Here is a 72,089-nt window from a genome sequence, read left to right on the forward strand (position 1 = left end):
AAGAATCACCACCTTAACCAACCAACCAATCAACGTCAATAAGCACAACTCCCTTATTTGTTTGGTGCGAGTTATGGGCTGGCAGAATCATGGGACAAAGACGATAATGGCGCAATGCAACAATGAAGGGCGTATGATATCGCGCCGTGATAAACGACTTTTGACGCTGCAAACTTAAACCAGTGATCTCTCAACATTTGGTTTCAACAAGACGGTGCGACTTTCCATACAGCCCTTGAAACAATGGATTTACTGTGTCGTCGTTTCAGTGAGCAATTTATTGATATCACCTCTTTCGTCACGTTTTTGTGGGGGTATGTAAAGTCTAAAGGCTTTGTGGATAAACCAGCTTCAATTGAGGCATTGGAAGCCAACATTACTAAAGTTATCCACGAGATATCGACCGAGGTCATCCAGCGAGTCATTCAAAATTGGTGTTTACGGATGAGCGATTTACGTCGGATTACACAGGCCAACAACCAAAAAACTTTTTCGATAATTTTAACTAAGGTTTTAAGGTTTTTTTATGCTGAAAACGAATATGACCTTGAAAATGCTCCACCACGTTAGGATTTTTGGCAATTTGAGGTTAAAAAGTCAAAAAATGCAGATTTTGGCTATTTTTTTAATTTTGTTTTGGGCATGGTAAAGTTTTTTTTTAATTTTCCACAACGGCATCGCAAAGTACTAGTCCTCAGCTTTAAAATCCATTTTTTTAAATATTTTTACGATTAATATAAAAAAAATAGTCTACTCAGCCTTACAATGGAACCCGCAAGGCACTAGAAACAGAGGGCGTCCCAAAATGACTTGGCGTAGATGCGTTAACCAGGAATCCAAAAAGCCATTCAATGAATTAAAATTCCTAGCCAGCAATCGGAATATGTGGAAATCTTTTGTAGATAGACTAAGTTCTTAGTACATATACCTATATGTATTGTAACACCTGAACATGTCAATAATAATAATAATAAAAAAAGTTATTCTATAAGAAGAAGATGCTAAACACTTTAATGACCCATACTAGGAAAACTCTTTTTAATTCATTAGCAACTTAAAAATTAGAATATGCTTCAATCGTCTAGTTCAAAGAAAAGTCTGAGTTGCTGTGTTTCTCTTCGAACTGGATTGTAGATGCATTGATTACTCGAACACGCTGGTTTCAATTCTCCACATAGAATGTTATGCTTTCAACCGCTATTTTATTTTGACATTATATTTTTAACAGCTTGAGTTCACTATTATCCCTTAGCTATAATATCCTGCAATCTGTGCCAACTACCGCAGATTAACTGATTAAGCCTAATTCGGGGCCAACTGGAAATAAATTGGAATTAAATAAAGTAATCTCTTGACGAAAGTATTCTGTATTGAATTTATTCTCGTATTCAAAATGGTCGTAAATGCTGTTCTAACAATTTTTGCGATTTGCTTCTTTTTAAACGTGCAACTTCAAGAACAAGTTTTTTGAGTTTTTCCAACCATGGTTGAGGATACCTCAATTGGCCGTCCTAAGCACTGAACATCTGCAACTAACTTTTGTCTTCACCTCCCATATATCATTGTTCTTTACTGAGCAGGAGCCCCTGTAATTTGGTGATTTTCCATGATCTGCGATGTGTTTCCTTGCTTGGTGAGGAATTAAAACAAATTGTTTGGTGACTTTCTTATCCGGTATTGTATTAAATCGTTAAATAGTGCAAGGGGGAAAAACATACCCTACTTCTCTCCACTCCCCAGCACGGTCATTCCCAGAACTTTAAGACATCTTATTATTTCTTTATTGATTATTTTTTATTTTTTTTTTAATATTTTTAGAATCGGTATCAATATTTAGTTTGCTCCGAGGTTATTTGCTTGCATTAAATACTAATATTTCTTATATTAAATCAACATTTTCAATTCTACTTATAAATTTAATAACACGAACGCTTAAATCTATTCAAAAATTCGATGCTGTACAACGTTGAGTTAATCACAACACTGCCAATTTGCGAGTATTACAAAATTTTTTTATGCCACGCCTATTCTCATTTCACATATTCTTGCACAAACTGGTGAACGACCATAAAGCGCGTAATGACTTTAAAACTCTTCCTTATAACTAATTCCGCTGCTTAGACTTTCGGAACTTCTTCATTCAGAACTCATTGGCTTCGCTCTGCCAGTCTTGCAATAAACCCAAAATTTGCAACGACTCGTACGTATCGAAATCATCGGCGCAACGCAAGGACCTCATATTCAGTCCCATGGCTTGCGTGCACTTGCCACTCATAGCGTATGCTTTGTTGTTGTTGTTGTTATACTCGCGTGGCAATGCCAAAGTCAGCGGCAATTGTTCCGCCATAACGGAATGATGCGTGACCAATGCCTTTAACGACGTAAATTGCTTCTTGGCGCCTTTCAGCATATATTGGTTGTCGGCCAGCGCCACGACGACGAAGTGCTTCACCTTCGTTTCGGCGCGCAAGCACAATTCGTAGGTGCGCGATTTGCGACGCAAGAGGAATGTGCCGGGTGCCGCTTGCTGTAGGCGCTCAAGCGCGGCTTTGGTGGTGATGCGCGGTTGATACCAATTACTTGAGAGCAATTCGTCGTCGTCAGCGCCATTGTCGCAGTTGCGGTTGTAGCGCGCACTGTGTTGTTTTTGCTTCTGTTTCTGCTGGCGGTTACGTTGCTTGGGGGGACTGGATTTCTCGCTTATCAATTGACAGCAATCGGAGATACCAGCATCTGAATCATCAGCGATTTGTTGGTAATCGGAGTCGGCTGGCTCCCTATCCTCCTCTTCCGGTTCGGTGGTGGAGTCGGTGTATTGGGTGATATTTTGCCAGCAGTTCAACGAGATCGTTGATTTTTGTGGACTTATCGATTTTTGTGGTGTACTGCTTTGGCCGTGATTGCTAAGTGATTGTTTTTGCTGCTGTTGTTGTTGTGGTTGTTCGATAGGTGCATACTGCAACGTTGCCAACGCGTCTTCAGTGTCGCTCTCCAATGGGCAAGTGCATTGACTACTACAATCACTGACATCTTCCTCATCGGCATTGTAGGAAGAATCCAACATGTCAACCTGGGTTGAGAGCGGAATAAAATGGAGATTAGAAATCCAAAATTCGTATTTCTGCTGTCTTCAGTGCAAGCCAACTTACCTCATCATAATCACTAGTGACATCCTCCTCGGTGTCGCTCTTACAATGTGTTGCCTCTAGTTGTGCTGGCTGTTGGTCTTGTTGTTCATGTCGCTGTTGAAAGAGTTTCCGACGCAAAAAGTCCTTCATACAATCATATACTTTCGGTCTTTTGCCAGCACTAACGAGCAGCTCTCGATCTCCGCCTGCGCTGCAGCATTGATACTGCTCAACTTCGGGCAGATTGCCAATCATTGTCAGTCGGCTGTAATAGCCCGAAGAGGCAGTGGTGTTGGTCGAGTAGGAATTGGAGTAGGAGTTGGATTTTTGTGATGAAGACGTTGACAAGTGAGTGACACAGTCAGCATTTGTTGGAACTGGTATTGTTGTTATTGTTGTATGCTTGTTTGTGCCATCGGCAGACATTCCAAGCTCTGGTACGGGCATTGTGTGGTTGGTAGCTGGCAAAAACTTGCTGCTCCATTGTTGATATTTGCGCAAGGCCAAGTCTATGCTTCGACTTGTCATCGTAGTTGCAGTTGTTGCTGTTGCTGCCTGTACTGATGGTGTAGTGGAAGTTGTGGGAGTCGTTGTGCCTTCAATACAATTGCAAGCGTAAGCCGGATACAATTCAGTGTACGTTGGACAATTTGCGGCAAATTGCTGTTGCGGCTAAAATAAAAATGAAAAAAGAAGAATAAATGCATTGAAATTTTCGGTTTCTTCCAAGTTTTTTAGCGTTTAGTGCTACAAACATTTCTTTTAATGGGTTTCGTATTTCTATTTAAGCGCAATTCGCGGAAATCGCATAGAAAATTACCAATTAGTGGGTACTATAATATTTGAGGGTTTGCCAAAAACCGGCAGGGAGAAGTTGTAAAAATTTAAAAATATTTTTTCAAACGTTCGCAATTTAAGGCTCTAAAGGAATGTATTTTAGATAGGAATAACCGTTCTGACTAAAGCCTTTTTGAAATAATTTGGAACCAAGAGAAGACAAACAACCATTAAATAATTTAATAGCAGGATATGTGTATTTGATTAGTTCGAAGATGTCTTCCTCTTTGGGCGAAATATAGCTGACAAAAGCAAACTGTATTGTATACAAAATTTTATTTCAAAAAATGGATAGCATTGCCTTACATCCAGATTTTCCTATTTAATATTCCTTTTGAGATCTTGTTAGGATAGGTTAGGTTGAAGCGTTTCTACAGTGAGCGACATAAGCAGGGTTGCATCCCATAGTGAAGCCCTATGGGAAATTTGTCCTTATCTCTTTTAAAACCAGTGTGTACTTTTTAAAAGAAGAAGAAGACAATTTTAGAAGATTTCTGATTTCCACAGTACTGAGAGCTTCTAAAATGGTGATTAGAGCGGGAGAATACCACAGGAGGTACGTGATCTCTTCCTCGTCTAGACAGCTTCTGCAGAAGTCATGTGTTTGCATGCCACCTCACTGGTCGTATCTGCCTTTTAGGTAGTTCTCCATTATAATTGAAATCAATACGCTAAGGCTGTGCGTATTTTGGATTAGCATTTAGAGAGGGGCGTTTCTGCTACTCTTACAATTTTCTCAAAGATACGGAGCTTACAGGTCTGTGCCTATGTCGTTGTCTGTGTACTCATCATCATCATCAGTCAACTTAGTGCCAAGTTTCGCTAGTTCATCGGCCCTGCAGTTACCCTCAATGTCACAATGGGCAGGAGTCCATGTTACCTGATCTCGTTAACAAGACATAAAAAACGTTCCTTAGTACAGAAATTGTATACCCATGCACAGTAATATAGCTTTGTTCAGGTAATGGTTTTTTAAAGCCTAGCGAAATCGGCATAAAATATGTCAGGTAAACAATGTAATGATGCAAGTAAACAAACGCTCCGGCTCTGAAAGTTTTCGATTGGGTTCCAGCTGCTGGTAGCAGAGGAAGAGGAAGATCGCCTCTGCTTTAGAAAGATTAGGTGGAGAAGAACTTGGCTTTCACTTGGTGTGTCCGGTGTGGGCCCGTTAGGACGAGAAAGAAACGACTCTGCTTTGTTAAACTCGGCCAAAACCGGGTAAGTGGTTATCACGCCAATCAAGAAGAAGAAGAAAAAGATGCATTTATTTTGGAGCTGGTCTTCTAATTTTCTGAAAATCGGTTTATTTGCAGGATTGAGTATAATAAGAAGATAACTGAAATATTTTTTTAAATATTTTATAATTTTGAAGTTTATTCAATATTGAAAATTTTGTATAGATTTTTTAAATGAATTACCTTCGGATCTCTTTAACCTTAAATTTTGTTTTTTTTTGTTTTTCAGAGGTATTTCCTACAAGGTCCATCTTACGAAAAACATAGTATTGGATCAAAATGTGTTTGTGTAAACGAATGTTCAATACTCAATAGGAAAGAGAGTGCCGATTTTTAAGTGATAGCTGAGTCATCTTAATGCACGTGTTTACTACATATATAAGTGTTTGTGCCAATGTATGTGTTTCCCTTGTCCTACATCCCCCATTCGTCCACTTTAAACAGCCAGCATATATCACTAAAATAATTTGTTTTATAAAATAACAAATAATCTGCAGTCAGTCCACTCAAGATTATTACAATTCCTTAGGAGCCTACATTGTCCATACATACACGCATTCACATTTATGTTGATTTATGTATGGAAGTATTTGCAAAACTACCTACCTCCTGCCGCCTGTTACGCCTCATTACAATTTTTCTTTGTAATTGTAGTACTAACATCTTGAAAATGTTTTGTTTGATGGTAAATTGTCATTCCACAAATATATTTATGTAAGTGGATGGAGTGACATTTGTCGGTTTGCTAAAATTCCAGTATTCACAATGGCCGCCTTAAGAAAAACTACGTAATTGTCGCAGGCCATCAAAGCAAGGAACACCTACTTTTTTCACAGAAGAGCTACCACTGATTTGGCATATTTCACACACAAACACATACAAAAAGGCACAGTTTGCAATCAAACCCTGCTGAGTCGATGGCAAAAGCAATTCAGAGCAAAAAGAGCATTCGGTTTAATAATTTATTGAAGGGCGAAAAGTTGCTAGAGCTGACGTCAGATTTTTTCTTTTTCGTTTTTCTTTCAGCGGAAACTCATTGGTGTGCCACCGGGTTGGCTGTATATGCCATAAATGCGTCTTCAAGAATGTTTGATTTTGAGCGCTGAGTCATACGAAATGTACTGCAAATTTAACAATTTGAACAGGCTTATCTAAAGCATAGCACACTAAATAACTATTGTAATATACAAAGATATTTTCTGCGTTTTATTATCACGCATTGTTAGATTTTGGAATCAGGGTACAGGATGTGGGGTATACATTTCATTAACCAATAAAATATTTAGTATAAGTCGTTGATTGATAAGAGTTTCTGAATGTCAACAAAATATTTTCCTCAACAGCGACTGCAAACCTGTTAGGTAAACACGCGTTCCCAGCGGCGGAAAGATTGGGTTGTTGTAGTTGGCTATTATGGGACACGCTCATAGTTCACTCTGATATTCCAACAGGGATCTTCCAACTCATTAAAAAATTGTCTACCTAAAGCTGTATCGGTCTTTTTTGGACTATCCTAAGTAACTTTGTCAGAAATAAATAGAACAGGACAGTGACACCGAAGGTGCCAGATTTCCGGTTCTGCAGAAGTCATATGCCTGCACGCCCATCCTCTGAGCATGACTGCCTATTAGACCATACCCCGTTGTAACGAAAATTAGTTCGTTGAAACTATGGAATGCTTATTTTGTCTTAGCAGAGGTTCTGTGCATTTAGCATAGGGGCGATTCAGCGGGTGGGTTCGTTATGGCATCTTTCTTTCGTTGTTCTAACAATAAATCAGTAAGAGGATGCATATGTCATTTTCAGTGTACTCATCAGTCTGCTTGGTGTCAAGTATTGCTGGCTAATAGGCCCTGGAGTTCCCAACAAGCACGGCTAAGGTCGAGACTAAATAGTTTAGAGCGCCGGTATATGATAACAGCTAACATAAGGTCTTTTTGCCATTTCCCCGCTCGCTATCTCTATGCTCGAATAACTTCCCGAAATGTGCATGCGAAAGCAACAATAAAGTTATCAAGTAAGAGTCGCCACTAGCGAGTATTGTTATGACTTATTCGTCTTGTATAACTCACTAACTTACAAACACATGTAAATTAAGGCGGCTCTATTTCCGCGCTGCCAATACGTTTCATTTATACCAGTGGTCTCATCTATTCGCTACTTGCTAACGCTTGGCGAAAATAAGAGGCATATACTCGACTTCTAAATCCAAAAGAGAAATAAGTCTTCATTACCCCGTATACACTCTATTACCTACACAGGCACCCTGGAAGAATTCAATGAAAACTAAACAATATATACATATGCCAGGGCTCATTGTTGAATTCAAGCCAATACTGTCTATATCTGTTTGTAAAACTCATATAGCTTATTAATCGCATCGATATTTGACGCAACCAGGACGCAAAGGCATTTCTAATCATAAGGCAGGTTATGATGTGAGACTTCAAAACCGTTGAGAAAAGACTTTACCTCCTCATCCCTCCTCAGTAACTATTGGCAAGTGACGCTTGTACTCCTTTCTTATACAGTTTAGACATGGCAGAAAAGACAGTTTTTGATACCAGAAATAATTAATACCTTCGTCATAAGCCAGAAAACCATTTCTACCACATCAGAGATAATAAAAAAAATTGTAAATACTATTCATTTGATATTCTCACTTTTGTTTATATGTCATTTTTATTTCTGTTTTTCTCTCATTCTCTTTGTTCATGCTTGTTTTTTAAAGCTTCGTTTGAGTTTCGAGAGTCGAATGCTCCAACAAATATTCGGGTGAGTGGTTATCTACAACTTTGCTGTTTCGTTAGTATGAATTCTAGGTCAAGAAAAAGTGTGATTCCCAAAGATGAGTTGAACTAACTACATCCCACGAGATGTATGAGTATAACCAGCCTCTTACGCGGTAAACCATAATTTCTCTTGTTGCTTAGTTCTCACTTTTAAATACAAAGTTGTTGTGTGTAATGGATGTGCATCATTTGGTTATTATATTTACACATATTTTTGTTCTAATAGCTCTGGAGAAAAGTGCGCTTCTATTTACTAAAAATTACTCTTGTTACAAAAATAATTAGTTTATAAAGTAAATGCTATTATAACGACGTATGCATCCATTTAATAAGCTAGTTCAGCAACCAATCAGGGTCAGCTCAATTAAGAAATAATAACAAAAACAAGCAATCTTCCTTGCATATAATACTCTACGCGTTCAACACACACACGGCAAGGCAAAATAAATTTTATAAATTGAATTTAGAAAGTTCGTCTTTATCATAAAACGTATACTGTATGTACGGTATTGGTTTAAACTTAAGCACACCTTTAACGGTAATGAGTTTTATTGCCTTCGAATTTTACTTACTAATACATTGCAGAGATAGAATCTTCACACTGGTCAGGCGCAAAGTTTAAATTTAATAAATAAAAATATCGAAAAGTGAAGAAAAAAAGGAAGTGTGCTATTTTTCGGAGTTAAAAAGTTGATATTTGAAGTATACTGGATGAAACGAAGCTAATTCGTAAGTGATTCAGCTGGAGAGAAAGAGCAGTACCAAACTAACAGAATAAGTGAAATGTTTGTTCAGATTTGGCGAACTGTTAAGTAACAAACTTCCAAAGTAACGAAATTGGTGTACATATCCCTAATACAAACATTTGTTTTTTGCAAGGGTAGCAAGTAAGTACCCAAGCCAATTTAAAAATAAAATTAGCAATGCATCAGTCAATTGAGTAAAAATTATCCAATCAACAGATCAGCAATTCCTGGATTGAATTTAATGTTATTTAAAGACAGACCACATATCTTTTTACATTCCGGGGAGGGTCACGCAATACTTTGTAACATAAACGCTCTTGGATCAGAAGTACCATTAAAAATTATTTCATGAGCACTTTGAACGCCAACGGGCAGAAAAAAACTTGTTTTTAGGTTTTATTTAATAAGATATTTAATAATATAAATATTTTTATTTATTTCGATGCCTTTTCCCGCAAAATACAAAGATAAAAGTAGTCATGTAGTATAAGTCACCGGTGACTGACAAAGCGGTCAAAGTGTAAAGCACCAATTCAATATATGAATCGCAAAAGATTGCTCAGTAAAAGTATAGCCAGAGCAATTCCGGGTAAATGACAGGTAAAACATACTTTCATGAAGTTAAAGCCCAGGAAAGTCAGGTTGGAATTCGCAAAAGTCAAACCGGATTGGAGTTTACAACTAGAAATATTCTCATAGAATCCGGCGTATACGAAAACGAAGGGATTCTCCCTTGATTTATTTTTTAAATTTGGGCTATACATTTCTGTACAAATATTCAATGCTTAGTAACTTTTTAAAAAAAGAGTAATCAATTTCTATTTTGCGAGTTTCCAAAAAAGTTCTCCACAATGAAGAAGGTTTTTTATCCTATCAAAAATGTGATTGTGGTAATCTAACCGCTTTGTTCTTTCTAATTAATTAATTTACCATAATTAAATTGGTTTAAAAATAAAAAAATATATAGGAGAGCCTTTTTCTTCTTGATAGGCGCGATAATCGCTTAAACGATTTTGGCCGAATTTAACAAAGCGCGCCAGTCGTTTCTTTATCGTGCTAACCGGCACCATTTGGACAAACCAAGTGAAGCCAAGTACTTCTCCACTTGATCTTTCCAACGTTGAGGAGACCTTCCTCTTTCTCTGATACCACCAGCTGGTAGCGCTTCTGTATCCATTCGGAAGCCATGACCTAGCCAGCGGAGTCGCTGTATTTTTATTCGCTTCACTATATCTATGCCCTCGCAAAGCTCATACAGCTCGTTGTTGCATCGTCTGCTCTAACGAAGGAAATGAAATCAGGAAATTGATATGACTGAAGCTAAATTTTGAAAACACATTATTCTGCCTTAAGCAATTTTTTGGATGTGCGGGCGTTTTAAATAAAATATGCCTTTATTCTCTCTTTTCTTCTCGTATACAAACACAATGTTAGCAGCAAATTTGCTCACTGCTGAAACATCGTCTTATTTTAATTTTTGTTCTTGGAGAATTAGAATTAGTGTTCTTGGCGATTGAGTGTGCTTAAGTTTTAGCCACTACTGTACATGTACATATACTCATATACATACATAAATAACTAGGTATAGGTGAATGTGCAGCCAGTTGGTTGACAACCTTTGCTTGCGGCAATTAACAACTGACACTACTCTTCATATGCAACGCATGTTTCTCATAAATATAAGCAAGAATTCGGGCACAAATGTATAATCACATCATGTTAACTTAAAAAGGATTCGGATATATCGCATAACGACCTATATAAGTACATAAATATTTGTATACAGATCTATTGGCCTCTGGAGACGGTCAATCATTGTTGACAAGAACTTTATATGTGTGCGTGTCGGCTGATTGACGCTAATATCTAAAATTTTTGATTTTCATCATTCAAAAGCCGACAACAAGTATGTGTGACACGACGACACCCGACCGCACTAACACACACAAAGCTCAGTCAAGCATGCTGTATCGTCTCCAGAGGCCATATGATCGCATATTCGGCACATGTTTGCTGGCACACTTACTTTTTACCACATGAAAAATCGCTCCACTTTCCTTCAGTGAGGAGTGACTTTGGGCTGCCAAAAAAAATATAACTTTTGCCATTTTCGACATACGCTGCAGCTAATATGCCATATTTACTTTTATAGTTTTTTTTTAATTTTTTCAGCACAAACACATTTTTGCGCTTAGTTTATCACTCTCATTATTGTTCTGTGGAATATCCTCTGTGGTCTCACAGTGGTATACTCTCTACAACAACAGATTTGCAACTATGTACCATGCATTATGTTCTTTGCCTCGTTCTCCATTGTTTGTGCTATTTATTTTGTAGTTACTGTTTTTCTTTTTTCCCGCTGTGTCAGTGTGCGTTGATTTTCAAGTTAAATAAAGAACAGTGCACCAAAAAGGATTTGCTGACTAGTTGTAAACGACTGTGAGTGCAAAATAGAAGGAAAACTCCCAATCATCAAGGACAATAATGATTTTTTGTAATTCTGCGACAATATAGAGACTTCAAGTGAATGGAATACATGTTTGAGTATATGGATTTTTGCTATTGTATTAGTTTTATGAAGAGTTAGGAATTATGGGTAAGCAGAGAAAGTACTTTTGGGAATTAGCCAAAGTCAATGTGTAAAATAGAAAAACAACAAGTAAGGAGGTGCTAAATACAGTCCGGACCGAACTTTATATACCAACGCACATTTTAGTAAAATTTAATTTTGCTGGCTGATAATATTTTGAGATTAATCAAAATTTATTACCAAAAATGTATTGTTTTTATCTGTTTGCATACTGCAGCTGTCTGGTTCACTAGTCCCAAATATGATTGACGTACGACGCCATGTGCAAAAATTATAAATCTTTCGACAGGGGGATTAACTTTGCGCCATTTTGCAGCTGCTAACATCAGACGGATGAACGGGACATATTTTCTTAACTTAAAATAAGAAGGTGATAGAAAAAGTGTATTCAATTGGCGGTCGCTACTCGGCAGACAGTGAAAAAGCTCCGCATAAAAGGCGCATCGAAGTCGGCGGAGAATTGTATGCCCCTATATTTCTGGGAGAACATCAAAACGCACACTACAAATAGGCGGAGGAACTCGGCCTTAATGCCTTGTGTGCCTCTTTTATTTGATTTAATGATTAATTTAACCTAATTTTTTGCACAGATATAAAACTTTTTTCGTTTTTGGAAATTACCGTTATATGGCGTTTGGTAATAATTGCACTTAGTTATATTGAAATATATTCATTTTTGGCTGGATTATCGTATGCACAGGCAAGCAGACATCGCGAAATTGACTTCTTTCTTTATTCTGAGCACTTCAGTGTATGTACACATGTCTATCTCGATGCCTTCATACTGTTACTCCATTGTGCCGTTATGCGAACAAAATTATAGTACCCTCATGTCTAAGTGCGCATGGGTATAAAAATCAAAAGTGAGTGGCTTAAAATGAAGAAAACAGCAAAAAAGTGAATGCAGGTTACAAATACTCGTACATGTAGAAAACTCGATACTGAAAATGAGGGATTACAGCTGACTACAGCGTGAGGATTAGTTGGTATTGTGTGGGGTTTTCGAGAGACTGCTTTGTTAATAAAATAGGATCTGTTGTGTTTACATGCAAAAAATGTTGTGAAAATATATGAGGTATATTTCTGTTTTAACATTTACACTTTAGAATCCACCACTAATGAGTAAAAACAAAAATACTTGCGTGCAGTGGTGTAGTTAGGTAGGTTTAAAAGAGAATTTTGCTTTAAATATGTGCAAATTATTTATTTATAAAACGAGGAAAAATAATACAATTTTATTTATATGAAATAAGGAGCACTGTCTGCAAGGGTCTTCGGTTCGCAGATGATGTGCAAATTAATTGATTACAAATATGTGGTCAAGATATAAAAAAAATAATAATAATAAAATGCATTGCCATGAAATAAAGAATAAGAACTCCACAACTTTCATGGTAAGTTCAAATATGTTCATTGAATGTCGCTGAATATCGTACAGCTATTTTTTCGTAGTATTTTTAATTTTTGAATTTCTCTATTAATTTATTGCATACAAATATTTATTCTAACAAAAACAGTATAAATCTCAGTATATCAGTATCAGTATAAATATATTCACTCGGGGTCACGAAAACTTTACCAGCAAATTTTGTCGCGTAAATATACATTTCAACTGTAGTTATAGCGGCTCTGATCGAAGATATTAAAATTTTGAATTTATGCTTGACTAAAAAATGAAACTTGCTCCATTTGGATGGGCAAAAACGCACCAACTGGTTTGGAGCAGTGGAAAACGGTTATATGGTCGGAGATTTGAATTGCACTGCAACAACAATTTACCGTGTGCCCGTCGATTTCTGGGGGTACGCTTTATATAAAGTAGTGTGACGAGAACAGTTAAGCATCCTGAAAGTGAAATGATTTCGGCATGTTTTTCTTTCTATATGCGGGGTCCTTTATTCTTTGTTGATGGATTGATGATTTCTGGAGGAGTTGCATCCAATCGTTCTCGTCGTAGAAGAACAATATGGGCTTACTTCTGAGGTCACCTTTCTGGACGACTCCGCATCGAGTCAATCCCATGTTTATGGTTATGTTAAGTGTTATCTGTCGAGATTTTGTTTCTTACAAGTGCAGACAGATTTCAGAATATCGTATATGGCGTGGCCAAGAAACTCTCCCGACTTGAACCCGATTAAGCATATCTGGCCCACAGTAAAAAAAAGCGGCTCAACATAGACCTAACTCTAAGACAGAACTAAAAAAGTACTTAACAAAGTATGGGAACAGGAAATTCCAAACGAAATTCCTGAAAATCTCGTTGCTTCGATGTCTGCAAGGAATTATTGCCACCAGCATTAACAAAATATTTACCAATTTTGTATATCGAAAATAAATGCAAAAGTTACTCAGATGTTGGAAAAATTTGAATACATAATAAATATATGCATGTGTATACAACGGAAAAATTATGTTCATAGTTAAAAATTAAACATTTTTGTTCAACGATTGTTTATTTATGAAGCATTGTTTTTTATTTTGTAGATCTTTTATATTTAAGGACGATTTGGTGAGTTAAATCGCAGTAAATGGGTGAAAAGTGCAAAAAATGAGGTGGTAAGGTTGGCGCGGCCACGAGTGTATAACATACTTGTATATAAGTATAACTGAGCGTTTTGTAATTCTAAAAAAGACGAACAAATTCAATTTTTTTTAAAATTTTTTTTTTTGAATTTTCTCGGCTAGTCAGCTCAATTTTAATATAATAACAATGCACTTTGCACAAGTTTGAAGTTAACGCGTTATTTTTACTTCTATGGAGAAAATACATAGAGCCAGCCGACAGCGCACAACCCCATCAATTCTAAATTGTTAATATTAGCGACTTCACATTTGCATATTAAAATTGTATTTGCTACTACACTGCCGACCGAAAAAATTTAGTTTGAGACAATTATGTGTATTTTGTAGGTTTTCATAATAGTTTGAAACTTTGAATGAAAAGTATATAATACAATTATAATACCTGGTAGCGCAAAATTAATCGTAAACTAATTTTATTTTTGAATAACTTTTTTACTAAATAAAAAAATGATTTTGAGTTATGGAAATCTTTATTTTGACCTTTGCGGCTGTTTACTTTACAAGTGCCAAGTATGATTGACGTGCGCCACCTTGTACATACACCTTGTAAATGAAAGTGTCGTTGACATTTTTTTGACTATTTTAAAAAATTTTGCATCACGATTTATATGTGTTTTGTTAGAAAATAAATTTTACTTTCAAAACAAAATTAAAAAAAAAAAGTTAACGTCGACGAAAATGAGAAGACGATCCAGTTGGATTAGAAAGAGGTCAGAGTCTGAGTAAATTCATCGAAGTGGCACAGGAATGTCTTTTCGAACGAGTGCGAATTAATCAGCCTCTTCATTTTAAGTAGCTAAGAGGAGTTGGTCGGACATGCCTGCCCGCCAAAAACCAAAAAAAATCTTGACCACAAAAGCATAATAAGTGCAAGTTATACGCTGAGGATCAATGCCAAATAACAACAAGCCTTATAAATATTTTTACAAAATTTAAAAATTTAAATATTTCGTATAAAATATTATAGTCTTTGGTTTATATACATTTTATTGAAGTTGAACGCGATCATTATCATATCCCCCTCGGAAGCCATCTGGCAAACATACTATAGGAGCTCAATAGGAGTATGTATGACTTTCCACTACAGTGCAACCGAAGAGAGGATATAATTAAATACTTGCAGAACGAACTTAAAATTTTAGGAGCGTACCACTTTTTGCGGCGTGTAAACATATGTCTCACATGAAAACTACCTACACAGTTTTTTTTTAAATACTGTAATAAAAAGTAAAATTGAAAGTTATAGCGACGAAAATGATGAATGGGTGTATGCAGGCATCTATGTATGGGTGTATGTATGTATGTATATCCTTTTGGCTTATATTTTCATAGAACCGATTTTTCATTAAACACATCAAAAGACCATTTTTTCATTACAGACATTTCCACTTTAGAGACAAAAGATGCCAGTCGACGGATTGCGGTCGTGAAAACAGTGTATTCAAATGAAAAGCGGGAAAGGATACTTGAACAGCAACTCATCAATAGCGTAGGCAACAAACCGTCTGATGTTGTGAAAGATGTGAAAGAAAATCGGGCTGCCTTCAAATCGACCTATACATACATACTGTAAGCACATACCTATGTATGCGCGTATATTTATGCACCGAAGCAGTCGAGTGCACAGACAGGAAAATGGCAAAATAATGAGCATACAATAGGGATACTCCACATTCACAATACCCGGCTGATATTTGCTTTTTTACAGTTTTCCATTCAATCTCGTTTACGCTCCTTTAGCTACTTGAACTTCCTGCATTGAGCGACGATTCGATTCGTTTTCAATTTTCTTGTTTTGAATGGTTTGGTGGTTTATTGGCAAACTGGCGCGTCGTGCTACACGTTTTACTAACACATTCATTATAGGCATGCATGTGTATGTGTGTGAGTGTGTGTTTTCGCGTTACATGGCTGTGAATCAGAAAAACTGACAGTTGGCGCGTCTGTTGCCTTGGAGCGCAAAAAATGAAATCGATATGTAAATTGTATGTAATGTAAAAGTATTGTAATTGATGTTTTTGATGTTTGTATCGGATGTTTTTTTAGCTGCATGAGAAGTCTAGATATCGACAACTGTGGTTTGACAGCTGTGAATGGCAAACTGTGTCGACATTTCTGATCAGTAAGGTTTGGCATTTCGTCATGATTCAATTAACGTCAGAACAACGCTTCCAAATTGTGGAAATTTACTTTATAAAAATTAAATCTGTATACGCCTTTCATACAGTGCAGTATTGTAGAACTCGACGAAATGTCGATTCGTTCACGTTCTCAATTTGTTGGCCTCTGTCCAAAATTTTACGTAAAAATCTTGGCTTACGAGCCTATAAATATACATAGGTCGTGCAAGAATTGAAGCCAAATTACCATCGCTGGCGTCGCATTTTTGCTTATTGGGTTTATTTAGATTTATTATTTAGATTTATTGGAAACAGTAGTCAAAAATTGGACTGATTGAATAGGCCATATAACTCGTAGCAGCGGCGAACATATGTATGCCGGATATCATATTAAAAATAAATGCCATGAATTTCATCTCATTCTCAATCTCTTAAAAAGCACCCGATAAAGTCCTTAGCATATTCATTTTTGCTGTTTTAAAATTAGTCGGTGTGCTTTGTTCGCCTTTTCTTTATATATGTGTTTTGGAGGATGTTACGCACACATTGACCACACATACTACTGCGAATATGCGACGTGTATGTTTGATGATACATATGTATATATGAATATACAACCCCTGCAGGAAAAAGCCAAACTATGATATAAACATTCTAGTACAGATGCTGGTATATATTGGAAGAAATTAAACTACCCGACTAGAATTACAGTGAGGCCCGAATTAGGCAGGCCTTACTGAGGCACGCTTCACTATTACCTTACCAGGCCCACGTTAGGCAAGGCAAAGATTGGCATGCCAGAACAATACCAAATTTGGTTTTGGTCACGAAAATTCGTGGCAGTGTCTCACTTAGGCATAAATTGGAATCCCTAACTGATTTGTAGAAGGGCATCCGGAGTAAATATTACCGAAGTTCGGTTTTTCGAACCTGCGCCTAGTGAGGCAGATGTGTGGCGATACCTTTCGGGACTTAGGCCTAGTTTGGCTGCCTTATGAGGCGCAAATTTGGAATGCGGTCTGCCTTATTTGCGCCTAATCACCGCCTTACCAAAATTTCTAGTCGGGTAGTTCGTGGGCGGCCGTCGTAGCCGAATGGGTTGGTGCACGATTACCATTCGGAATTCACAGAGAGAACGTTGGTTCGAATCTCGGTGAAACCAAAATTAATAAAAACATTTTTCTAATAGCGGTCGCCCCTCGGCAGGCAATGTCAAGCCTCCGAGTGTATTTCTGCCATGAAAAAGCTCCTCATAAAAATATCTGCCGTTCGGAGTCGGCTTGAAACTGTACGTCCCTCCATTTGTGGAACAACATCAAGACGCACACCACAAATAGTAAGAGGAGCTCGGCCAAACACCCAAAAAGGGCGTACGCGCCAATTATATATATACATATAAACTAGTTCGTGATTTACTGGAAATAGAACCAGTAGTAAAATATAAATTATTTGATTTTTTTTTTAGATAAAAAAGTTTAAAAATTGGTTGTAGACGCATTAATGCATCGCGCTGATTAAAGGATATTTGTTCGGAAGGCTCTAAAACTGCTACGAAGAATGTTCCTGTTTTTATGAAATGAAATGAAAAGCTGGTACCGGAAAACCGTACTAAGATAGTGTATATTATTTTCGACCACAAAAAAAAAAAGAAAAAGTAAGGATTAAGTTTGTCTTTGACAAATTTATGTTTCAGCATTCCATCAGCACAAATCTGAAAAACGTGTTTAGCACAGATAACACCGAAGTAACAATGGAGACTTAAACTGACTGAGCACAGGGAAAAATAACCCAAACAACATAAACATTTGCGTTATTTTTGGGCAATCATTTTTCACATAATATCAAATATCAAGATAAATGTAAATATGTATTTTAATTGATGCCTTTTGTTTCAAATTCTATAACAAGCTTTACCAGCGCCGATGAACCAGAAATGAAATTAATAAAAGCACTTCAATTAAATAAAAAACTATTTTTCCAAAAAAGTGCCATCACAGAAAAATCTTCGCAGCAACCGGATACACAAAATATCAATCCCAAGTTTAACCAGCATTAGTTTTATTTATGATCTGGAAGTGAATATCTTAAATATCATTTCTTTATTGGTTTTTTCTAAGAATTTAACTGAATTCTTTTAGGATTTATTTATCGTTAAATTTTTAACCAATTTCGAATGCCCAACCGATTACTGTAACTGAAAAAGTTCCACTTTTATTTTTAAGAAAACACAAATTACCTAAACACTTTTAAATACGCAAGGGAACATTTTGGAACAGTGGGATGTAATTTATTTATTATTTTTTTTTTAACCGGTTTTAACTGGCCTAATACTGACTATTTCAGAAACAAATTGAGCTTAAATTTTATTTGGCTGGTATGAACTGCTATTTTGAGTGGTAATTTGCTGATGCTAAAAAATAACACTTTCTAACACAGAACACACGCAGGTTGAACAGGAAAATGAACTGTATCCTAGTTCACAATTATTAATTTTCCCTGCAGGGTCATGGTACCAACTGTGGCATCTGTTTTGATGAACCTCCTGCAGAGATTGCCAGTTGCAGTAGTAAGTTTATGATGACTATGAATGGGAAAATATTTTATAATAAATGTACGTAAAAATACATACTTATGTAGCACACATACTAATGCACTGTACTGTACACAGTTACATAATTAAAATTTGTACATACATGCACATTTTGTGAACTCCCAATTATTTTTTCAGATATTTCCATTAGAGATTCCAGGCATAGACTCGCTAATTGCTTCTGTATTACTTAGCAAAAAGAAAAGAATTCCACATGCCATGCACTATTCACTATAATTTGGAATCATATGAGCCAAATTTGTGATTGAATTCTACATACAAATAAAATTTTCTGGCTATGTCCAAAATTCAAAATACTGACGAATAGTAATTTGATAGTATCTCTGGAGAGACAATATACTCAAAGCTTTTTAATTTAGTTACTCAACACGAACAAACGCTAATTATTGTGAGAGGCGATGTCTCTCAGATCAACTTTGCCGAAAGCAGTACTACACCAGAGAGTGGGGGGTTTTTTTCACGACGATTTAACGTTTTAACAATTTTAATGAAAATGCTATTAATTTAATGAAACTATTATGTACAGGGTGTTTTTTAAGAGCTTGAGAATTTAAAATAATATAAAACAGAACTATTGTTGAAATGAACTATTTTTTTATTTTAACCTGGTAGCTAAGTTCATGGCATTTATTTTTTTTAATATGATATACGGTATATGTCCGCCACGGCAACGAATTATATGATCCAATCAATCTTTCTTTCAAATAAATCTAGCCGTATGGCGTCAATAGTGGCTTGAAACTTGCAATAAATCGATTGTTAAGCGCGCTGTAATCGACGTTGCGCCGTCTTGTTGAAATGAAATGTAGTCGATTCAAAAATTCAGTCAGTACATATGACAATGATAGCGCTCTCCATTCACTTTAACGACAGCTCTTTCTTCATTTCGAAAGAAATATGGACCGATGATGCCACCAGCGTGTAAGCCGCACGCAAAATCGATGAAGTGCTCTATGAACTTAGCGAACGGATTTGTTTTCTTCAAAGTAAATTGCCACAATTCGGAAGCGTTGTTTTGACATTGAACAATTCATGATGACTTGCCAAACCTTATTGAACAGAAATGTGAACACAGTTTGCCATTTTCAGCTGTCATGACTGTCAGACACTCTCTTCAAATTTCTCCAGTAGAACTCAATGAAGAATAGTTGATTTTACCATTTGAACTCCTACCTGAATAGACATTTTTGACCCGTACTATAATGAAAAGTCGTTAAAAAAAGGCAATTAGAGGGTTAAAATGTTTCACATAAATTTTAAGCAGATACTTTTCCGCGGGCTTGCCAAAGATGAACAACTCGTGCGAGTTAAGGTAAAAGCGTAAGAAAGCTTAGTATGACGGTGACGAAAATGCATGACGAAATCAACTTCGAAAAATTGTGTTTTGGTAATTTTGAGGCTACAAAGCTCTTGGTGGAGAGTCAGCGTCGAACTTTCAGTTAGTGTTCTACAAAAGTAATGTCACAAGAAAACTAGGATCTGGAATTTGGAATTTAAATGTGTAGTTTAAATGGCATTATTGTGAAATAAAATACCTCAAGAAGTCCACCCATGCATTCCAATATTATAAGAAAATAGACAGCCTAAAACTTTATTCCCTAAACCTGGTTTTTGTTTCTTATTGCCCCTATTTTCCGATTGCGCTGGTATTAATCGATTTGAGAGTCAATTTGTTTGAGGTTTACTTTGCGTTCAATCTTCTGCAACAGCGAAATATCCTGTACGAGCATATTGAGCAATACCTACATACATATACTCGTGTTTGCAAAAACATAATTTCCTGCATATTTAATGAAAAATTATCAAAAATTTTTGAGAAAATATCTTACGTTTTATTACTTTTTTGCAGGATTGTTAAAAGGTGAAGCGCGACTTACTTTTAAGTGCCTGTGTACTGAGGCGAAAATTTGATGAACTCTTCTGCTTAGTCGCTTCGAGTGAATGCTTAAACACTTAGCTGACAAACATGCATATAAACATGTGTATGTATATCCTTCGGTACATTTATACTCGTAGTAGATAAAATTGTGTTAAATGAAGCATGCAAGTAAAGTTTTTTGTTGATTTTTCTGCTTTCAACAGATTTCTCAAGCATTGGATTGCATATGCATACTTATACATTCTCACACACATATGTAAATGCACTGTCATTAATGCACCCTAAGAAATAAAATGTGTAAAGTGCTCATTACACGCCCATTTAATTCACAAAACGACAAATTTAATATTCTATGCACCACTACTATTTTCTACAGCCGAAGAGGGTAATGCATATACAGTTGTGTGTAAAATTTAAGCTACTTCTATAAATTCACATCATTGCTTTACACATACATACATTATTATGGTTATTTTTCTCACGTTGACCAGCGTAATTTTTCAAAACAGAGAAACCTGAAAGTGTAATGTTTTTCTCCAAGTATCAAGCTTTTGTCTGGCTTTTGTTCGATGACAGTTACCGACATGAAATGCCAAATTTTGGAAAAAGTTTTTTCTAATAGCGGTCGCCCCTCAACTGGCAATGGCAAACTTCCGAGGGCATTTCTGCCAAGAAAAACAAGCTCCTAATAAAAAACCATGTGTCGTTCGGAGGCGACATAAAATTCTTCCTCCATTTGTGGAAAAACATCAAAGCCCACACCACAAATAGGAAGAAGAGCTGGGCCATACACTCAAAAAGTGTGGAAGAATTGATCAAACGATTTTTACAGTGCGATTTTCCTGAATATTGTGCAGCGATTCCTCAACGAAGAAACAATTTTCTAGTTGCAAAAAAAAACTCCGCTGATTTTTGAATTTGTTTTTTCTTTATGAAATAATTGAATAGAATATATAATTTTACACCAAAAATGTTTCTATGAATTCTTTCTAAAAAGCTTTTAATTTTTATGTTTTTTTTTTTTTAATTTCTGTACAATGACTTCAACGAACGTGATTGGGGCGCGTATGCTTCTTCAACGCTCTATTTTAAATTTTAAATTAATATTATGTAATAATTTTTCTCGAAATTGATTCAGCAAATCCCTTTACAACACTAGGGTCTTTGTTTTTCGTCAACACAGGTTTAAGTTTCTCTATCACAGCTGTAACTTATACTTTGCTCAAGCAATTTTCGACCTCCCTTATAACCTGCGAAGCGAATGCTTTCAATGTTTTACTGGGCTTTATTAGAAAGTTAAAATTGCACGCAATAAAAAAAAGCTTTTGGTCATGATTCTTTTCATTCAATAAATACATTTTTGGCTGCATGAGAACTACTATTCTATCTATAACTATGGTTTGATAGCTGAGAATGGCAAATTGTGTTAGCATTTCTGTTCTGTTTTGGAAGGCCATCATGGATAATTTAACGCCAGGCCAATCTTTTCAAATTGTGGACATTCAGTTTGAAAAAAATTAATCTGTTCGCGATGTTCATAAAGCGAAGTGATGTATTATCATATTAATTTCTCGAACTCTTAAAAAACAGCACACTTTTTTCAGACTGGAAATTAGTTGGTCTACTGTTGATTGCTTTCGCGAGATTTATCGTATGGATACCATAAGCATGCATTTCTTTTTAAAATGCATGGTTAGATTTTTTTAGTTCTGTAGTATGTACCAAAAATTGTTTTCTGCCATCTTTGTACCTGTATCCTGGTTAACACGACACATGAGAGCTCAAAGCATGTCGCCTGAGTGCGAGCGACATTTAGTACTTGAAAAATTGCATTCAAATTGCTTTTATTTGCCCAAAAATGGCACTCATCGCAAAAATTGACAAATTTGCGCAAATAAATTTACAAATAAAATTTCTGTTAGATCATTTCTTAGACAGCAGGCAATTTCGGGGTTGCCCTCCTCAGCAATAGAACTTCGGTCGTATCTTCAGTTATAAGTAATGCATTCAAGTTTTAAGCAGTTTAGTACTGGAAGCAAGTGTTAAAAAATGAATTATAGTAGATAAAAAGAATTTTCGAAGCTAAAGAAACGGTTTAGTACAATAAATTTTGTTATAAAACAAGTTGTTTAGTCGTACATTTTGCACAATTATTTTTCCAAAAAATCGACTTGTAGCCAATCCAAAGCAAAAAATATTGAATTCTATTTATGTATGTGAATACTCGCAAAATAATAGAAAGATTCTAAAATTAAAGCCGTATTTGATATGAGAATAATTTTATAAAAATTTATTATTTAATGCTTATATGTGAGGGCTTCCTGGGTGTGTACGAGCCGTATTAATTGCGGAAGTCTTACTTTTTATGAGACGTTTTCTCATAATTGCTACAACAACGCCGACGTTATGAGTCAATACAATGTGGACAACCAGAAGGAACTCGCTAGCTAATCAAGCGCAATATAAAATTTGTCACTCCGGAGTAGAAATGGAAGAGGAGAGGAAAGTTTTTATTTAAATTTATTCTTAAAATAAAATTATTTATAAATACTATTATTTATAAATACTGATCGGTTATTGTTTTTATTATTGTTTGTTTCTGGACTCACATTTTCAGGCAACTGCGTGAAATAACTTCTGCAATTTTGCTGAGTATGAGCCAGAGGCCGTTAAAAAATAATAACAATTGAGCACGGCAAAAAACCACAATGGCTTTAAATATTTCATAGAGATGCCATATACTTTGAAAAATAAAAATTAACTTCAAGTGGACTCTACCTTCTTAAATTGGCATCTCTAAGTACGAAGTAAAAGTTGGTTCAGTTTTGCACAGTACTGTATTTACCTATATTCGTACATATACCCAAGCACTTACTGCAGGTTTAAGCAAAAGCGGAAATCTACTGTTGAGTAATAAATAAATAAGAAAGGTGCGCATTCGTAGATAAAAGAAATAAAAGACGTCACTTCTAACAATTCCTTAAGCACGAAAAGGGTGAAGCTCTGTTATCCTTTGAATTTAAAATGCCCCAAATAATAATAGAACAGAGGCATAGGTGCTGAATAAATGCGTTTCAGAACAAAGTATACCTAATGTACTCATGTATGTATGCATATATTATATGTAAGAATGTGTGCGTGTGTTCATGTGCGCGTGCTCTTTCGAATTCAATAAACGCTCGGCATATTAGCTGGTATGTACGCTTGTATGTTTGTAGCTGCGCATACGCAAGTATAAACTCACATCGCAAAGGTGCTAGCAATGACTATAAAAAACTCCAAATTAGTTTAAAAACATCTTTCTTCCAATTCCATTATCCCATCAAAGTATCCTATACGTTTTCCATTGTTATTCAACGTCGGCCAGTTGACTGCTTTCATTTCTTTCGACGATTTTTTAATGAAAAAAAAAAGCTATAAAAATGCTAGATTTATTTGAAATGTTAAAAGTAGCGTTGAAAAGTAGGATTGTATGGACAATGATAGCGCTTCCTTCTTCTGTAAACAGTATTCCGCAGGCCGCATACACCCTAATGCTAATGTAATAATGATGATCCTCCAACGTGCGATGGAAAAAAATGATCCTCTGTGAGGGTATCCAAGGTGCGTGCAAATCACATAAATAAGGCTAAGCATTATTCTCTTCTTTCATTTCAATAACAAACATATAAAGAACATATGTAGATATATGTATGTACTTGCATTCGTTTGAACGTAACACAACAACAAGAACAACATTTGACTATTATTTTAGGCCTGAAGCGCGAGGTGTTAAATATTTCAACTGGTCTTTTTTGGTTGCTCTGTTGATCTTCTCAACCGAAAGTGTAACAAAAGATGCATTTCCATTCTAAGTGCAATCAAACAAACACACCTATATGCAGATGTATGCGAGTATTTATTTTTCATTAATGCAACACCAACAAATCCATTGTATGTGGAAATAGGTGCATGATTGTGTGTAGATTTAAATGGTTTGAAATTATTAGTAGCGAGCTGGCTTATGCGAGATTGCCTGTCGGCTCTATGTATTCACGTACATACCTACAAATATATGACTGTTAAAAGGCTATCATTGTTGGCGTGTTAGCGCGCCCTTATTCTTTTTTTGTGAATGTGTGTATATTTTGATGATTTAATGAAATTTGTTTTTCCGAAAATCCGAAAAGGTGGAAAAATATATCAACGAAAGGAAACAATAATAAGATTTCTGTACCATGAAATCATAAGTGAAATGACTCTCTTTGTTTGAATGCACGCAACCACTTGATATACTCGTATTCATACCTACATATACTTATTAAATGTAAGTATGTACGTGCATTCATCTGTTACATCACAACACTGTGGAAGCATTGTTTGTGCTCTTGAAAAAACATGCCAAGGTGTGTTATAAATGCCACGCCATATGTTCTTTTTTGACGGTTAAAAATTCTAAGGTGTGAAATTGATTTATTTTCTGAAATGCATTGCATTACAATTTGTTCTATTTGTGGTTTATGTAATTAATTTTTTGCTTGTGCTCGTGTGTACTACTCTCACTAATGAAATAATTGAAATTTGAATATATTTCGGAGAGGAGTATGTATCTCGTTCGCCCATTTCCGGTAAAGCAGACAGTTGAAAAATAGGTGTGATATTTTCTAAAAGCAGTGATCTTCAGAATCATGGCGAAATATTCTTAATTGATAAAACGAAGTGTATTCAACATATGGTGCGTGGAAAACAAATAACGGATTTAGTTACAAATATACACAAATATGTATGAGAAGTAAAGTAAAAAAATGCAACGCAAAATATCGCTCATTTAGATATATACTCGTATATATTATTTTTTATAACAACCTTTTTCTCCTAAATGAGGGGTTTTTCAAATGAGCGCCATGCTGCTGTTTTGAGATCGGCACAGGTATATGAAATTAAATTCAAAGTTGTTTTTTTCATACATATGTTATTTACATATATAACAGGTGGCACAAAATTAATCAATTATGGAAAGATTTATAATATTTGCAAATATCGTCCTACGGCAATCATATTTGACACTTGTGAGCTAGACAGCTGCAGCATACAAACAGACAACCAATGGAGCACGTAAGGGTCAAAATAAAGATTTCCGTCATTCAAAATAATTTTTTTTTAGTAAAAAGTGGAATGGCTAATTTTGCGCCACCCGATTAATTTTGCGCCACCCTTTACATACATATATACCTCCAACTATCATAACATTTTATTGTTGTCAGTGGTTCATCAAATATACTAGCAATGCTTGAAGAAGAAATAACTATTACTTGTACCACCATAAGTCGTTGCAGGGAAATAATCATACGAACATATGCTGCTCCTGTGCAAAAGAAAATTAGAAAAAAAAAACCAGAAGAATCTCGCTATTGTCTTGTTTTCAAAGACTTATTGCAAGAAAAATCGGTTAAGCTAAGCCTTGCCATTGATATTAAGCTAATCTTCATCGATATTAAGTATCCATTTTAGTAAATAATTTCCAGAGAATCTTGATTAATGTGATAGAGAATCCATTACAATCGATCCCATCCCCGTCCGTACTACCAATATTCAAGGAGGCGCAACTAATGGAACTAACTTGTCATAGCTTTACCCATTAGGAATGTCTTAAACTCAGTTTCGAAGATACTTTTATTATTTCTTACGAAGTATTTGTGCGAAACTAAATAATTTCCCTGTAGTTGCAGTAAATAAATCGAAAGTGAGGTAACAGATAAATTAATAGAAATTAATCAAAAATGATATTTTAAAACTTCAGCACTGATATTGAGAAATTATGTTCAGAAAAGTAAAGTAGGATGCTACTCATTGTTTATATAATATTAAAATATACTTATATGTATATTTATTTCTTGGAGCAATTCAAATAATACAGTCAATAATTAATTACAATGGGTAGTACAAAGTTGGTGTACAAATTTAAGTGTCCCGCTCTTAGTCAGAGCATAGGATGGGGACCAGCCTCATCCAATGTCTTCTGTCATAGGTATAACTCCTTATTTGCTTCCACGAACCAAAACTCTCGCTTTCAGTACGCACCCACGCCATCTTTGGTCGACAACTCGCTTTTTTCTCTTGTGGATCCCACTCGAACGCCATTTTTGCAATATCGGTGTCGCCTTTTGGAATCGTATGGGCAATCCAGCTCCATTTTCTTCTTTTAATTTCTGAGTAGAACATACTACCTGTGAGCGCGTAGAGGTCTTCATTTGAAAAGTTATTTCGCCAGTGGATTTCATATCTCTGAGCCGTACAGAAGGACTGATTTGATGCTTGTGTTGAAGATCCTTCGTTTTGAGTTTCGAAATTTTTTTCAGCTTGAAGAATGCTTCGCTAATGCGTGAGTCTATGTTAGCAAATGCACCGCATCCTGCGCTTTCAAACTGCCCAGATAAGTGAACCGTTCAACGCTATCATTTATTAAAGCCAAATAGAACGTTAGAGTTTCTGCCACCGTTGTCTCCATGCGCATGAACTTTTGTTCCAGTCTTGAACATTTTTACTTTCAGCCCCACCAGTTTTGCGTTTTCAACGAGCCTTTCAATTTTTTTCTTTGTTCCGATGCAGCAACAGTTGAAGCCACAGAGAAGGCGGACAGTTTCTGACGAACCGGCGAAAAGTACACACGTTTGAGTGAAACACTCAATACGTAACGGACAGAAGGCAAGACGGTAGTGGGCTATTATAACACTACTCCAACTTTTCCGATATTTCCTTCACTTTGAAACCACCAATAAACACAGTGGGAGTGATTGGGACTATAGACGGTGTATAGCCATCATATCATATGTCTGCAGGTGAGGAACCTGGCGGAAACGCGGCTCTACCCAGAAGTTGTATTTTTATGGTCCCCGGGTAGAATTAGCCGAAGTGGAGGTTTGTTATAGTATTAGTGAGAGCGTGCCCCATATACAATTGGTGTGACGGCACCTGTGAAATGTTTGTGACAGTTTATTTAAACCTCCTTGCAAAAAAAAAACAATATACATATATATATGTGGCTATAATGCACTTTGGAGCTAACGGGGCGCAATACCTGGTTTTACGTCTAAGCATTTTATATTTCAAACCGCCCGCTCTAAAATATTTATACTTTTTGAGATGACGAGTGATGACATCCACGCAGACAAATTTTCTAAGGTTAGGTGCATAATAGTTGCGGTTCATGTTTATGCCAAGCGATATTAAATGCTTTAACATTTTTTAGACATATGCATGATTATAGCCTGCTTTATAACGACATCATATCCAGTTTTATTGTTGCCAGTTGCTTCGGTTGATTTAAATTTTTTATAACTCAAGACTCTTTGCACAATTAAACAACTCTCATCAATCGAACTAATTTCAAAAGACACCAGCTGTTTGAGTGGCAAGCCTCTTCAAAGCGTTGCGTATTTACAAAACAACCCTCACCATTTTCATTTTAAACGTTTCGTACACACCTCCGTTTTTGCGTTGCGGTTACAGCCCAAGTACGTTTTTCGAATGCTAATAATGAAGGCTATTGTAAATTGTGCAAAGTGAGGGGTTGGCAAGCACTTAAAAATTGGACAAGTCGCACGCGAATACCTTCATAAATAGAAATCAGAAAATTTTCTAAAATTTTCATTGCTACAAAACACAAAGAACAAAACATGGAGGGTTGACAAGGTGCAGCGAAAACATCTGTGCCCAAGTCAAAATGAATATGAGTCGATAGATACAGAATAATAATTTATTTGGTTTTAATAGTTAGTACTGAAGCGTACGCGTATAAGTAAATGCGCTTTGCACTCAAGGCTCACCACGCCCAGTTGGTAGCGAGCATAAAGTAAGAACTTTTTTGTTTTGTCACCACACGGCAACTGGCTGATTGTTTCTATGAGTTGCCGATATCTAAAAGTATCCCTTTTTCTTTTGCCAAATGAAGAATCTAATGGGATGTTATCCTCAAACTTGGCACTGTTTTTGGCGCCACTGCCGACCTTACAGCATCTACCGCTCTTAAACTGACTCTTCCTTCTGCCATTTTGCTTTGTTGATATATCCGCTGGTATTATCAGGGATCAATTGCGTACAAATGATGTTGATACAAATAATGGTACTATGATACATGCGCTTGTATGTATATGCGCGTATGCCTCGTTCATCGTTTTACTAGACCTCTTTAGCTTCCGTAAACGACTAGCACAGTTTCTCCTCTTTGGTGACAATCACTGCTGCTGCTGCATAACAGATTTAAAGCATGTCAAAGAGGCGAAGTGAGTTTTGTTGTTTTGCTTAGTTGTATGGCATTAAAATGGCTTTGAGCGACATAAAAAACACATGTGACTTACCAAGTAGCGCAGCAGAAAAGTGAACATATTTTTTGCTACTTTCTGCTTTCATGCGCCCTCTGTATGCGCATTGGTAAATACTTAGTTCGAATAGCCCTTGCTAAAGGAATATTGCACGAGTACAGGCTGTATGCATTCTATAAGCTATACGAGAGTTCATTTTTCCCCCAACCTGGTATCACTAAACCGTCCAACCTCACTGCATTCTACTGACTAATTAATGTCAAAATATATTGCCATCAAGAAAAATTTTTAAGTAGAATTAATTGCTGACGTTTACTTAATAGCTGCTGCTACTTTACGAAAATACTTTTAAATAGTTGGAGCAGAAAATTATAAAAATATGCTTTGCTATTGTGGATACACTCAATATAGAATTTATTTTTTTAAATGTGGGACAGAGTATGAAGAATTGTGGCGCCAGAAAATAGCAACATTTGCATAAGAGCTGGCCACGAAATGGTTTACTTTATTATATGAAGATACGAGTTCCGATAGGGTGATTAATTTTGCGCCACCGTGTACGCACGCGATATACACAAGACGGACCCATGACCTTTTACAGACTTAATATTAAAAGGGATAAAATGAGAAGAATATAACGATACGAGGTCTAGAAAGAAAGGTGAACATTAAAAAATCTATTTGCACGCATTCAACTCTATTTACAGCGCACTGATTATCCAACCAACAAATAAAAACCGCATACTCAAGATTACTTAAGTTAATGTCTTTTTAATTACGAAGAAAGCTTTGAAAACGTTTTGTACCACCATTAGAAGTCATAATTCTACGGAAACTGTACTATTGTCACTAGCTTAAGTCAATCTCAAAGTAGCAACGTTGTAGAGTTAATAACTCATTATACTCCTATTATGACTTAGTACCAAAGATGAGCGATTACCAGGTTTGGCTATTCGCTATGGTGCAAAACAAAATTGTGGGAGTAACTTCGGCTGCCCCGTCATATGGGACTCGGCAGCAGAATTCTCTGCGCTCATTTCAAACGTATTCACGCACTCGTCCAATCAGTCGCTGTTCAGACGGCAACGAAGTCCATGGCTGTGCTGATTTTTTTCATATATCTCCAACACAATCTTATTTTTCTCGTAAACAAACCTCTGAAATTACCCCGGTTACGTCAGCCAATCAGCCAACTGTTTCAATTTCGCTGAGAATCGGTTAACGGTCTGATCTTAGACACACCTCTGACATTTTTTCACCATGACTTATTAGTTCTCCTCTCTTCAGCCGATTAATTATCATCCTAAAGCTTTTTGTGTCGTTATGTGGAAGTTAAGGGGTATGGCTATCAAATAATTAGATCCAGACAACCAGGGAAAAAGTACGCAACGGCAAAAATAATTGGACTCTGCGCCTTTACTTGATCCTCAAAATCGAACTTTTAGTCAATATTACCGTTTCATGTTTTGACTTCATAAGGGGAAAATTACCCCAATGGAAAAAGGGTAAGAAAGGGATTATTCACAGCCGTATGGTGTTGTCTGTCTCGTATTGGTCGCGTCCTCAGGTGCCTGATAGGAGAACGCTCGCCAGATATGCATAGGTGGGAAGTAAAATACCATTAGCGAACTAGTAGCTATCATCACCAGGCTAGGAATAGCGGGCTAGAAACATATTTATTCAAATCTAAATTGCTAACGAATCGTCAAAATACCCTATGCTATAACGCGTCGGCCCAAAGGTTTCTTCTTACAACAATCCAGTAATACATATAAAGTTACCATTTTTATTTTATAATTTTTGAAAGGAGAAGCTATTTAAGTTTTAAATGATGGAGGAAAAATGTATGTGTATATGTAGATAATTAACAAATAGTTTAATAATATTTCAGATCAGTAAAAATTGCGACAAGCACGAGGAGTGCCTTTTATTTGGCAGGATTTGGCAACCCTGGTGTTGCAATCTGGCAACTGACAGCTGTATCGCAAAGTTTGACATTTTTTGGCTTTTACGTACTCAGAACGTTTTGAAATACCAGCGCTATTTGTGTTGTTTACAGTAACTTAAAAGATTCATCTCGGTCCAAAAATTGAATTAAATCGTGAACATTTTCGTGCGATTATTTTTTACAACTTTCGACGTGGATTAACTCAACAACATTGCATGGATGAACTTAACTCATTTTTTGGCGATGAAGCTCCATCAAGGACCAGTGTTTATCGATGGTATGGTGAATTCAGTCGTGGTCGTAGTTCACTCCAAGACGAATTTCGTGAAGGTCGTCCAAAATCAGTTGTTGTTCCGAAAACCATTGATGCTGTGCGCTAACTGATATTGCAAGATCGTCATGTGACCTATCGTGAGATTGAGACAATCTTAGGCATTAGTGGGACCAGCATACGTTCATGTTGCATAAATATTTGACGATCGCGGGGCTTCGAAACACGTCAATGACATCGTGACAGGTGATGAATCATGGATTTACGCGTATGAGCCCGAAAGTAAACAGCAGTCGACTGTATGGGTGTTTCAAGGTGAGCCAAATCCAACAAAAGTTGTTCGCGCACGAAGCACTTCCAAGCAAATGGTCGCCTGTTTTTTCGGAAAAACTGGACATGTCGCAACCGTACCACTAGAACAACACAGAACAGTAAATTCTGAGTGATAGACAACCATTTGTTTGCTAGTTGTCTTCCAAGAAATTGGGAAAACCAATCACCAAAGACGGATCACTCTTCACCAGAACAATGCGATCTCTCACACATCGGCTCAAACAACTACATTTTTGAGCACCCAAAACATCGAATTAATGGGTCATCCGCCGTATAGTCCTGACTTGGCACCGAATGACTTCTTTTTATTCCCGTACGTAAAAAGCAAACTGAGAGGTCAACGTTTTTCGACACCTGAAGAAGGGGTTGCGGCATTCAGAATGCATGTTTTGGAGGTACCTCATTCAGAGTGGCAAAAGTGCTTCGACCATTTGTTCAAACGCATGCAAAAGTGTATAGATCTTCATGGAGAATATTTTGAAAAACAATAAAGTGATTTTCGATGATTAAAATTTGTTTTTGTTCTCTAATCCCGACATATAAAAGGCACCCCTCGTAAGCAGCTAGAGTTCTTGGTGCATTTAACGGATTTCAACCCATCAATTGAAAGAAGGACTCGGACATTTGAAAAAATGACGAACAATTCGTGACGTGTGAAAAGAACTTAAAGTTGCTGATTATACTACATCAGCAACTAGACAGTAGCGTCCAAATCTAATAGGGGCATTAATTTAGCTCACCTCCATATAGCACGAATATAAAAGTACAGTAGTACATATGGTATAAAGTAAATAAAATCTATTTAATGGAGCTAAGCTGTGCTGCGTTTCCAGTCTGCTAAAACTTTTTCAAATCTACCATACATATAGTATGTAGATGTGAGTATTGTTGTTAATACGCCACATAGCCTGGCGGCATCATAAAAGTCACGACAATATTCAGATTTTATTTTAAGATGACAATTTTATGTCTGCACCAACTTCCCCAAAATGCGTATTTATATAAACTAAAACAAATACATTTATCGATGTAAGTGTGCTTGTGAATTCCCTGCTGGAGAAACCTCAATTAGTGAATCAAGTTTTTAGTTCAACACTGGTACAATTTCTTTAATTGTGAACCACTTTGCTGCTAAAATTATGAGGAACGACATGCACATGCACAAACAAATGCAAACAAAAAGACTACGCTGTTGATTCAATAAATTTATGGTTTTAGTGATGCAGGAACACGATGTGACATTTCCAAGTTCAAAACATTAAAAAAAGGTCCTGGTGTAAATCATTCCATTGAAAATCAATTCAACTCGTGGAGTTTAGAAAGCTAAACAAGGTTAAACAAGCTTACCCAAACGGGTAATTTTAGTATAACATAGCTACAGATAAGGCTCTTTACCCTTGTTTCAGATCCTGGGGAGTTTCACCTATGACAGTAAGTATTGTGACCTGTATGGCAGCTGGTGAAGAAAGTTGAGAGAAGCTATTTGAAGAAAACTTTTAATTTATTTTACCGTTTGGCCCACAGAAAAGTAAAAATAAATAATAAAAACTTCTACAAATCCTACATTATTGAACTTATAGATCTTTCCATCCGCCATAAGAAAATTAAGAAGTACAATAATATCTTCCGTCTGTGAGATATTTTGAGGTGATCAATCTTGGAGCAGCTAATGAGATGTTTAGCCTTTTGAAGAATGCTATGGAGCTCCAGCAGACAAATAAAGGTAGCGCTGTGTACTCTCTACACTGGTTTGTAAGAATGAATGCGACTATTACCGCGGCAATAACTTTTATAGCTCACTGACTCTTCGAGAATATAGCAATACTAGTCCCGGTGCGTTTTTTAGCTTAAACCCTTTAAAACCCTCGCAGATGGATAAACTTCCTACTGCAATACACTCACTGAGTCGGGTAATTACTTTATTTATTTGTTATAGTTTCGTTTTTCATAGATATAATCTGTCAATTTTCACACTGGCTCGTAACCAACAAGGCATATAATGGGTAAAGTAGTGGAAAACTGATCATTCTTGAGACATAGATGTGTTAAATTCACCAATTGCTTATGTGGAAAGTGAGAGAATGCGTACTAGTCATGGTTCAAAATGAACCAGAACTTATGGTATTCCATTTCCCTGCAGGGCTTTCAAAATATCATCCATACCTACACACATTCTTCCATATAGTCACACTGTTTCACTTGTGACAATTTTTCACAGTCCATTAAAAATTTGAGACTTTGCAGCGCACACACACACTCCCTCACATTAAATACTTTAAATTTCATTTTCGTTTTACTCACGCCTTTGGGCTTTTCTGTTGTGCTATCATGCTTATATTCGAGAACATATGACAAAAAGCATTTGAAATCAAAACTTATGACACATTTTCTATCACACAACTTTATATTTATAATTCAATATTAAAATACCACCAAATAGACCATGACTAATGTCAACTAAGAGCATAGGAATACTCAGGAACTGATTTCGGTGAGCTGCTTCTTCAACTATAGGCAATAAAATGCATACGCATGGCAACCCAGCAGTGAAATCTGTTAGTTCGGCCGTTAACTTTGCAGCTGAAGTATTTCTTCAATGCTGCTTACTGGTAATTTTAACAGGACGAAGTGTCCATTATTAGCCTCTGCAACTGCATTATAACAGTTTCGAATTAGTTACTAATGGACAAAAAAGGCATACATCCCTAACAATTTATAATTGCAGAAGAATAATTGTTTTGCATTTTCCATATGCACCTCTAATTGATCATTTTGCAACTGATACACTTCTAGTCACACTCGTACTAGTTTGAGTTCTTCCATCAAATACCAGTTCCTGAACTAGAAGCTTTGGTGAGTAGTGTGGCTTTTCACTTTAGGGAAGTAGTAGAACAGCAATGGCGGCATTTACTTGCATACATACACATGTACATATGTATCTATATGTTGAAAGGCATGGCGGATGAGTTATGTACCCACACTCTTGTGCGCTTACTGTCATAAACAATGGAAATGAACGAAGTGATGCAGTACTAAATATTGCGGCGTGAACAGAAGGGTTCAGTATTGTTTATGGCATGCTCTTTGCATGCATGTATGTGTGTGTGAAATCTGTTGCTGATGTGCAGTTGCTTTTTACAAAATGCCTTAATTTTTTTATTGAACGAACTATTCTGGATATATTTATGATAATGAAGTAATTCAGCAACACCAAAGCAAGTGCGTAAAACACGAAAGCACAGAATGTCATAAAATAAAGTTTATGATATGCTTTTTCACGCCTTTTATCACACATTTCCTTTCAAGTTTTATTTTATATCTTGTTTTTTGTTTTTTGTGATTTGTTTTAGTTCTTGTGGTTACACACCAACTTTGGAATTTAATCTTTGCCACAGCACATACTCCTTGAATTGATGCTGAAGTGTTAAAAGAAGAAAAACATTTTTGGAGAGAACAAATATTCTGCTTCCACTACTACTTGGACTGCTATGCCGCACTGAAAAGCTTAGAATTTCAAATCAAATTTTATTAGTCGTAAAATGCTTTGGTGCATCACAATTAGTTAAAGTTTCACATATGACTTTCTATTGGCGACAGCTGCTGCTTCTATTGCGTTCCGCAAAGTGGCTCGTAAAAATCTTTTATACGCTTGAAATAAATTTTTTTTTTTTTTTTACTTTGAATGTAAAATTTATTCACGTTTTCTAGAGTTTGTTCTTGCTTTAAAGAAATTTAAAATTTGAGTACTTTTTAATCAACTTATTTGCATAAATATGGGCCATTATGGTCGTAAAAAATACATTTAAGTTAAATTTCATACATTTTGATGACTTCATTGCAACACCTTCAAATTATATGCTATACATCGTTTTAGGGTGAAACAGATTAAGGATTTATGTGAGTGACATATTATGTGAGTGTTATACCTCGCAGGCAAATAGGCAGTACGAAAGGCAGTATTACTCGTAGGAGCCATAAGTGAGCAGATTTCAACGCCGAGTTGGAATTCTCAGTAATTTCAAAAAAACTAACAATATCAAAAAAGCTTATTGCATTTTAGGCGATATTATTGATAAAATGTAGGTATTAATATGAACATGAATTTCAAGAACTTACATAGGTTATAAAGCAAATAAAATTTTACATGAATAAATCATTCTAGTAAAAGCCGCATTGGAACTCGCAAATTAGCTCAGCATAAAAAATTTTATATAAATAAATAGTAGGCCTAAAAATACGTAGCTCGAAATCGTCAATTGTGGATATATGTATGAGAAGCAGGTAATAGCCGCAACTGTGCTTACTGTAAAAAAAAAGAAAAACGCACATCGTCTATAATCCGTGAAAATATTTGAATTAAACGAACTTTAATACAAAATGCAAGCAGTAAGAAGTGTTTTTAATTTATAGAAAAATATGTCTTGATACATATGTATCTATATCTTAATTATTTTGAAAATTCTGAAAGTGTTTTGCATAGATGACTAGATAGATACGAAACCCTCTCATTTTATGTGAGAGTGCACCCATCATGTGACGGATTTATGGATCAAACTCATGCTGAAAAGATTTTTAATGGCATGACTCATGGGGAAAACATTTTTATGGTATGGCCAATATCAGACCATTGACAGAATCGGCCATTGGGCTGACGTAGCAGGAGGTACGAATCGGTGTGTTTACGAAAAACTAAGAATGTATCAGTGATACTTCGTTGCCGTCTAAACATATACAGATTTGACGAGTGTGTGAATATGTGTGAAATAATCGTGCAGTTTTCGGCCGAAGTTGCCCTCAAAATTTTATTTTTCTCCATGGTTATTGGCCAGACCTTTCATCCTTGGATCGAACTGGTATTAATAGGTTGATCTGCTCCCCACTAAGTCATGTTAAGCACGACAGCTAACTCATTACCAGAATAATTTTAGACGACACATACGAAAAGTTGTTTGGTCCTACTGATCCCTACTGTTGTAAATAGAGAGAGATCTACATATAACAGTATTTTAATGACGTCTATAAGTGGTACCATTCTAAGGACACTTTTCCAAGGCAAAACTGCAATCAACGATTTATGATTGTTTGCCTATAGAAGACCTAGATTACTGAAAAGATTTCACATGCAAACTCTTTTGATTACGGCAGCCGTCATCACTGAGATGAGACCATAAAAAATAATACTACCTTTCTATGAACTAGTAAGGAGCGAAAACAATTTTATTGAATTGAATTTTTGAAACCCACTTCTGAGCTCTACAGTGCACTATACGTACAACGATATGTACTATACATATATATAAGTAATTCACAGTGAGTCGCAGTACTGTTTCTCGATGCTTGCCAACGGTTCTGTGTGTGCTCAATGCTGTTAGTTTTTGCAAAATCCTTAGGGAAGCCATATAAAACAATGCTTGAATAGACAACAATGGCGTATCAATACAATTTTCTGAGTAGCGGTAGGAAGTAGAAAAAAACGAGACAGAATTTTAAATGCATAGGCAGATATGTCGATAGTAAATAAACATTGGAGACTTACAATTGCAGTGTAGAATTATGCAAAAGTTGTGCATTTGCACAAAGCTTATGAACTTTAGTATGCACGTCATGTGGAAAACAAGTTAATTGTGAAAAAAGTTAGACTTGTAACAACAAACATAATAGTTTGTTTGAAGAAAACCAACACCTATGAAGATATTTTAAAGGATAAAGAATATATCAGAGCGTAAGTGCTGGAAAAGTAAAAAAATTCATAGATGTGTCCGAAAATAAAAGTAAGAAGTAGACCTGTTGATAAACATAGGTACTTCCTTAGGTACTCAAATTTTCTGTTGCCCAAAAAATATATTGAAAATTTTCGGCATAGCGATGAAGTAAATTGCTTGATGGATTGCCTGTTCGAAACAACACAATTTTTGTGTGCCCAAATGAAAATTAACTACGTCGTCGCTGCTTAGGCATTTCCTATGAAAGGTATACACCATGCTAATAATAGATTTACTGAGATGATAAATAAAGCTGTTTAAAATAGCGCAAACATGTAGGTTCTATGCTTAAATACAGAAGTCGTTCTTTATACCTCTTTCGGTCAAGGGGCAGGTATAAAAACATTACTAACATTTTTCCACAGAGGGAATCTGAAACACAGGAATTTATTATATTTTGTTTGCAGTTAGAACTTAATAGTCCTACATACAAGACTACAAACATGTTTTCCAAGCCGAGATGCACGCTGAAACCAACGTGGCTGAACAAGCCATACTTGACTCTCGTGTGAGTATATCTTCTTCTACCAGTCTGACCATTAAGGCAACTTATGGCCGAGTAACCGTTTCCTTTTAGGTAGGGCAGTGCAAACACAGAAATTTCGAACTTTACGTTAATAGACTTATTAACGTCTATCGATTTCAGTAATAATTTAATATATCTCTCCTTTTTGCGGGCCTATATTAACTGAAACATTAAAATATAATAGCACTGCCAAATTAATGCTTTGCTCATATAACTCAAAAAGATGCATTATCTTGTAATGCTTCTAAGCATAGCTTACAGCTTAGTGGTTGGTGTACTCACAGGGTACTGACGTATACTTTGGGAAATCCACTTAGGGAAATTCTTAGACCTAGAAAAGTGCCTTAAGCCTTACGGAAATTTCTACCACAGAGTATTTAAGAAATATGTATGTGAAATCTTCACAATTGATTAGGATCTAAAGGCAATATCTCAAAAATTTTCCCAAAAACTACAGATCAATTAAGTGCTATATGTTAGATTACTTTTGCGCAGCAAACCTAACCTGACCCATCAAACGTCCTGCAATGTGATGAAAAATCATAAAATCATCAAAAATATTGTACATAGTTTTGAATTTTCCACTAGTTACGATTAGGCAAGTTCAGCTGTTCACTTTCTATTAAAACTCACTAAGCTGATTGCCACCGCAGACAAGCAAATCTAGCTTATGGCGACATGTCTCGTGTTCATGGTTTCAATTGTTAACTTTGGTGTCGACAATTGCTTAGGTCGTTTTCAATGATTCTCTTGACTTTTCCGCATGTCGGGGCAACTGAAATGACATGTTAATGTAATCCAATGGGCGCACAATACTCGCGTATTCACAATAAGTCATGACATAGACAGAGGAAAGATAAAAAACACGATTTAGAATGTAAGGCATACAATGAATTTTTACTCAGAAAAGTAAAGTTAGAATCAATGATTCATTACACACACACACACAAATACTACTTGTCATGTCTGGTTTTAGTTGTATGTGTTAGCCCTTAAAGGCTGTACAAGCATGAGATTTCATTGTAAAACTCGCTTACCATTAATGAGCAACCAACGTCTGTGTTGCAGTATTTTTTCTGTTCTGTTCACTTGTGAGATTACTAATATGTATATGCTAGTTTGTATTGTATGTATGTATGTATATCTTTAAAAGCGGGCCTTTTTCATGTCGACAGCAATATAACATTTGCGCTGCCTTTTACATTGGCTCTAACCGTAAATGGGTGTTAGGAATTTTATTTACTGTAAAGTAAAAGTATCTTAGGTATTAAAAGGAGTCCAGAAGCCCATATATCGCTTAGTCATTAGTTTGTTATTAGTCAACATTCACACATCCATTCTGATGTGTTCATATTCTAAGACACAACTTAACGATGCAGAGCTACGGGAGGCTATTCCATTTCCGAACCCAATACCAATTTCCATGCAGAGACCTCAATATTAGTGCACTGTGTCACTGCTTACAGGTCATATTTTCGGTGAAGTTATGCTAAATTAGGCTAGTTATTTGTGGTAAGTGCTCACTAGCTGGCCTCATAGACAAATAAGGAATCGCCATCAAATACAGCACTGAAGCTTTTTTTTAGTGAACTGGGTAGTTAGCTTCGTTTTAGAACATTCAACTGATTTGATCTGTAACAGCTTGATTGAGTGAGAGTTTCTTCTAGTTAATCTAACTGCCTATTTTGTTCTTCAGGAGTAAGCTATCAGCAGGGCTAGTGGTGGATTTGGCACTATTCTAACATATGCTACATTTTGTTGTATAAGGTTTTCACGGTGGAGAGAATTCAGAAGACCACCATCAGACCTTTAACTAGTACTCAGCGATTTAAGGAATCAGCTGATTTGCTGACGTAACAGGGGATTCGATCACGGCTTGCTTACGACAGATTGTGTTAGTGATATAAGAAAAACTCAACGCAACCACTGCTCATGCTACTTCGTTGTGTAAGGACCCATCTACATACAACTTTGGCGTTCGCTTCGCTTTGAGGCAACACGAGAAACGTGAACGTTGCCGTTGGCGTTGCTCAAGTTGCAGTATGTGACCGTCTTCATTAAATGCATACTTTCATAGTCAGCTGTCGAAGCGACTCCAATACGAACGTAACACCATAGTTGTATCTAGAAGGGCCTTAAGGATAAGTATGAAATAAGCGGTCACAATACTGCTACCAAATCTCTCATGACGTGCCAGGCGAAGTTACTCTTACAGTTTTGCTTCGGGCGGCTAAAACTTGTAATTTGTAATCATAGGACGCAATATGGTATACCAGTACGAGTAAGAGTGCTGGCGTTTTGCTGGAGTAGTATTTCGCCTAGATTTTTAATTGAAGCATTTTTAATAGAAACTGGATGAAAAAAAAACTAATTGGGCATTTTTGAAATATGACAACTACCTTGAAAAAAATGTTAACAAAAACAAAATTAGTTTACAAAAAAAATTATTTTCAAAAAATTATTAAAATAGTTTTTAAAAATACATTCAGAAGATATTTGAATTTAAAAACTCTATACCAAGATTTCAATATTGAATGAAGCTCAAAATTATACATTTTTTTTTTAATTTTTTCAGTTTCATCATCATCATCATCATCATTTAGTGTACAACCCTGGGTAGGTTTTAGTCTTTTCTGCGATATTTCTCCAGGCCTCTCTGTCTCATGCTAGATACATATATTCAGTTGGTTACTTCGAGCGTTCGTAGGTCTCTTACACTCAAGCCTATAAATCAACCAATTTCAATGTACTGTAGAAATTTCAGGAGATTACTCTCGACTCTTAACTTTTATGGAAAATGCAACTTGAAGAGTAGAAAAGAAAAATGTTTAATATGCATAACAGGGAAGTGATTGCAGCTAATACTCGTACAATGCTGCCGACAGCATTCTTTATTTGCCTTATATCAATTGCTAAATATTCGCAGCTTCGCTTATTGATTTTAATAGCAGCTGTCGATACACAGAAAAACCCTTCCTGTGCTTTCTCAGATTTCTCTGGCCAGTTTTTTGAGCATCTGGACAGTTTAACGAAAGCTTTGCCGAGGGGGATTGGATTTACCCAGAGTTTGGGGTTTTTACAGGATTTTAAGCAGATATAGAACTGGGAAAATCTTACCACATCTGAAATTACCTACTTGTAGAATTGCTTGATATCGTTTTTCTCCAACGCAATAAATTGCTAAGATCAACTACTGTCAGCTTCAATTTATGTCATTGCTATCAATTTTGAATGAACATCAATACTCTTCCTCTTGCTTCTAAGCATTTCTGAAGATTATAGGCTGTATTTTTCGTGATGAAAACTTTTTTAAAACCGAATAGCAATCCTTTCTTTGAATCTCTGACACAACATCAAAATAAAGTTGGCAACAAATTTCAAGATAATCGATAAGCAATGCTAACTTTGTTGGCCCGGAAATTAAATAACATTTTTCGTATCTTATCAATCGAATTGTGTTATTTTAATGATTCACCGTCTAAGGTCAAATCACATTTGGATGGATTTGCCACCCAGTTCGCCTCTCTTTTCTGATTTTTACGCTTAATGTTGAAAGCAAAAATAATTCGTATTTTGACAAGCCCGTGACTCTGTAAATAAATTTATATTAAGCACGTTTTCAGTTTCTGTATGTGAGTCTGCACCACATTTGTTGATAATAAATTTCCTTCTAAATGAATCTACGCTCCAGTGAAGCGTTGCAGTAGCATTTGTCTAAAATTAAAAGGCGCGTGCCCGGCATAACTGTTTATTAACACGAGGTGAGTTTGTACTTATACATATGTATATAAACTGTAGTACACATACATACTCCTTATGCCTAGAGTTTTGTGTAGAACAATGCAGTTGCCCCAAAGATTAATGTGTCTCATCGGCAAAGCGTCTTAACGCAATTAATTTTAATCAATTTTGGATTTCATTTGCACGGGCATGTTAAGTAAGCAGTCAAAAGAGCATTTTTCTAACACATTGCATTTATACTAAAAAGGAAAAGCGCAGAAGGTGGAAGAAAAAAAAAAAGAAAAAATTAATGAAATAAAAATAGAAAAGTCAAAGACAGCAACTGTCAAATAAAATCAAAAAGTGTAGAATAGAAATTGTACACTCACAAGGAAGAAAATAGGAAAGGAACACTATTTTAAACTCGAGTATCCCTTTAAAAATGCAGCGAATCTGTAGCATTTGAAAGTTTGAAATAAAACCAATTCGAAAATCATTTCATTAAATGCAAAGTGACGTGTTTCTGAATATGAGTAATAGTTCGAAACATCCCGCAAAAAAAGGAACCATAAGGTACAGGCTGCTAAAGAAATAGGATTGTCTAAGAAACTTCTGTCTAGGTAGAAGGGGAAGCTCGAAGCTCTATATTTATATAAGAATCTAATTCGGTACCTGGTTAGAAAAATAACAGTAAATTATTTTCGACGCAATTTTAATTCTAAAAAGTGCGATATTCTCTCTAGGAATGTAATTATATATGCAATTCTATATATGTAATTTCTTCCTAAGCATATGAAGTAAAGACAGAAAAATCGCTTTATATAGCAAAAATAGCACACATTGACTTTAACTTTTTAGCTAATCTGCTTATATTTCAACGCTTACGATTTATTAACTTGATTAACCTAATCGCTAAACTGGTATAATTATGGGCCAAAATGGTTTCTGCGTGGTTTTGGCCAGTCAATATAACCTAACTTAACTGCAACAAATATCGTATTAAAATCTAATATTTGCCGCTAAAATTATAAAATTGTATTGGATTAAAAAATTATAAGAACTTTTTTCAACCGGAAAATTCAGTTTTGTGTTTTGCATCGACCGTTTTACGAAAGACACCTCGCTACAAAAATGATAGTGTTTTTAACCATGCTTTCGTTTGAATATTCACTATTTTCGTATGAAAGAGTTGCTTATTTAAGATTATCTAACAAAATTTGTTTAACATCTTATTTTTTTTGTATTTTATACAAAAAATATTAAAATTCCATAAACTTTTCATCTCAACTCCACAGTTTTTAATTGGAATTTCTAGAAAAAGTTTTACATGCAGTTCTCTAGTCCATTAAATTTGAGGGCAGTATAGTGCAAGTTTGAAGTGATCAAACACACCCTTGATTTTTTTTAAATATTTTTCTTTAAAATTTCCTACATATAACGAATGCACCATTTTTTTTATATCGAGAAAATAGGCAACACTGTTAGGGGACAAAATTATAAAAAAACCATGGGACTGCTTAGCAACTTCAAAACTGCACTTTATTGTACTAAAACCTTCTAGGCCACCACCTGAATTGCGCAGTAATATAAAATTTAATTGACCGAGCCTGCTTATGTAAAACGTCGCTGATATAGAATGAAATATATGTAGTTATTTTTAGCGGGAATGTTTACTGGTAAAGAATGAATCAATGAAACCCGCCTATGATGAACAACAAATTATCTATAACAAAAGCAAAAGAAATCCATTATTTTCTTGGTAGATGGCTGTAGTAATCGATATCTTATAAAGTATCGAGAAACAATTTTTGAGTTTATGCTCGTTGTCATGGTGACATTTTACACTAAAACAATTACTTTGCTATAATCGAATTTGACCGACGTAGCGTTGCCCAAAAGCTAAAGATCGACCAGTTTTAAACCATTTGTGCAAAAGTTTTACGTAAAAATAACAAGTTTCTTTTTCCCCAAACTAATATTTTCGAAGCTCTAAGCATATCCATAATTTTTCTACAAGAGTTTCTTGCTTTATAAAAATCTTTGATATTTGGTTGAATCTCTGAACAACTACAACCGACTAGCAGTTAAAAAATCAATGTTACTAAAGCTAAACTTTAATAACCAATCGGCAGTCCTTAGGATTTCAATAAACTAAACGAGTAATGTTGACCTGTTTTTTAATTAAATGTACAACATTTTCCAAAATGGGTCTACTTCTGTAGGAATCAGTTCAAAAAACGCCTGCTATATTCAGTGGATTTCTTTTTTACTTTATCTAAGTTTTCATCAAATTCCAAATTTTGATGTTGGTGTTCTTATTATTTTTCACATAACTGTAGGTATGGTATGCATTTACTATCTACATACATAACTACATTCAAGTGTAAGCCACATCAAATGCCTCTTTAAGAATTTTGCTTCTCTGTCATTTTTACATATGTCGTACAAGCTGTTTGATGTGCATTTTCTTGCTCGACTGCAGTGTACCCCAAACAACAGCCGGCACAATTAATCACTGCCCTTGAAAATTTTGAATTGAAAATAGCACCGGCAACATACAAACAATTTTTCCTCTCACATTGAAAGCGCAGCAGCGTGTTTTTTTTCTTGTTGTTGAAAATCTCCATACGCCCGTCTATGCGTTGCTGCAGCTTCGAGTGCATTAAAATTGTTTAGCTGGAGTGAATTTTTATGGCCGGAGGTCGCATTTGTGTAGCTTTTCTTTTATGTTTGGCCAGCCTACTTTTCATTGCCACAAGCTCCATGAATTCATTTTTAATACCAAAACTGTGGTATCCAAGAATTCATAAATTTCGAAAATAAAAAATTATAATTGTTTTTTTTTTGTTTTTTGTTTCTGTTGGCTTAATGTTTTCGTTTTCTGCCTTTAATTATCCAATAAATGCGCTCCATCGCCACTTCACACGCTGCCTTTTTGCTATCATTTTTTTCATTTTCTTTGGATCCCAAGAATTTCTCTATTTTTCTTTTTTTGTTAAAAAATTCTATGTGCTTTAATTGTTGGCAGTTGTACTACTTGTACTATTTATTAGTGGCTACTTAAGTGCAATCAAAACCACAAGAAAGAAAGAACATAGCAGCGTGCTACGATAATTATCAAAACGAAGTAGTCGCGATGTAAAAATAAAAAAATAAAAAAAGCGAACAACAACTATTCATTAGTCTCTTGTATATTTATTACTTTCAATTAGGCTTGCCACAAACTATAGCCACAATTTCAAGCCTTCGTGCCCCTCGCTATGCAATGAATGTTGTAGATGCTGGTGCTAGAGGCATTGAGGCGTTGCTTATTCTTGCTTATTCGTTTTGTTTTCGTTTGTATTTTTTCCTTTTTTTAATTATCATTCCAACATTTCTTTTGATAGTCATAATTTTCCTTGTTATTATTCACAGCAGACCTGCTCATCATCACCATCATTATCAGCAACATCAGCAACATCAGCAACAACCTCATCATTCTTACTTACTCACCTCGTCTCGTCTAGCCAGCTGCATTTGCAGTGCGCATTCTAATTCCACCGTTTCTGCTACTTTTGTTGCAAAATGTGCTTTAATTTAGTAGTTGTTCTTGTTGTTGTACAGCGTCGTGTGTGTCACTTAATTCAACTAGTCTGTCCTTTATTTTATTTGTGTTTTCAGTTTTTTTCGGTTTTCGTGTATGGCGTCTATGCGCATCTGTTTGTCTAACTCTTCGTTTAACAGCTTGGACCGTCTGTCTGGCTCGTTTCGAGTGTTCATCTTCTCTTAATTGGGGTTTGATTGTAATTTCACATATATATGTAAATATATATTCATGTATGTATGTGTACAGTCATCCATATGCCTTTCTCACTAATGGTTAAAGCAATACTCTGCTCCTCTCATAATTGCCATAAGGTCTTTTACCAGCAGACATTTACAATACAAACAAAGTCTGTTATCTAAAGGCTCTCCGTTGGCCTGCCTTTTGTTTCAAGTGCAAACCTTGTTTACTCTATCATGCGCTTATCAGTAATCATGCTTATTCTGTCTCTCTAACTCCCTATGACTCTCCCTTAGTAAGGCATTTTGCTTTTAAGATTTCAAGTATCTGACATTTGTTTACTTAAAATTTGTTTTCTTCACTTTGTGATCCGACCCTATCAATGCCAGTTTTTTTAATCTTGTTTGCTTTTGGTTTCCCTCAAGTTCTATTTACGCTTGAGTTCGGTATTTTATCTTCATGGCCTAATTGAAATATAACGCCGTTTTTAATTTTATACGCAGACAAGTGTTATCCCGAATTTTCTTAAGGAATACTCATATAAATATGTATGTATGTATTTATGTGTTTGTACACACTACTAATAAACATGTCAAGGGCCAACTGTCATTTTCGATGTTCCGATCGATTTCTGGGTTCATGCCATTCAATTTGGTTAGGCAGTTAAATTATATACATATAGATAGATAATTTCAGCAAATGCCTAATTTATAACGTTAAAAATTAGGCATTTGCTCATAGTTTAAGCAGAAGGCGTCTTGCGTTGTTACGCCTTAATTGATGCTGGATTAATAAAGTTTAGTACCGTTTTTATGCAGAATTTATGAACAAATGATTTCTGTGTGGTCTACTAAAGAACGATATAGTACAATATTTGGCCATCCGAAGTAAAATTCTGAGTGTAACTTTGACTGCTAGGTAATAGTGAACTTGACAGCACAATTATGCCTGCTCACTTCACACGTATTCTTATAAACTAGACAGATGGTGGCGCTGATCGGGACTAATGAGTTAATTCGGAATTATCTCAGGAACAAAGTGCAACTAATACGGATTGAAAACTAGACTTAATTCTCATAATTTGAGCAGATTAGGGGGATGACAACATTGCCGAAAAATGACAGTTAATATCTAATGTGAAATAAAAAAAAATAAAACTGTTAAAGAGAAGAACAAGAAAGACGGAAAACAATCATTGCAGCATTAAAATTCTGGAACAATATGATGAGCATAGCAGGAGTAAGTATTTTATAGCGTTTTTGATTTATTTTTAAGATTAAAAATGCGTTTCCTCAATTTCAGAAATACCCAATTTTTAGTATCAGACAGTTAATACTCCTATTTGTCGCCTTCGATCCATCCTTTACTAACAAGACTATCCAACAAATAAATCAGCAGTTTATTAATCCGCGTAACGACCATCACACATCACACTATAATTTTAATTCGAGTTAACTGCGCCGGTAATCCCGATTAATGCCGCCATCAGTCTAGGCTATTACGCTCTTCCAATTGTTTAGACGACAATAAAGTAACAATGCAAGTTGATGCATTGATTTTTTCTTATATGTATGAACAATTCGATCTCAGTTTTCGCCCATCTCTGGTGTAATCAAATCGCAATCAATATACTTATTATGTCAACAAATTAGCTGATTCTTTCGAATTTGCTGAGAGCCACATGTTGGCCACTACTTTGCATACTTTACATCGTGACTACTACAGTCATTTACCATAACTCAGGATGTTTCTTCTTTTGAAAGGAGAATGGGTATTCAAAATATTTTCACTAAAGTGCGGATGTCAGTCATGGACTCGAAGAACATTTTTGATGGAATATATCAAATAATATAAATTTTTTTTCTAACTACGCTCACCTATATCAAGTCAATGAGCCACACCGATCACTTTAATGCAATGTAGCACGTTTATTTAGAGCTCTATATTTTAGGAACATGGTTTCATTGTTGACTATTAGATTCAGATCTTTTGAAATACGAAAAACGTCAAGAAAATATGCAATGATAACCTTATAAGACTTAGCAAGCACCCATTTGTAGTCATAAAATAGTTATGAAGGAGTTCTATTTTGGGGCCTGGACGCTCATAAGTAAATAGATAATTTAAGGGACCGAAATAAAGGTGTTTCCCTCCCTGCATAGGTTGGCCTATATGAGTTTCAATTTATATATGAAATGAGCATCAATTGGAGTCATATGTGGCTGTTATTGGCCCCATAAACAACTCTTTTCCGATTGATTTTAAGACTTATGTATGATACTCATTGGGCTCACATACGACTCATTTCGTCTCACTTCTCATACATACGTGCTGAGTGCTCCGTGTTCGTGGGGCATCGATGAGCATCGTCGGCGGATTATGTATGTATAGCGGCGTTTTCGTGGATAAAAAAAAGCTATGATTGGAGACCCCAAAACAATACGAGAAGCGAAACAAATTTCGATCGACAAATCGAACGAACCGTCGCTTGCATACGTAAATTTGTTAAGAAAGTTCGATAAATTGGTGCATCAATTCACAACATAAGAAATCATCGTATTCGTCTGCTCTGTTCAATCGAAAATATCGATTGCAGTTGGGGATAGGAATTGAAGGAGTTGAGGAAGGAGAATAGAATTCAGTAACTCAACATCAGCTGGAAAGGAATTCTACACATTATAAAAATCTCTCTCTCTCGAAAGTTCAATTAACTCAGTAATTGAAGGTTGATGACTTCAATTCCGAAATCACTTCTCTATATGTACTGCGAAGCAGCTGGATAATGTCTTGTTTTGGTCTCGTCGGCTACCCTAGCAAGCAATATTTTCTTATTTGAGGCTCGGAAAATTTAAGCGTAGTTATGCAGCTCAATGCCCGTCAATCAGTGACCGTTTGGAGTGGAGTTTATGAATTTTTTTTAATAAATACTTTTTTATTTATTTCTCCTCGATTTTAGGCTGAATTGAATTTTTGGGCCACATTATGTAACAATAAATAAACTATTCATAAATAAATTGTCCAGTATTATTAAATGATCTTTTGTGAAGAGAAATCTTTTGTGAGTAGAACCGTAAAAGATAATGTTTTTTTCAGGATTCTACACCAAATCAAGGAAAACGTGTTCTTCCCTATATATGAAATATATATTCAATATATATTCAACTTAAGAAAAATATTAATGGGTGAGCGCTAAAATATTTCTTTTCACCCTAATGTACACATACATATGTTAGTATATATGTATAAGTAATTACAGTGCTTATGTGTTGTTATTAAAACTGTCTCAAGTTATTTATTATAAGCATAACCGCATTTTAATTTTAATTTCAAATTTATTGCCTTTAAATACCACTTCAAAAGTATTACTGCCTGTGCGTATTTGCTTTTTGTAATAAAACCATTTGACAAACACAAACACATGTGCATATCCAAGTACGCATAAACATAAATCACAGTTGAATATTTATATTTGTTTTTGCATTAAATCAAAATTCATTTTTATGTTCCCTACAAGTGCCTCTGAGACAAAACAAACAACAGTTGACAGCTACTTGGCTGCTTTTACTGATAAGGTGCCTGATTATTTAACCATTGAACTAAATATACCCCTGCAGGAAAAAGTCACATTAGAATAAAAACATTCTTGGTCAAATGCTGGTATTTAATAGAAGAAATTTTACTGACCAGTAGCAAAATAACGACTTGTCTGCAAATTAGATATTCAAATTTAAGACTCATCTACGCACCAATGATTTGTATTATTATGTAAGTTGTTTTTTTTTTATTCGTTGATAATATATGCTTTTCGATAATATTTTGAAAAAGAAATAAAGAACTACTAATCTAAAAAGATATCGCTCCTAGTCGGAGCATAGGGCGAAAAACAGGCTGTCTAACGATTTCTGTCAGCCGCTATGTGCCTCATTTCGTTCCAGGTGGCGGTGGAAGAGCTCTCATTTCAGATTGTGGGCATGCAAGTTTGTCGTGGGCGTACTCTACCGGTGCCTTGTGAGCTCCATTGGAAAGCCATGCTGGTAACATTGTTTTCTCTACAGAAAAGAATCCAATCTAGTTCCATTTCCGTATTCTAATTTCAATATTGATTGGCTACCTATCAGTGCGTAAAAGAAGGACAACATTGGAGACTATTCTTGGCCAAAAAATGCGGCATATAATACTAAGGGATTTATTGATTATTATGTTAACAGATACAGGATACATAAAAAATACCGTAAATTTTGACATTAATTTTCTTGATTTCTTATTTGATTTTATTTTCTTTAATATCCTAAAGTGATTTTATTTCTTCAGTAGTTTTTTTAATCTGTTTCAACTTTATTAGAATTTAGTTTCCATGTAATTTTGAACAAATTTTTGTACCTGAAAGAAGTTTCATTTAATTTAAAAAAAAAAAAAAACATATTCTGTATTTCGTTTCAATATGAAATAGAAAATTTTAAATCGTTGGAATAGAATGCAATATACATTTTTTCGTTTATATTTTAATTGATCTCAAATGGAATATTTTATAAACATACTGACCACAATTTTTTAGCTAGTATGAACTGGTATTTTAATTGGTATTTTTTTGATGCATGACCGGGCAGTTGCCATTTCGTAGGATATCGCCGTGTTAAAGTATCATTTGCTAACAAAAAAAAAGAAGGACCACAAACTGGATGAGCTGAAAAATGATCTGGTATTATTCTAGTTACCAACTAGTATTTTTTCCCTGAAGGGAAGCTTAGAAACAAGTAGCATTAGCAATATAAACACATCCACAGCCACATACAAATTTGCATGTAAATGCGTTTGTATGTGCGGCAGTCAGAGGAAATATTTTCCAATTTATGAATTTATCTATGGATGGTATAGAATGTACAGCCCGGGACAAATAATAAGACATCAAAAGTTTGAGCACTGTTGACTATTTTCTTTGCTCTGAAAATATAAATCCAAACTTCAAACTTTATATAAAAATTATAAAAATCCCACAAACTTTTAATCGTTTCACGGTTTCAGCAGAGTCAATATTTTTACTTAGAATTTATAGAAAGATTTTTGGTACGGAGTTTTATAGCTTTTTAAGTTCTAGTGTAAATTTGAGGTTGCATACAAATAACGTTAATTTAAAAAAATTTCTTGATCGTGCTGTGTATTTGCTCCTTATAATGAAAAAAAAAATTATAAAAAATTGAAGGGAATTTTCAGCAAACTGCAAACTTGCACTTTATTATCTAAAATTTAATAAGCTAGGTTACGTTGCAGCGGTTGCCCACTATGAGACACACTCAGGCTCATAGCCCATTGTGATGCCGCGCCTACAACTCGCTTCTAAGTTTTGCTTACAATTTTAAAATTAGATTTTTATGCTGTTCGTTGGGCAATGAGCCAACAATGAACATAAAGAAGTAAAAAGAAAATTTAAGTAATACTTGTTGCAAAATGTTGTTGCGCTATCGTTTTGTCGTGGGGTGTACGTATGCACGTTTGTATGCATGTATGCCACCAAGTGGGTAATCAATCATTATCGCCAAACCCGCAATCTAAACTGTATGCTTCTGGTTTCTTTGTTTTGTTTTTGAGTGGTAGCAGTAAATATAATCCAGTAAGTAACATAATCGAATTGTAAATATTTACAGTTCGGCAAAAGATAAGCAGCCAAGAAAAGTCAAATTGTGTTGACTCTGCAGGAAAATACCTTTCAAGTTCCTAGGGGAGAAAATGGGAACACATTTAATGTATTCTTCCTTTAGTCTGGCTGGTATTTTTAATAGAAGTATTTAGCGAATCTGAGAAAATTTGAAAAAAAAACGAATAATATTTTCTTTTCGGTAAGGTTTGGGGCTTATCTCCTTGACTCACATATACATACATGGCGGTCATTAGACCAATAATGCTCCATGATTCGCTAGTATAGTAGACGGTGTGTGATAAAATGGCGTACGTGAAAAGATTGGAGAGCAATTGCAAGAATATGTGTAACCGGCGCTTTGAACACAACTGCAACAGGGGCAATAGACTTATCGACTGGCATCGAACCAAATTAGTAGTAAGAAACTCAGCCATAAGCACTAAGACTGAGGATGACTGGATAATTCTCACAAATGCTTCTTGGTCACAGTAACATACAGGACATAAACGGAAAGTCAGACTACGCTATTCCCCAAATAAACTTTAGCAAGAGGCCTGGTTTTGTAATAGAACAGAATGGCTGGCAGAAGGGTGTATTATCCGATTACATTGCGTACAATTTCTTTACAGATGTATTCAAAATGACCAATGGAGTAGGAGCGGCTGTCTTCTGTCCGCAGTTTGTTATCCAAAAGCCTTTCAGGCTTCCTAATCGCGGCTTAAATTTTAAGCTGAAATGTATAATGTAACCAAATCAGCTGAATTTTCGTTGAAGTTTACTCCCCTCGATACTCGCCAAACATCTTCATCCATTATGCTATGAAACTAGACAAAGTCTTAACTCAGGAAGCACAGTCTCTATGAACTTGCAACACGAAAATAACTTTATTTTATCACTCCCAACGAATGAATGTAAAATATTGGCTGGAGACCTGACGTGCCATTGCCTCACTTCATATCACGCAGCTAAAATGGGGTCAGTCCAGAAAGACGCATCTAACTTATGCGAAGAAGAAAGGGGTACGTTAGAATACATCTATTGTCACTGCACTGCTCTAAGCAGAACTCGTTAAAACCTGCCTGAGATGGGTATATTTTTCATCTCTGAAGGATATTGCTGACAACAGTTTAACCTGTCTATTAAAACTCGCCAAGACATGAAACACGAACTCTGTTTAACACGACTCCAAAAACATTGATAACACTACGGAACCTTGTGGTCTATTCGAGATCTATTCAGATCAGCCAGATATACCTAACCCAATCTTCTGTTTGTTGAAATTATGAATGTTTGTTGCGTCTTAGTAGAATGATGATTTTATTTAGATCTGCCAATTCACTCGTTGTTTTTTGAAGTTGAAGTGCCAGTGTATTTTCTTTTTTAAAGGGAAAGTACGGAATACATACATACATGCATACATAATTGGCTCTAACAGCTTTTATTGGTTGTTTGGCAGAACTGCTCCTCCTATTTGTGGTATCCGTCTTCCACAAATGGCGCGACCTACAGTTTGAAGCCGACCCCGAACGGCAGATAGCTTTTCATGGTAGAAATACACTCGAAGGTTTGTCATCGCCTGCCGAGGGCAGACCGCTATTAGAAAACACTTTTTTTGTCATTTGGTGTTTCATGTACATAGATTCGAACTTATTCACTCCCGAACTGTAGTCAGGCACCAACCCATTCGGCTGCTTCGGCCGTGAAAGTACGGAATATCATGCAGTGATAAGAGCCGCAGTCTTGGGAGGCTTATCAGCAACGGAAATTCATAAAAAATTGTAAAAGTGTTAAAATAATTTTCTTATTCATGTTCAGCTATGCATGAATGGATGGGTTTTAGAGTAATGTAATGGACGTTGGAAAAATTGATTGCAACAGCACCAGAAATCACTGATCAATGATTCACTGCAACGAAGTTATGTTTCACAAATTATATTGTATATGTATGTACATATACATATATAAATACATAAAGGTTTACTACTGTTTGCTTGCAATTTTTAAAAGAACGAAGGTGTAAGTACCTTTATAAAATGCGTTTTAAAATATTTTGAAAATGTTGAGCTATAGTTTTTTCCCCTAACTCGCTCTTGTTTACCTTTTTACATTTCGCGCAACCATCAGTTTGTCCATCCTTCCTGTTGTCCTCCGCATTTGGCTCATTTACACCAAAGCGGTTGTACTGAAACAGACGCCCCATATTCCTCATGATTTCACTTGTGTAATTCAAAACGAAATGAAATTTCCTTCACTTAAATTTTAGTATTTGTTATATTTTTTCATAGATCTAATCGTAAATGCTTTATGCTTTTCCGCACTTTAACACCCACACTCACTATTTAGCCCTAACTGTTTGCAATCGAAAAATTCACAACATTACGCGCGCACTACTTCACTATGTCGCTAGTATGCTTCTGTTCGGACATACACACACTCATATAAATAATTTCCTACACTCCTTTGTTTACGTTATACTTCAAGAATTTTGTTTGCGTTTTCGTAAAATTTCAAACCGTCACGAGTCGCGTCACTGAAATTTCCATCGAGCGATCACCGCAACGTGCACACCAGGAATGATTCAGTGAGATGGACGCACATTGTTGTAAGTTGTTGATGTTGATGCCACTGTCGATGGTGGTGGCGCTGTGAGTACCTAAATGACGTTTCTGGATGATGATACCGATGATGATGACGTTCACTTCAATGCTGCCGCTGTTTATGCTGAGTGATAATGAAGTTCTTCTCCTGATAGAACTCAATATAGCAAGAAGCAAAACAAAAAAGAAACGCTCAAGCGGTTCGGGTCAGCAACTGCAGCTAGTGCAGCAACATTCATTGGTGCCGCATTCAAATTGAGAGAATTTATTCATTCAGAGTCAATATGAAAGCAACTCACACAAACGTAGGTATGTAGCTTCATACAATAGCACACAGCAGGCAACAGTTTTCAGAAGTACTCGTATGTATGAGAAATGACTACGACTGCCAGTTAGTGGCTGAATCAATAAACAGAAACCGTGGAAAAAAGAAGTTGAAGTGTGCAGAATTAAGAAAAAATGGGGAATAGTAGGGCCGGAAGAATGCACGGCAAAATGAAAAACACTCGAAATTCAGACGAACGTAGCGGGAGATACATATGTACATACATATGCACATATAGAAAGTACAAGCCGCTATAAGCCTACCTATTTGCTTATGCATACATATGAACATACAAGTATACGTGTGTAGACTTATGTGTTGTTCCGGTGAAGCACTCAATAGCGGTGAGTAGTATGTAAAAGAAAAAAGGTGGACAAATAAATACTATAAACTACAAATAGTTACTTACATATCGACCGAATTCATACACTTGAAATAGAGCGGAAGCGGTCAGTTGCAGCAACGACGACCAGACAGAAACAAGTGCTGTAACTACATACGTACAAATACACAATACTACGCTAATAGTTTGTCACGTACATACATACATATGCACACCTACATATGTTACAGCTGACCACCGAAGACAGTAAAAATAGTGCCCATATTTATTTGCCTGCCGGTCATTCGCCGCTTAATTCTGCTCAACTCTACCCACCCGCACTTCGACATTTCCAATGTATTGCCTGTCAACCGTTCGACATGTTTCGTAACATGCCCCTGCACTTACATACAACTACTATATTTTCCTTCATTTGCACCCTCATTTGCGCTCATACCCGCTCCGCTCACTTGTGATTTTTCACTCACCAAATGTAGTGGCGAGCCTGAACTACAGCACTCCAATGCGCTTCATTCCACTCCACGTGGCACAGGGTGGTTGTGGTGGTGGCGTTTGCCGGTGATGTTGGCCTCTCGACATTTTTAATTTTTCGGTCTACCATTCTGCACTTTTTTCAACTGATTTTGGTGCTCTTCAATGTTACAGTTTTTCATTTCCCCTCTTCGCCACTTGCTTACACTCACTCACTCACTCACTCATTTACTGTACCTATATATAAATGTACAGATGTAGGTATGTAGCAACAGGCGCTATATGAGTTATAAAAGTGCGGCCGCAAAAGTGTAGTGCAGTGTAGTGGAGTGGAGTGTATTTAAGCTGAGGAACTTCACTATATTCAACAAATGTCTTTGTATGGCAACATTTTCAATGCTCTGCAGTTTGCAAACCAATACGGGCACAAATAAATGAATGAGTTGATTATTTTGTAGTTCATTTTCATTAGTCAACTTCATCATCGTTACGTTCATCATCCCCTATTGCATTTGTAATAGTCTAAAAGTGAGCACAAGTCTCTGTTACTTGCCCAACTGCTGGACTTTTTACCGCTCAGCTATACATTTCTACAGATTTTCTGTCTCTTAGTATTTTAATCCTTTCGCTGCTTGCTCATTGCGTCGTGTGGCCCTGTTGCATTCATTAATTTGTTTAATTATGAAATTCAGTTGACTTGTGCTACTTACTGCCTTCGCATAATCAACTTAATATAATTTAGTACATTTCCATATACCTACACATACATATGGAACGCACACACATGCATATATACATATATGCTTTAATTAAATATTTCTTTCAACATTTATTTAGCCGTACGGTATTGTGAGATGTCCTGGTTTTTGATTTTGTGGCTCATTAGTGATTTGTGGTGTGGCCTTTTCGCCTTTCGGTTCGCCTGTTACTAAGAGGGAGTAAGGCGGTTTGGCATATGTAGGTAAGAGAAATATTTGACCTTATTTGTAGCTTAGGCTGTACATAAAACTGCCCAGTTTTATATATATAAATACGTCTAAGACCATAAGTGGGTCAACTATCGTTGGAATTATCATAAAATACATACGCTTCTTCAAATAATTATTCATATCTCTCTATCAACATATAGCACGAACATATATCTGTGTGCCCAATAATAGCAGCCGACATATTGCACTGTTTTGATTAATGCCTTGTTTTGTATTTTTTATTTAGTTATATAATAGGTTTGGGAATAAGTTCGTAGCGTTTTTACCATAGACTTTTATTAAAACAAAAACCAAAAATTATATCAAGAAGCTAATCACTTATATATTCGCCGTTGCTGTTTACAACCTCTTCCCACCTCTAGAGCCAGTTTTTAAGGACATCTTTGATATCGGAGGTAACAACCTTCGTATGGTTGGACAGGGAGCAGAAAATATGGTATTCCGTCGGTGCAAGGTCTGGAGAATAAGGCGGATGCTGAAGGACGTCCCATTCAAGCCCTTGGAGTACGGCTTCGATGACTTGTACTTGACTTGATGACTTATACTTGTTTGACCATGTCGATCAGGTGTTTTCAGTCGAATTGCCTCATAACGCGGTGATCTCCAATGTACAGCTCCTTGTTGACCGTAGCGCTCTTTTCAAGCATTCCCTAGTGCACCATGCCCTCTCAGTCCCAACACATATCATGGTTTTCTCTTTTTGCTTCATATTGATGTATAGGCACCATTTTTCATCTCCCGTAACGATTTGATACAAAAAGCGCTGTTTATGATCGCGTGTTGGTCGATGGTGGGCGAGATGCTGAGAAGCAATTTGAAGACGAGTTTCTTTGTTTTTTTCGTTGAACTCATGAGACAACCGGCGCCCAATTTTTCGGTAAATTCCATTGAATGAAAGTGATTAAGAATCGTTTTATGATCACAGTTTATTTTTTCCTCCAATTCACTACTGGTTCTCCTCCAAAAGTGATTTGAGACGTTCTTCATTGAATTCAGAAGGTCTTCCGCTGCGGGACGTGCCATTGGCGTCAAAGTCGCCATTTTTGAACTTTGCAAAACATTTTTGTGCTGGACGATTCACCTACGACACCTTGTTCATACACGTCGCAAATGTCCCGGGCTGCTTCGGCAGCTTTTTGACTTTGACGAAAAACCAAGAAGAGCAGGTGTTGAAAATATTGATTTTTGCCTCCTTGGTATTTCATTTCCAAGCCTCAAAACTAATGGCAAATTAAATAACCCGAAAAAACAATAACATAGTTTTATAGAGCAGAAATACTTCTATCGAATGCATACTTATCCTTTGCCCAGCATCAAACAAATCGTTGTAAAATAAAAAAACTGGATTAATTATTTTTTTATACTGAATTCTCATAAGAGCTCCGATTATGCAGTTTTATAGCCTGCACAATTTTTGGTATAATAAGATTCAAGTTTAAAGCAGTTGCAAAATCGCGTTGATTTTTTAAAGTTATTTTTCTGGCGAACTTGTGCATTTTCTCCTTATACATAGAACAAATTTTGAGTACTTGTAATCAATCATAAATAAATAAAAAAATAGGAGATGGTAAAAACTTTGAGTTGCGCTGCTATTTTTGTGATCACATACTCGTAAACCATAAGTTAACAAGTAGAAACCCAGTTAGATATTTAAGGGGTTGTACGGTCTTTGGAGGCCAAAGATTATCCTTTTTTTAATTTTTTATTAAGGAAAAAGAAATACATTATTTTTGCGTAGAATCCAAAACTTTATTCAAGGTGTTTGGGATTGCCCGATTTAGGTTAAATATGCCCCGTTTCAAAGGTAGCTTTATAATGCATTTCTCATAAAAGTCTTTGTCCTTATGGGCGAAAAATTGTAGCAATCGATTTTCACAATTTCTCCTGATACCGATTTCTTGTCATTCAGGAAGTTTTGCAATGAGAGAAAATGGAGAATGGGTCGATTTCATTCCGTTTGGCAAAAGCTTCGCAGATGGCGAATAATAATTTTAGTGTGAAATGTCACCTTGATAAGGAGCATAAACTTCAACTTGTTTGATCAATACTTTACGAGATATCGATCACCACAGCCATCTACCGAGAAAATAATGGATTTTTTCTTCCACAAACAATAAATAAAAAATTTATTAAAATTTCCAATACCCATTAGAATAAACCTTGTTGTTAGGATATCTAATGATAGATTCATCTGCAATTAATTCTTCATTCGAACACTAATCATGCTTATCTTGAAGAATTTTGAACAATCATTTTGTAATTTGAATAAGGTCGGTCCATTGTTTTTTGTCAAATTATGTTAACCAACTTCAAAAACAATCTCCGACGCAAAAAGTCGAGCTGTTGGTGATTGGTTGGTTTAAGTGGTGATTCTTCCAGAATCCAACTAGCGCTTCCGCACCATTTTGTTGCCACATCCTCGCTACCACGGTTTACCCAGCGTTAACATTCTGTCCTTCCATAGGGCAGGGCATTCGCAGAGGAAATGGAAGATTGTTTCCTTTTTCTCCGGTTGTTTACAACTGTGACAGTATGTGTTGTGAGGGATGCCCATTTTGGCTGCTTGTTCTCCCACAGACCAAAAGCCAGTTATGACTGTCGTTAGTCTCCAGGCGTCCCGTCGTTTCATGTTGATCAATGTTGACGATTGCCTAAGGTTGTAGGTGGGCCATAACGTCGAGCTGTAATAATGAATATAAATTTCCAGAGCACTGTCTTCTAAACTTTCATTCTATTTGACTTAAAAAAAAATTGAGATAATAATCTAAAAGTAGTGGGCCCATGGTTCCAGGGATGTCTATCGGAATAACGATGCGAACGAACTAACATTACAGGGGCCAACATTATGTTTATCTTCAAACATCGGAATTTTTCTTTACCGTTTTTCTTTTTTTCATTGAGATCTGACAGGAACTGAGTATTTGATATGACTGCCCAGAATCATCACTTGCAGGTGGCCTCAAGATGGAATGTGTGGTTGGGCCAGAGTTTGTTTCTTATTCTGTGGGAATAAAAATAACTTTCCACCATTGCATCTTCAAAATGAGAATACCACCACTTTTTCAATTATTCGGACTATTGTTGCCGGCTCTCGTTTCCAGTTATTGAAAAATCGCCGAGAACAAGGTCGCTGCTCGATTTGATGATTTTAAACGAGGATGGGAGCGCAACCCTAACTGTGTATTGGACAGAGTTAACTTTCAATGAATCCAGAATACCTAACGGGCTGATAGGCACTTTCTCTGTATGTTGATGCTCAGCGAATGTTTTGTATCATTTCAATATAATCCCCTGTGGAATTTTTCCAAAAATGTTTTTTAAAATAATTCTCTATTTAATCAACTCCACTTGTGCGCCCATATAACAGCAAAATCGCAATGAAACCATACTGGATTGGTGTCAATAATATTTGGAAAGATCAGAGTGTATAAATTCATATACAATATGACAATAAGATTAAAATGTATATAATATAACAGCAGAAATCAGTTGTAAATCAACGAAACTCACTCAGCTCAATCACGCAATGGCTTTATTTAAAAACACACCCAGCAATCTTAATACTTTTAATGACCTCTCATTTGAATTAATTCATGGCCGAATCACACCCACCACCATATAAGAGCATAGGGTGTAGTAAACACTCTGCAAGGGAAAGGCTCAAAAAGGATAAAAATTACGTGGTATTAATTCGTCAAAGCCTCTGCTTGTGTACACAAATAAATCAGCCAAGTTGCTTTTCAATGAATGTGTAGAGCATGTGAATGAATAAAAGTTGTGCAGGGGGATGATCAACGTTTTTGCTACAGGAAATATACAAACATACATAAAATGCTTACAACAATGCACAAATCAATGTGTCCAATGCACTTGACGTTTCATCAAGCCAATTTCCTGGCCAGCCTTTGTTTGTAGATTTTTTTTCTACTCGTATATGGAAGGAAATGGCACACGAGTATGTAAGAGAGGCAGTGACTTTAACATCACATTTTTATGGCATCTGCAGAAAATTTGACTAATTCTGGACTAGAGTGAAACTGATACATTGTGGAACAATAACAGTTCGCGCTTAGTATCATATGTAGAGCTCCAGTATAATAAGATCAAGTTTAGAGCGGTTCTTTACAAGACTTAAAGTACATTAGATTCTGTATAAAAAAGTTAGCACTTTAACTCGGTTGAAGTTATTGCTGTTGTCGCAAAGTCGATGATCTTAACTTACTTTAACTTAAATGCCCTACTCTTAAAAAACCTAACTTTGCATAACTTGACTTAATTTAACTTAACTTAAGTTAACTTAACCTAACTTAAGTTGCCCGAAATAAATTCTATTTTACTTTACTCTACTTAAGTTAAGCTTTATATGCAAATGTTTCTAATTTTATAAATGATTGTTCCAAACGTAACTCCACTTAAAAAACCTAAAAAAGTTGTAGCATGTGAAGTAAAAATTATTATTTATATACAAAGATATCAAATTTGTTGTTCTTGTAGTTCTTACTTGATTACAAAACATCCGATCGACTAAAATTTTTATATTAGCTTGCTTGGTATTTCCCCCCATATAATTAACTTGCAAAGTTTTAAGAGTAATTTGAATTTTTTCTGTATGAATATGTATATACTATACATATAATTGGCGCTTACACCCTTTTCGTTGTTTTGCCGAGTACCTCCTTCTATTTGTGTCGTGCGTCTTGATGTTGTTTCACAATGGACCTACAGTTTTAAGCCGAATCCGAATGGTAGATATTTTTTTAAGGAGAAATGACAGAAATACACTCAGAGGTTTGCCATTGCCTGCCGAGGGGCGACCGCTATCAGGGAAAACTTTTTCTTCATTTTGGTGTTTTACGGAGATTTGTACCAACATTCTCCGAATTCCGAATGATAATCACGCACCAATCCATTCGGTTATGGTGGCCGCCATTTGATATTAGGCTAGGATAAATGGCTGCATAAGCATAGCCCACTCGGACAAATAATAAAACTCGTCCCCTGAGATGTCATACAGAGGAAAAACAGTGCGAGAAGAACCGAAGAGGGGGGAAAAGGAAGAGAGCGCTTTGAGGATTAGAGAATGATGATATTCAAACAATGCGCGTTAGCCGCTTCATGCTGCTGATGAAGTTCACCAGGTGTGCGATATTTTAATCTGCAAGGTGTAGCAAAACCTGAAAGCTAAGAGGCCTGAAACTTATCCCGGCAAGAGTAGGACAGCTGACCAGAAGATGCTGAAATAATTCCACCTCACTCTCGAGTCAGTTTCTCCAGAAAGGACTTTCAGCAATCCCAAGTCTCACCACATGAATACTTAACGTGTAATTACCGGCAAGGATATCCATCAAATTCGATAGCTGCGGCTTTGTTAGCCTCAAAAGTTCCCTGGAGCGCCACCGATCCACCTGTGGTTAGAAAGATCTCGTCGTCTCCAAAAGCGGCGGATTTGGAACGTATTCTGAGGCCTTTTAGAGGTTTTAATGGCACATTAGTCCACCAGCCATTTTCGTTGAGTTTCACCCCAACGTACTCAGGTGGCAAAATACCGCAACCAACAAATCAGGGATTAATGATCAACTTCCAGGTAAATAAAACAATAGTCCAAAAAAGAAAGCAGGGGTTGTCACCGTTCAGGTTCAGAAGGAGGCTTCAAATCGGCGTTACCCAGGGTTCACTGCGCAGAGGCGCACTGTATTGTAGTAATTTTGTTTTTCATAACCGTGGTCCACTATAGAGAAATAATACTAATCACAGAAAATGTATTACATATTTTTACAGAAGAACGAATTCATATTTGGATAATTTATGTGCTCGTACTTTTATATTTGGTACCAACGAATTTCACACTGGCTCGGAACTACCGATAAGAAGATGCGGAAATACCGAATCTCTTCTGCCCTATTTATCACTAGTTCGGAACTGCGGAATGAGGGATAAGACAAGAGACAATTGACAGCAACGGTGGCATCGCCAGCATTCGACTTTGTGGTAAAGAGATGTAACGCAAACTAGTTTTGATTTTAAATTCTGTAGAAGAGCACCAGCTCGTTGCGGGTGGATTTCCATGCAGGGTAAGAGCATCCTAAATACACTTACTTTGGTTAGAGTGTAAAAACCGAAGAAATTCATTACGCAAAAAGGTTTCAAAGGATTTCATGGCATTTAACATGCAAAAGCCCGTGAAAAACCGCAACACTACAAGTGTCACAGGCACTACAGGAGCAACACAACAGCAATACAGTGAAAAACAGAAAACAACATCAGTGACGGATTTGATGTTTACTGATTGTTGATGCGTTTGACTTCCCAAAGTGACAAGAGAAGGAACATAACAAAGTGCTTGCATTGCCAAAGAACCACTGAAACCTCTGGAAAATAGTCATATTGAACGTTAGCGCTTATGGGGAAGTGAAACATTCAAGTTGGGCTTTGCTTTTAAGAAATTACTACTTTACTTTCTGTGCGTCATAAATGGAATTCAATTAATTTGAAATTCGCCACACTGCTTGTTTGGAAAGTTTGCGATTTTGGGAGTTGTTTGCCGTCGACGTTACATTGCCACCACCCGTGTGGGTCGGAGCGACAAAGTAACCCCAAACAAAGGCAGACGATGTGAGTTTGTAGCATGCTTTTAGGGGGTTTCACCCATTTTTACTCAAATTACTTGCTTACATTGATTTTGTTTTTAATGTTGAGCGATTATTTGCAGTAAATTTGCAATAAATCTCAAAATAAAATGTAAACGTTTAGTTGTGGTAAATGTTTTACGTTCTTCCGTCCACAAATATGCTGCTAAGCAAGATTTCCATCAACGTTTAATAAGATAGATATGAATCTGGGGATGATTGGCGCATTTTCCTTGCTGCTTTTAATGTCAATTTGCACTTAAGTAACTGAACTTTTATTGAATGTAATTGAGTTTTTAATGCATTGTAGAAGGCGATTAGTGATAAATCATTCCAAGTTCGCTGCCATTACAGAGATTAAAATCAGCTCGATGATTGCTGTGTTGATGGCTATTAAAGATTACTTTAAAAGGGAGAAATTAAATGATGTAGGGCCATAAATAAATTTTCATTATCCAAAATTTCTTAATAAGTGCGAATTTATCTTTAAATAGTGCCTACTTAGAATTTTACGCAAGAGCGCTGTAAAGTGATAAAACTTTAAATATTCTATAAATTGTCCATGAATACCAATTGGTAGGTTCAGGGTTCAAGTCCGTGAATGGCATGTGGGATATGAAGGATGTATGTGCCAATTATATTCAAATCTATGCATCTCTCTCACAGTTTCCTTGAGATATTGTGAAACTAATTTTTTTAGGTTGGTACATCTTTTGCTTGCTCACATGTCATTTTTGAAAGCAATATTCAGTTTTGTTTTGGTTTCCTACAAAAGCTTCTTCAAAAAACACAAACTTTCATTTTTACTATTCTTCAGAATCCAAGAGACTATAAAAAATCATTATATTCCGAGAAAAACCCCCATCTGTCACATAATGTGTGTACTGGGTTTGAGAGCGAATACGCTATATCGAATGTAATTGAGCAAAATGCCTCCGGAATTTTTTTTTCATCATAATATCATGTGACTAACCTTGGAACACTTTAACGGTAGATTGCTGAGGCCTGAACATATAAAAAGAACGAATGGTACAAAGAATATAAAGTGCACCGTATTTTGGTTAACTATTTGCAATGTTCCCGTAGTCCATCACTCTCAATCCCCCAACCGATAGTAGTGCCTAGCTGGGTATGACACAGCACCTTGTGCGCTATACGAGTATTCTGCGGTGCTGGTACCGAGAGTGCTGAAACTTTTGAAAAAAAAACGTCACATTGCTATAGCTAAAAAATACTTCTCTTGTGTCAAAATATTACCCAAGGCCGATAAAGATGGCTATGCACACGACATTTAAAGGAACCGATAATCAACGAAATGGCGCTTCTCGACTAAGAAAAAGCTCCAGAATCAATTCGAACTGTACTTATTGCCCATTTCCTTGAGAAGCCAATAATATTTTAAAAAATGTTGCATATTGAGAATTGGGAAGAAAACAACATAACTTTTAACTGTTTAAAAAATAAAATAAGCGAATACGAAGGTCGTTCGAAAAGTCCGAGAGCACTACTGGTACATATCGAGGTTATATTTAGTTAGTAGCACCTCTTGGAAGAACACATACCAAGTTTCAGCAAGATCGGTCTATTTCTTTGTGTTTGGCATTCGTTTGAATTAACGGCTTCATTTTCTTTTCCATCATGACAGCGCACTAGCTCACGCCTCCGCAATTGGGGTCGCAAAATTAATGGAAAAAGGGTTCTAACTCGTTTTATTCTCTAGACTTGGCTCACTCAAATTCCTCGGACGACTATTTGTAGTTTTTATGTTTCACGGACTTTTCAAACATTTCGTGGCTAAACTGCCAAAATAATTCGAGTTTCGAAAAATTGCCAAATTTATATCAATTCCTCATTTCACAAATTTTTATCTTTAAATCGCCTTATACAAAATTTTTCATTTAATTTTGTTTGTGACTAACTTTTTTGTTAAATAAAAGAAATGATATTGAATGATGGACTTTTTTGTTTTTTTTTTTTTCAAGTGAAACTTCTTAGGCGTCGATGGATGAGCGAGAATGGAGAGTAAAATTTCAAGGCCATGCAATGTTTTGAGCATTTTCGTTCCGCGAGAGAGAAAAAAGATGTAACGTAGAGGAAAAGGAGAGAGAGAGCTATATATCTTACACTTTAGACTATTGTTCGAATTGCAGCTAACGAGGATTTCTTAGCTTTCTTTCGGCAGGTTGAAAATGCCTTCGCTATTGTAGAGTAGAAAGTGAATAGAAATACAAGAGATATTCAAGGCCACAGTGTATTTTCATTGTTGTGTTGTTCAGATTATTTAAAGGCTCTTTCATAAGACGTGTCGGGATGTTGTTTTAAAATAAAATAAATGCAACAATTTTGCTTCTTTCAGCATTCACTATTTTTATTTAAAATACTAGGTATATGTGAAAAATTACAGCACTTAAATGTCCGCCATGACTACGTTTACGTCATGAGAACGTCCAAATATCGGTTATCGATGTTGAAGGTTGTCAGCAACACTTTGCATTGCAGTAGTAATAGTCTCACCAAAACGTTCAGTTTTCGGTCTAGTTTTTCTATCCTTAACAGAACAAGTTTCTTGAAATTTTTTCCCAGTCTTTGAATTTTCGACTCATTCGGATGATTATTTCCTCCGAAAAAATTACGAATTTTGCGAGATGTTGTTCTTAAAGATTGACGATTTTCACAAAAAGTTTCAAGAATCTAAACGTGTTGTTTTATCATGTAAAGGTGTACATCTGTACAAGAAAGATTACAAAAAGAAAAGGTACCGTCGAGGAATTATTCACTACTGACTGAGCGTCACTTTTAAAAGCCTTTAGATGCCAAGACAGCTGATATAGAGACCATTGCACAAAAGAACAACATACTAGTACTTTAAATAAATTATTGCTATTTATTCTTATTCAAGTAGCATCAAATGAGTAAATTTTTCTAAGAAATATCATATTTATGTATGTAATTTGAAAGGAACGAAGGCGGCCGTCGTAGGCGAATGGGTTAGTGCGTGACTGCCAGTCGGTAGCTCAAAACCTGCTGTAGACACGAAACGCCAAAATGACGGAAACGATTTTTTCTAATAGCGGTTGCCCCTCGGCAGGCAATAGCTAACCTCAGAGTGTACTTTTGCCAGAAAAACCTGCTCATAAAAATATCGGGCGTTGCGAGGTAGCATCAAGCTGTAGATCTCTCAATTTTTTATAATAGCATCAAGGCAAACATCATAAATAGTAGGAGGAGCTCGGCCAAGCACTCAACTAAGGATGCACATGCCAATTATATATGTACGTACTTATATATTTATAAAAGCAAAAATTGTTAAACGTATCCAGCCCGTCGAATATTGGCAGATATTTTACCAACTCTTGTCTTCCCCTACCCCCTTTGTTGTTAATACAAATTTCTCGGTTTTTCATTCACAAAGTCCCTTCAAAATTAACAAATCAACAGCTAGTGAAGTATCTTTCATAATTTGCAAACTTACTCAACTACTGCAAGTCTACAAAGTTGAGACAAAAATGTGGAAGCACGGAAATGCTTTTTAATTCACAAAAATAGCAAAAATTCTCCGACGTTGCTAAAACTTCACAACTCATTAGGAAAAAAATTACAAAAAAATTCTACAAATTACAAAAAGATTAGGAACAACAGTGATAATTCACAACTCTGTTCATGTCTGCCTCTACGCGGACAGCCCATGTGTCTGGCCGGCATTTCACTAGCCAAACGATGTAATGACCGCTCCCGAATAAAGTAGAAACAAAAAATAAATAACCAGAGAGTATTTCGAGCGCTTGTGGTGCCTTTGTTGCACGCCGCATAAGTTCACACCCTCAGGCGAAGAGACCAACTTTTGCCACAGCGGCGGTATTCGTGCAACGGTTTGGACGTTCAAGTACGAGTATTTAATGTGAGAGATATGAATGCGTATTATTTGTAAGATTTTTTTGTGAAGTTCTCCGTGTTTTATTTTTTTATTATCTAGCTTTTTTCATTTCGTTCTGTGTCTGGTATGCTGGAATGCCTAATTAAAAGCGAGAAAAATGATGTTGTTAGGGGTGGTCTGGGCCGCTGCGGTCTGGTCCAGTTCGTTTTGTGTGGCATATTGTTTCTATTGTGCTGGTTGTTGTTACTGTAATGAGTGTTTGTGCTCTTGTCTATGATTTGTCTGCATTTTATGGTAATAAATACTTTAAACATAAAGTGTGAAACTATTAAAAATTACAATAATTTTTCAAGCAGATATTTTTGTAATTGATTTTTTGTTGTAATAGTTTTATTTTGTGTTATTATTGTTTTATTACTGCTGAGTGCAGCAAAGAGCTGTATGAGTAGATTAATGCTTAGTTGGGCGGTATTCAACTCAACAATGGCTGGGAGTTCTTTCGAGATACTTTAGCCTATCAGCTGGGGGGCGTCTGAGTCGTCGGCATGCTGAAATGAGTTGCTCGAAATTTCTTGTGCATAAATATTTGTAAAAATTTCGATGAGGCAATGATTTATGGATAATGAAGGGAATTTACGACGTAATGGATTTTCGTTTATATTTTTATAGTTGCGTTAATGTTTCAAAAAGTGCGCAGAACAGTTTCATGGGGAACAAATAAATATTTCAAACAGACTTTAGTTGAATGATTTTAGTTTGTATGTATGTATATGCGTATATGTAAGCGCATTATGATAATCTATGTATTCACACAGCATGAAAAATTCCTAGTGAAAATAAGATGCCGGGTGATGGTTTACTCGGATGTTTGTTAGGGGGACGTTTCTCTCTATTCAAGATGATCTAGAGTTACCTAAACTTGATTGTCAAATGGGTTGTACAGTGCAACTAGCTTCGAGAAAAGCTTATTTTATTTGAAGTATGAAATCTCCGTGTGGCGAAATTCCCTGGAGTACGATAATGTTGGTTAAACAGTGGAAAATACTACGGAAGGCTGCAATCACTCTAATCTATGGCACACTTCATACAACCTTTACCCTAGCGCAAAACCCTGCAGGCAAACTGCCGTCACCCGCCCCGCGATTAGATTAAGAGATTCTGCAGTTTTATATGAAAATCGATCTTTTCCTCGCGGAAACTGATCAACTTATAACTATATTCGGTCCGCGTGGTTCCTCCATCCATATTCCTTCAATGGAGGAATGGGCGCAGTCTAACATCTGGAAAGGAAATTCAATGTACCTGCTCAAGAATGTTGCTCAAAGTTGGTTTAACAGTTTGGTGGAAACGTTTTCTACGTAAAGATCTGCCTTAACCCAAAGAGTAGGATCAAGGATGAGTGCAATGTCTTCCAAGCGAAAGTAGCTTCTGTCGAAGAAGCAAGCGTTTCGTTGATACAAATTCATTTACATAGAAGCCGAGGCCCTCGACTTATTGATAGTTCACTATCAAGTTTAAGGTGAAACTCAACATAACTTTGTTTCCTAATGAGGTTGAGTCCTTCTCAGTTAGCCTTTCTTCACACTGTTGCCTTTACTCTTTTAATATGATTAAGAAATATTCATGAAGGCACCTTAGAAAGCTCCTTATTTGCATGTACTGTTTTCACACCCATAATTCTTAATAGTCATCATTCAAATATCTTCTTTGCTTCCTCTTTTTTTACTACTTTATTTCTTTTCTTCCTTTTAAGAAGGTTTCAAATTTCAAGCAAATGAGCCCATTTTTAACGCTTTATGATGAAGTCAATTAACTTTATAAAGTTTTAGAATTACTGCTCCCTGTAAATACCAATCCTTCGATATGGATTTTTATTTCTTTTTTAGAGCGATACAAATTCGCTAGACCTTTTTAATGTTACGTCTTGGTAGAAAGGATTCAGATTTTTGTTAGTTGAAATTTTCAAGATTTTAAGAGCACTCATAACGACCTTGAACTATGACCTTCCCTTACTAACGAGGGGATGCCATTATTAAAAAATACAATTTCTATAATTCTACGATGCATACCCGCAATGGAAACTGAGCATAGCAGTCTTTTTCCGGATACAATTCCCCACATTCCGGTACGTAGGACCGTCATGGGAATTATGACCAAGGATCACAGACGAATAGCTTGAGTCGCTGCGTCTGATCTGCGCAACGTTAACAATTATACTTCGGAGATTGTTGTAAGTAAAGTTCCTACAGATCAATGAGAGTTCCGGACAAATAAAAAAATATTTCGAATATTTGAGGACTCCTCGCACATGTTAAGGAGCGTGCTTCACAACTACACTTAAACTAACTCAACTAACGTACTTCCTTGTTAATTAACCATTAACCAACGTACTTCCTACGCTGGCACAAACCTATCCAAACAGCAAGTTTCCCAAACGCAACGTGATTAGAGCATCGGCCTAGGCAGAGTTTAGTGAGGCTGCTAAAAATAGAAATAATAACAGTCAACTCATGGCAGAAATGCGTTGAGGGGTTTGCCATTGCCTACCTGGGGCGATCGTTTTTACTTGTATTTTCTGCCACTTAATGGACAAACTCCCGACTACAGCGGCCGTCTATGGATAAGGAAATTTTCCTTGCAAAGACAAGTCACATGTGCACCTACCATATAAGTATACGAGTACATTCGTTGCATATTAATGTGCGAACTGATATTCATTAAGTTTCCACATTCGTTTTAAAAAATACTTGCTAAGCGATCGTAAATTTTATACGCCAATTGCTTACTAAATAATTTAATGGCATAGCCAATGCAGTTGGGTGAGTGCTTTCCTAGAACTGCAGATGCGGTAGACTGAGTCAGTACTTATGTAGCATATATAATTTCCCGAGTAATAACACCGTGCAACACAAAACATAAAAAATGGCGAGTTTCAATTTGGCAACTTGGAAATGTTCACTCTTTTCCATATTATTATGTTAAATAGGCTCAGGAAATTATGTGAAGTAATTATGATATAAAACCCATTCGCACTTCAGCGAAAAAAACAACGGAGAACATTTTTGTGGAAAATTTTAACCCTCTAACCCCAAAAACCCTTATAGAGTGTAACAATGCACTGTACAAACTGGCGACTCTGGTTTAGGTACCAAGACATTAGAAACGCGAAGGAAATAAAGACAGACTTTTCTGCCAAAACAGGGGACCAACACCATTTGTTGGTTTTAACATAAACAGTCTGAAACAGGAAACCAAAAACTGGATCCAAAGCTCTTCAACTTTAATACCAACAGAGCAAAATTTAACCCTAGATAAAAAGGGCCTTAGATTACTCTGTGAAGCACTTAAAAGCCACTTTGCCTGCAATAACCATTTCAATACAATATGACTTGCTAGCAATAGACTATGCAGGTCTTGCTGTGATGAAGAGGAGTCAATTGTCATATGTCATAGGCCACAGTTCACAGGTCATTAGGTCACATGAGACACAGAAACCTGGGTTCGTACCTACTAGTTGATGAAGACTTACAAATACTTCCTCCTGAGGAGCTGGTTCGGTTCTTCGATTTCGAAAAGGAAAATGTATAAGGTTTAGTTTTGTTAGTGTGTAATGGAAAAATTGTTTTCGATATACACAGTTTTTCATATGCATAGTAAGCGGAAATTTTTGGTTTTGTCCCCTCTACCAGAACTCATTGCCGAAACCTTGTAGTGTTGGGAAAAATTTTTCTTTTGTCGTACAATGTAATAATAATAAAAAACGTAATATCGTTGCTACTCCACATTAAAAAGGCAACCTCAATTGCATGGTGCAGCGTTTAATGAGTAACAAAAAAAAATTGTGGTAACATGCATGTTCAAATTATACATACATACATGCACACATACCTACATATGTAGCAAGCAAAGTGGGACTGCTCGTGTACAACGCTAATTCCGAGCGAGTGTGAAAAGTGGCTAAGTAGCGTATTTGGGCATTTAATCGGTGGCAAATGCTTCGATCACTAACAATACACAAAATGCAGCCGAATAACAAAAGTGAACAAAACAAAGCGAAAAAAAACCACTGACGCCAGGAAAAAACACAAAACGTGACAAAATGCGACTTTCTTACCCTCTGGCAGACTACTTTGGTTTGTGGTGGCAACACATAACGGATGCTAAAGGCGATTGTCCTAACGATCGTAAATTTAACTATGAAATAAGGCAGGCATGAGCAAACTCAAAAAGTAGAAAATAAATATTGTGCCTATATACCCGTATAGTTCAGAACATTTGAATGGCCTCATCTAAATTAATAATAATAGGACTATGAATAAGTTCGTGCGGTTTTTTTTCGAAATTTGAAACTTTATTGACGTAAAATGGTTACAAATTTAATATTCAAAATATTGTCCATCGCTTACTACTACTTTTTCCCATCTTTCTGGCAATTCACGGATTCCCTTTGTGAAAAATTCGGTCGGTTTTGCCGCAATCCACGAATCGATCCATTTTTTGACTTCATCGTAATTACGGAAGTGCTGGTCAGCCAGGCCATGTTGCATCGATCGGAAGAGATAGTAATCGGATGGCGCAAGGTCTGGACTATACAGCGGGTGGGGTAGGACATCCCATTTGAGCGTTTCTAAGTATGTTTTGACCACTTGTGCAACATGTGGCCGAGCATTGTCATGTTGCAAAATAACTTTGTCGTGTCTATCGGCGTATTGCGGCCGTTTTTCTCGCAGTGCTCGGCTCAAACGCATCAATTGTCGTCGGTAGACATCCCCCGTAATCGTTTCATTCGGTTTCAGTAGCTCATAATACACAACACCCAGCTGGTCCCACCAGATACACAGCATAACCTTCAGGCCATGAATATTCTGCGCCGACGTCGATGTTGAAGCATGGCCAGGGTATCCATACGTTGCCCGACGTTTTGGATTGTCGTAATGGACCCACTTTTCATCGCCAGTCACAATTCGATGCAAAAAACCCTTTCTTTTGTGCCGTTGAAGCAGTTGTTCGCATGCCATAAAACGGCGTTCAACGTCTCTTGGCTTCAATTCATACGGCACCCAATGGCCTACCTTTCGGATCATTCCCATGGCTTTTAAACGTTTGGAAATGGTTGATTGATCAACTCCCAAAGTTTTTGCAACCTCTTCTTGCGTTTGAGCCGGATCTTGATCGAGCAATTCCTCCAATTCGGTATCCATGAACTTTGGCGGCGCACCCTCGCGTTCTTCGTCTTCCAAGCCAAAATCACCACTTTTAAAGCGTGCAAACCACTTCTGGCACGTTCGCTCAGATAGAGCATGCTCACCATAAACTTCCACCAAGATACGATGACTTTCGGCTGCTTTTTTCTTCATATTAAAATAATGAAGAAGAATTCCCCGCAAAAACACATTATTTGGCACGAAATTCGACATTTTCAAGTGTGGTAAAAATATTGTTGTTTACGCTTCAAATAAAAAACTTATACTGACGTTTGTGCCTTACGACAGTAGCTCTCCAATGAATGTTTGGAAATGTGGATCGATGGAATAATAATCAAGTTACGCCATCTGTTGTAAAACCGAAACGAACTTATTCATAGTCCTATTAATTTTGCAAACTGTAATAAAGATGCCACTTTTGAATGAGGGACTTCATCCATAAAATAAAAAAATAAAATAAATAATTAGCGCGTAAACTTCTGTTAGGGGTTTGCCCGAGCACCTTCTCCTATTTATGGTGTACGTCCTGATGTTAATGTCAAGTTGGAATAGCTGTTTTAATTTTTTTTATAAACGGAATCGTATTTTTAAGGTCGCGCACAACGTGGAAAGAAGAAATAACAGGAAGCAAGTAAAAGCTTTGTTAATCAAGATTGATGATTGGTTTTTTTAAACACTTGATTCTCATTGAAAATTGAATTTTTTTCTAAGTTTCGCAAGAATTAAATTTGACAGATGATAAGTTTAAAGTCAAGCATGTTAGTAAGGCATACCAGCTCTTTGAAATAAATAAATATAAAAACCAGTACAATAAAATGGAAAGAACTACTAAGATAACATTTTTTTTATTCAATTGGAACTTTAATGCGGGACAATGCTAA

General features: G+C 36.1%; 1 protein-coding gene across 1 annotated transcript; it reads right to left on the reverse strand.

Annotated features, from left to right (window-relative positions):
* Nucleotides 1–1,588: 1,588 nt before the first annotated feature.
* LOC128862373 (uncharacterized) lies at nucleotides 1,589–53,446 on the reverse strand. Its single transcript, XM_054100953.1, has 3 exons — nucleotides 52,878–53,446; nucleotides 3,150–3,800; nucleotides 1,589–3,070 (listed from the first exon to the last, which is right to left on the reverse strand). The coding sequence occupies exons 1-3, from the start codon at nucleotides 52,986–52,988 to the stop codon at nucleotides 2,141–2,143; spliced, it is 1,692 nt and encodes a 563-aa protein (XP_053956928.1). The 5' UTR covers nucleotides 52,989–53,446; the 3' UTR covers nucleotides 1,589–2,140.
* Between the last annotated feature and the right edge of the window lie 18,643 nt (nucleotides 53,447–72,089).

The sequence above is a fragment of the Anastrepha ludens genome, chromosome 4, assembly GCF_028408465.1.
Source record: "Anastrepha ludens isolate Willacy chromosome 4, idAnaLude1.1, whole genome shotgun sequence".
In the NCBI taxonomy this organism is placed as follows: Eukaryota; Metazoa; Arthropoda; class Insecta; order Diptera; family Tephritidae; genus Anastrepha; species Anastrepha ludens.

What these genes read in the sequence shown, in the direction of transcription:
- LOC128862373 (XM_054100953.1), bottom strand. Translation starts at nt 52,988, where the DNA reads ATGAGGAATATGGGGCGTCTGTTTCAGTACAACCGCTTTGGTGTAAAT. An exon ending in GTTGCGCGAAATGTAAAAAG is followed by an intron (nt 3,801 to 52,877) that starts GTAAACAAGAGC and finishes TTTTTATTTTAG; the next exon opens with CCGCAACAGCAATTTGCCGC. An exon ending in TCACTAGTGATTATGATGAG is followed by an intron (nt 3,071 to 3,149) that starts GTAAGTTGGCTT and finishes CTCTCAACCCAG; the next exon opens with GTTGACATGTTGGATTCTTC.